General features: G+C 41.9%; 2 protein-coding genes across 4 annotated transcripts; both read right to left on the reverse strand.

Moving 5' to 3' along the window:
* Window positions 1-3,638: 3,638 nt before the first annotated feature.
* Window positions 3,639-14,600, reverse strand: LOC139393274 (chloride anion exchanger-like). The gene is made up of 21 exons (XM_071141792.1): window positions 14,552-14,600; window positions 13,907-14,075; window positions 12,942-13,081; window positions 12,361-12,471; window positions 12,017-12,177; window positions 11,697-11,861; window positions 11,176-11,328; window positions 10,100-10,182; window positions 9,857-10,004; window positions 9,567-9,680; window positions 9,080-9,157; window positions 7,096-7,191; window positions 6,839-6,945; window positions 5,968-6,037; window positions 5,757-5,849; window positions 5,195-5,290; window positions 4,559-4,786; window positions 4,397-4,451; window positions 4,115-4,260; window positions 3,889-3,966; window positions 3,639-3,665 (listed from the first exon to the last, which is right to left on the reverse strand). The coding sequence occupies exons 2-21, from the start codon at window positions 14,020-14,022 to the stop codon at window positions 3,639-3,641; spliced, it is 2,265 nt and encodes a 754-aa protein (XP_070997893.1). The 5' UTR covers window positions 14,023-14,075; window positions 14,552-14,600.
* A 5,832-nt stretch (window positions 14,601-20,432) lies between these two features.
* LOC139393273 (solute carrier family 26 member 4) lies at window positions 20,433-40,439 on the reverse strand. 3 transcript variants are annotated; one of them, XM_071141791.1, is made up of 23 exons: window positions 40,082-40,439; window positions 39,753-39,906; window positions 38,772-38,814; window positions 36,954-37,106; window positions 36,666-36,805; window positions 36,245-36,355; window positions 35,845-36,041; window positions 35,476-35,640; window positions 35,039-35,191; window positions 34,592-34,674; window positions 34,071-34,218; window positions 33,436-33,549; window positions 33,267-33,344; window positions 30,676-30,771; window positions 30,307-30,413; window positions 29,681-29,750; window positions 29,498-29,590; window positions 29,289-29,384; window positions 27,184-27,435; window positions 22,941-22,995; window positions 22,236-22,381; window positions 22,046-22,129; window positions 21,437-21,936 (listed from the first exon to the last, which is right to left on the reverse strand). In XM_071141791.1, the coding sequence occupies exons 4-23, from the start codon at window positions 37,091-37,093 to the stop codon at window positions 21,913-21,915; spliced, it is 2,352 nt and encodes a 783-aa protein (XP_070997892.1). In that variant the 5' UTR covers window positions 37,094-37,106; window positions 38,772-38,814; window positions 39,753-39,906; window positions 40,082-40,439; the 3' UTR covers window positions 21,437-21,912. The 3 variants fall into 3 exon arrangements, with proteins under 3 accessions (XP_070997890.1, XP_070997891.1, XP_070997892.1); XM_071141789.1 differs by lacking the exon at window positions 38,772-38,814 and having other exon boundaries at window positions 20,433-21,936; window positions 40,082-40,433; XM_071141790.1 differs by lacking the exons at window positions 38,772-38,814; window positions 40,082-40,439 and having other exon boundaries at window positions 20,433-21,936; window positions 39,753-39,968.
* Between the last annotated feature and the right edge of the window lie 31,650 nt (window positions 40,440-72,089).

The following is a 72,089-nucleotide window of genomic DNA, read 5'->3' on the forward strand; positions in this document are numbered from 1 at the left end:
ACAGATGCACAATCGACAGCATCCTGTCAGGCTGTGTCACAGCCTGGTACGGCAACTGCACCGCCCTCAACCGCGATGGTCTCCAGAGGGTGGTGCAGTCTGCACAACGTGTCACCGGGGGCAAACTACCTGCCCTCCATGACACCTACAGCACCCGATGTCACAGGAAGGCCAAAAAGATCATCAAGGTCATCAACCACCCAGCCACTGCCTGTTCACACCGCTACCATCCAGAAGGTGAGGTCAGTACAGGTGCATCAAAGCTGGGACTGAGAGATTGAAAAACAGCTTCTATCTCAAGGCCATCAGACTGCTAAACAGCAATCAATAACTCAGAGAAGCTGCTGCCTACATTGAGACCCAATCACTGGCCACTTGAATAAATGGCTCACTAGTCACTTTATAAAATGCATTCTAAATAATGCCACTATAATAATGTTTACATATCTTACATTACTCATATCACATGTATATACTGTATTTTATACCATCTATTGCACCTTGCCTATGCCGCTCGGCCATCGCTCATCCATATACTTACATGTACATATTCTCATTCACCCCTTTAGATTTGTGTGTATTCGGCAGTTGTTGGGGAATTTTTCGATTTCTTGTTAGACATTACTGCACTGTCGCATTTCGCTACACTCGCATTAACATCTGCTAACCATGTGTATGTGTCAAATAACATTTGATTTGACTTGATTTAACAGAGATTAGGATGATGATTCCTTCATGGTCTGTGCCATGTTTACGCTGTACCTCTTTAGTTCTTCTTCTTGCTAACAATGGCTTCTACGCCACAAGACACACAATGGGAACGTTGAATTCATTGATTCATTTCTTTAGCAAAAGAATGAGGCATCATCTCACAATGTGAAATGTTAAACCCCATGTGACCTACTTGTTGCGTGTATGTACTGTACTGACATGTATGTACTGACATGCACATACACATGTTTTTAAATTGTAGTTGTCCTGTACCTTTATGACGTACAGTGCCTTGCGAAATTATTCGGCCCCCTTGAACTTTGCGACCTTTTCCCACATTTCAGGCTTCAAACATAAAGATATAAAACTGTATTTTTTTGTGAAGAATCAACAACAAGTGGGACACAATCATGAAGTGGAACGACATTTATTGGATATATCAAACTTTTTTAACAAATCAAAAACTGAAAAATTGGGCATGCAAAATTATTCAGCCCCTTTACTTTCAGTGCAGCAAACTCTCTCCAGAAGTTCAGTGAGGATCTCTGAATGATCCAATGTTGACCTAAATGACTAATGATGATAAATACAATCCACCTGTGTGTAATCAAGTCTCCGTATAAATGCACCTGCACTGTGATAGTCTCAGAGGTCCGTTAAAAGCGCAGAGAGCATCATGAAGAACAAGGAACACACCAGGCAGGTCCGAGATACTGTTGTGAAGAAGTTTAAAGCCGGATTTGGATACAAAAAGATTTCCCAAGCTTTAAACATCCCAAGGAGAACTGTGCAAGAGCTAATATTGAAATGGAAGGAGTATCAGACCACTGCAAATCTACCAAGACCTGGCCGTCCCTCTAAACTTTCAGCTCATACAAGGAGAAGACTGATCATAGATGCAGCCAAGAGGCCCATGATCACTCTGGATGAACTGCAGAGATCTACAGCTGAGGTGGGTGACTCTGTCCATAGGACAACAATCAGTCGTATATTGCACAAATCTGGCCTTTATGGAAGAGTGGCAAGAAGAAAGCCATTTCTTAAAGATATCCATAAAAAGTGTTGTTTAAAGTTTGCCACAAGCCACCCGGGAGACACACCAAACATGTGGAAGAAGGTGCTCTGGTCAGATGAAACCAAAATTGAACTTTTTGGCAACAATGCAAAACGTTATGTTTGGCGTAAAAGCAACACAGCTCATCACCCTGAACACACCATCCCCACTGTCAAACATGGTGGTGGCAGCATCATGGTTTGGGCCTGCTTTTCTTCAGCAGGGACAGGGAAGATGGTTAAAATTGATGGGAAGATGGATGGAGACAAATACAGGACCATTCTGGAAGAAAACCTGATGGAGTCTGAAAAAGACCTGAGACTGGGACGGAGATTTGTCTTCCAACAAGACAATGATCCAAAACATAAAGCAAAATCTACAATGGAATGGTTCAAAAATAAACATATCCAGGTGTTAGAATGGCCAAGTCAAAGTCCAGACCTGAATCCAATCGAGAATCTGTGGAAAGAACTGAAAACTGCTGTTCACAAATGCTCTCCATCCAACCTCACTGAGCTCGAGCTGTTTTGAAAGGAGGAATGGGAAAAAATGTCAGTCTCTCGATGTTCAAAACTGATAGAAACATACCCCAAGCGACTTACAGCTGTAATCGCAGCAAAAGGTGGCGCTACAAAGTATTAACTTAAGGGGGCTGAATAATTTTGCACGCCCAATTTTTCTGTTTTTGATTTGTTAAAAAAGTTTGAAATATCCAATAAATGTCGTTCCACTTCATGATTGTGTCCCACTTGGTGTTGATTCTTCACAAAAAAATACAGTTTTATATCTTTATGTTTGAAGCCTGAAATGTGCCAAAAGGTCGCAAAGTTCAAGGGGGCCAAATACTTTCGCAAGGCACTGTATATACCTACTGTGTAGGATTCACAATGGCATTTCTAGAGCAATATGTGTGATCCAAACCAGGCAAATGGATCAGTGGCTTTACGTTATGTAAACGTTGAGACACTCATCAATCCTCAACTCTAATCACTATTATAAAACACAATAAAAGTGCACTTTTTGATCAATTGAGGTGTTGCCACACATGGGTATACTGGAAATACCCCATACTAACCTCCACCAACTTTATCAATCATGGTTACTGTTGTATCACCCAGAGCAGTTTGTCAAAGATCTCTACTTAATCATTCATCTCTTATCAGGGCTTCATCTGTGACCAATATATCAAAACCACGTTAGTCATCCTATAATTCTTATCAATATCTCAGCTACAGGACGTTCAGATTTCAAAATACTGTACTGCTCATATTGCTTCATTTCTTGCTGGCAGAAATACTTTGTGCTAAGAAGTACATTTATTTTACATATAAAATACAACAAAGTAAACATTCCTATAAAATCCCTATGTACACATATAAAACGCAACACTATCAAGCTATTAAAAAAAAACAATAATACTTCTGATTCAATTTTAGAAAATAAATACATGATATGAATGACATTTTCTGATATTTCTTTCAAAATCTTCAAAATTGCCATTGAGTATCTGTTTAACAGTACAAAATAAATCAAATATATTTTATGTACAAGTATTAGCTCAATAAGTGGTATCCTGTATACATATGGTTACTGTATGGTGTCCGTTTTAGGTCAGTATCATGGGTCCTTACGTCTATTATCACCAGAAAGCACAGTGATCACAGGAAATGCATGCCATCCCAGGAAATGAAAGTACCGTACACACCACCACACTCTTAGAAAAATGGTTCCAAAAGGGTTCTTCAGCTGTCCCAATAGGATAACTCTTTTTGGTTCCAAATATAACCCTTTTTGGTTCCATGTAGAACCATCTGAGGAAAGGGACAGTCGAAGAACCCTTAAAATACTGACATCTAAGAGTGTAGTTCTGGAACTAGAACTTGGTTTCTGGCTCTGGGACCTGGGGAGAGCAAAGAGATACTACTTTTAGTTTAGATTTTATTTTGTCAGCTCATCTTACTGTACTTTGTACCTAGAGTTTTATGAATGATCTGTACCTCCACATGAGTTGCAACATTACAATAGTTATTTTTTATTCATTATCATTTTGATTGCTGATGCCTATTCATTACAAATGTAGAAAAGACAATGACAAATAGATTTTATGGGTCTCAGTTACTTACATGCACAAATTTGTCCCTGCTACGCAAACTTGACACACCATTGCATTGGTTGCCATGGATAGTGGCTGTTGTTATAACCTGTAAGAAAACATGATACCCAAGAATGAGACAAGTTCCTGTGAATGAAGCGATGTGGGCCAAGATAAGGTTTGGCACCTCTTATTTAGTCTGTAAGGGTGGAAACATCAATAGATACATAGTATTTTTCTATAGGTAAATGTTATACCTTTTCGCAGACTTTTGTGTTTTCAGAGTTTACTGGATGTTTCTCCAGGATATGCAGCATGGCATCGTGGAGGGTCAGGAAAAACATGGACGACTTCACCTCGTCATCAAAGAACTTACAGCTGTGCAGTTTCTCCAGGATGTACTCTTTGGACACAAGGGACAGATATTGTTAGATCAATCATCTTACCTTTATTTGTTTCAGAGTGATTGAATTCAGTGTTAAAGAGAAAACGGGAGAAGGAATGGATGGGACAGATGGCTCGTCTTAAACCAGGCTTACCGTCACATGCCACAATGTAGACCTCAACTTCAACCCGAATGAGCTCTTTGAGTGCCTATAGAACACAACAAAATATCAGTACCCAGCGAGTAGAAATACTCTGGTAAAATATACAATCATCCCCACATTCCCCAGGGTTGTAACGGAAGAGTTTTGTTTCACCGCTTTGAGTCCCTTGAGGGCAGAGATGTCGAGGAAGGAGACGGCTGAGAAGTCCAGGATCAGGCTGTGGACGTCTACTCTGGGGACATGGATGTTGGCAGGAAGCTCAGAGTTCCAGTTCACCTGGACAGGAAGGTCCTTGAAGTCAGTGGGCTGGTCCAGATCCTCCATGTTGCTCTCATCCTCAGACTCCTCAATGGGACCAGAGCTGGTGAGCAGTAGGCCTTTCTGCACCGGGAGAACCACAACATTACCACAACCTCTTATTGTGAAAACCTGACTACATGTAGAAGGTGATCTTTGGAGGTCCACCCACCATTATGGGATGATGATTCATTTGTTTTTCATATACATGCAACCACAAGACCATTCTGATAAGGCATGTATGGGGACGACTGCCTATAGGTCCTGCAGCATGTGCTTGATGTCTGTTGATTTTGGATTGCTAAAAGTATGTTGTTGCCAGGTGTGAAACTAAAGTTTTAGGCTAGACGGATTTATGACATGCTTATGGCCATTTAAATGAAACTGTATGACACAGGAGGCTCTTGTAAAGTGTTAACGGGGTAACTTTGTGAGTGGAAGTTATCTTTTTATGTGTTTATGTGGGCAACAGGTAAGTGCACCACTACTCACAGATGTCATCTGCAGCTCTCCTTTCTTTAGAAGTTTCCTGATCGTCCTCAGGGCTTTGTTTCTCTTCCTCAACACCCTCAAAGGGTTAAAGCCCACCTGAAAACACATCAAAGTCAAGTTGAACCCTAATTGGCAATTGCACACATGAAAGTAGGAGTAACTGTTACACATGGGCTTTATTGTGAATGGGGCATATTGTTTACCAGTGCCTTGGCCATCATACAGATCAAGGCTAAACTTTGTCTTATCTGCATGCGTTTAGTGTTTAGTAAGGTGCAAGTTAAACTGTAGTAACACCGATTTGTATGGGAACTATTGCTATACAACCTGGTATACTATATTACCTCATACACTGAGGTGGTATTGACCTTCATGAGTTTATTTGATCATTCTTTATGACCTTTTTCCATTGGAACAAATCCAATGAGAAAATAACATGTCTTAATAAGTACACCCATGAATAATTGTTGGCCCATGTCATGGAATTGTAAGGCCTACGTGTAAATGTGTTTGGTAGAATTCTTCATTTTACACGTCTAATTGTGTATAATTGCTTACTTACAGCTTCCACCAGCTTGCCTCGGAAAAAATCTATATTGGCAAAGAAGATGGGTGACGGTATCCTGAAGATCTTCACACCCTCTGGCTCATAGATCTGGAAAGAGATATATAAACAATAGAACAAGGACCATGTGTAGACACACTGTCTTCACAGTCTTGTAAGATAAAAAGATATTGGTGAGTGTCTTTAGTCCACATTACAGCTTACTCACACTCATGTAATCCTTGCGGTCTTTGTAGATATCTGTTCCTGTGATATTGGCCAGGACACTGCAACGTGGGCTGGGATAAAATGCAGGCAGAAATGTCACTATGACATTGTGTTCCAGGGTTGGGGTTAATTCTGAATTGAGTTGTGAATTGGTCTTTAATTCCAAATCAATTATTGAATTTGAACTGAATGTAAACTGGCTCCATCCCACAGGAAGCAGAATTAATAGAATTTGAATTAAAGGAAGTAGAATTGAATTCCTTACATCATTACGCACATGTTTATTTTGACATCATGCATGGTTACTATGTTTAACAATTTCTTGAAACCTTTTTAAAACACATCCTCCTAAAAAGAGTGTTAAATAATTAACAGTGGTCTGTAAATATTCTAAGATAATTTTGTAGGTTGTCTGTAATAATTCATAATTCACTTACATGTTATTAAATATTTGGAAAAATTCATTTCCCACAATGCATTAAATATGAATACTAACATCTGAGTTATAATCCCATTTTTATTGATGGTATCTGTATTCTTTAGTAAGAGGTGGCAGATGTTTTGGGCAAAACATTCATCAAAGGAATGAGACTCATCTGTTTCTTGTCTCAGTTGAATTTATTTTAATTGCTTTGAGTTCAATTATACTTCCTTTCATTACAATGAAATTCCAATTATGCTTCCTGTGGGGTGTGACCAATTTACATTTGAATCTCAATTCTTAGTTTGAATTGAATCAAATTCTGAAATGTCGAATTAACCCCAACCCTGGTGTGTCCACCTCCTAATAACATTGAAAACTGACAAAGAATAAACAAAGACACAAGTTCAACTTTTTTGTTAGGAATTTGGAGATTTGTGCCCATACTCACAACTGAGCCCTGAAGACAACGGTGAGCAGCTCGATCCCTAGACCTACAGCCAGCCCTAGATCCAGCCCCAACAGGATGGAAGCCAGGCAGGTCACCACCCACACCACCTGGATAAAGACATGGAGGGGAGGCAAGACAGGGGGATGCAGGATGGAAGGGATTGGAGGAAATATGAGTTCATTATCACAGTTGGTAAAGACATCATTGCTTGTTTCCATTTTAAGTGCAGTTCAGTGGGAGTGTCTCAGAAGACTCACACAGTCGGGCCGGTCTCTCCTCCACAGGTAAGGGACTTCTCTGATCTGCATCAACATCCCCTTCAGGTTGACTATGACCACCGCCCCCAGCACCGACTGTCAACACAGAGGGAAAAGGTCAGGCAATGACATCTTTGATGATCAGTCACAAGAGTTGCACAAGACTTCCATCTAAATTCCAGTGCTCTTATCAACTTCATACAGAGTGATTCATTCCGTAATGTCCTAATCTTAGATGTTAAGTCCCCTACAGTGCCTTGCGAAAGTATTCGGCCCCCTTGAACTTTGCGACCTTTTGCCACATTTCAGGCTTCAAACATAAAGATATAAAACTGTATTTTTTTGTGAAGAATCAACAACAAGTGGGACACAATCATGAAGTGGAACGACATTTATTGGATATTTCAAACTTTTTTAACAAATCAAAAACGGAAAAATTGGCCGTGCAAAATTATTCAGCCCCCTTAAGTTAATACTTTGTAGCGCCACCTTTTGCTGCGATTACAGCTGTAAGTCGCTTGGAGTATGTCTATCAGTTTTGCACATCGAGAGACTGAAATTTTTTCCCATTCCTCCTTGCAAAACAGCTCGAGCTCAGTGAGGTTGGATGGAGAGCATTTGTGAACAGCAGTTTTCAGTTCTTTCCACAGATTCTCGATTGGATTCAGGTCTGGACTTTGACTTGGCCATTCTAACACCTGGATATGTTTATTTTTGAACCATTCCATTGTAGATTTTGCTTTATGTTTTGGATCATTGTCTTGTTGGAAGACAAATCTTTGTCCCAGTCTCAGGTCTTTTGCAGACTCCATCAGGTTTTCTTCCAGAATGGTCCTGTATTTGGCTCCATCCATCTTCCCATCAATTTTAACCATCTTCCCTGTCCCTGCTGAAGAAAAGCAGGCCCAAACCATGATGCTGCCACCACCATGTTTGACAGTGGGGATGGTGTGTTGCTTTTACGCCAAACATAACGTTTTGCATTGTTGCCAAAAAGTTACATTTTGGTTTCATCTGACCAGAGCACCTTCTTCCACATGTTTGGTGTGTCTCCCGGGTGGCTTGTGGCAAACTTTAAACAACACTTTTTATGGATATCTTTAAGAAATGGCTTTCTTCTTGCCACTCTTCCATAAAGGCCAGATTTGTGCAATATACGACTGATTGTTGTCCTATGGACAGAGTCTCCCACCTCAGCTGTAGATCTCTGCAGTTCATCCAGAGTGATCATGGGCCTCTTGGCTGCATCTATGATCAGTCTTCTCCTTGTATGAGCTGAAAGTTTAGAGGGACGGCCAGGTCTTGGTAGATTTGCAGTGGTCTGATACTCCTTCCATTTCAATATTATCTCTTGCACAGTACTCCTTGGGATGTTTAAAGCTTGGGAAATCTTTTTGTATCCAAATCCGGCTTTAAACTTCTTCACAACAGTATCTCGGACCTGCCTGGTGTGTTCCTTGTTCTTCATGATGCTCTCTGCGCTTTTAACGGACCTCTGAGACTATCACAGTGCAGGTGCATTTATACGGAGACTTGATTACACACAGGTGGATTGTATTTATCATCATTAGTCATTTAGGTCAACATTGGATCATTCAGAGATCCTCACTGAACTTCTGGAGAGAGTTTGCTGCACTGAAAGTAAAGGGGCTGAATAATTTTGCACGGCCAATTTTTCAGTTTTTGATTTGTTAAAAAAGTTTGAAATATCCAATAAATGTCGTTCCACTTCATGATTGTGTCCCACTTGTTGTTGATTGTTCACAAAAAAATACAGTTTTATATATTTATGTTTGAAGCCTGAAATGTGGCAAAAGGTCGCAAAGTTCAAGGGGGCCGAATACTTTCGCAAGGCACTGTATATGGGGGACGTTGAGAGGTTCTGGACTGGTTCTTTGTATGTCTATTTAGGCGGAAATCAAAATGTTTCCCTATCACTCAACTCCTAAAGTCAATTATATTGCAAATACTGAGTGAGTTTTACCTTTGGGAGTGGCTCCAATAAGAACCCGATAGCCAAGGTGACGACCATCACGATGAGCGCTGACAGTAGCCCAGCAATCTGAAATGAAGTAACACTTTATTTTACTCACATTTAGCTATTCACAAAACAACCACAGATAAGCACTTTTTAAGCAGTGTTTCCCTTTGATATATTTCATAAATTACAATTATTTATTAACTTGGTACATTGTAACTCTGAGTCAATTCTTTCATTCCTCGCTATGTACTGTAGGTCACGAGTCACGACAAACTACATCACATTCTCTCCCCCATTTGTGCAATTCTATCTGGTTTGGACTATGATAAGTTATCAGTCATTATTACACCAAAGATAGAGAGACCCAAACAGGTCAATATTTCATAACGTTTACAGCTACATCTCTTGGATAAAGAACTTGTACAGGAAGGAACTCTAAGTATGGTTGTGTGTCTGTATTCTCAGATAGCCTCTTGGTTTAGTAGTTTACCTGGGTTTTACCACCTGTACTCTCCTGTACCGCACTCCTGGAGAGAGCTGTACTTGCTGCAAACGACTTAAAGGCTGCTCCAATGATGTTACTGGCCCCAAAAGCTATCAGCTCCTAGAGAGCAAAACAAGGACAAATACATGTTTTGGAACTGTTGATATTAGTTCAAGTCTTATGTTGATAGTTTGTATTAGGCTGACAACCCTCATTCACAAGCAACAATAAACACATTTTTCCGTACCACCTCGGCTTCCAACCCCTCCTCCTAATGTTCTGGTTTTGGGACCCACCTGATTTCCGTCTATGATGTAATCGTGTTTGACTGAGTAGACCTTGGCGACAGAGAAGGCTACAGCAAAGCCCACTATGGCCATAGGGAACGCCTCAACAGCAGTCTGCCCGAAGATCTGCATGTTCGGGGCCATAGGTGACTCATACCTAACATATTGAGAGGGAGAGATATTGTTAGATTCTTTTCCCATCTATTCTCAGCCATTTTAACATGCAGCAAACATATTTTTACATGTGCTTACCCCACTGGAATACGGCCGACAACATCAACTTTATAAATCACCTGGAAGTTGAATGCATAGGAAACGCCACAAGCGATGACAGTCTGCGAAAGTCATTACCAAAATCAATTTATCAGTTATTAGCAGGACAAATGCAATCTGGTGATAAAACAGTATATTTCAAGATAATCTGGTTACCTTGCCAACTTTTACACAAAGCTGTGACACACTGCAGGCTTTTAGTACATCAAAATAAGTTCATGTATTTTCCTACAATTCACCTGATTGTCCTCATCTGCCGTACTGTGAGTCAGTGTGAGAATAAAATATCAATACTGTACGCTTCACAAAAGCTGGCTCCTTGCTACTTTGGATCAATACACTAGAAAAAAGGATTCCAAAAGGGTTCTTTGGCTGTCCCCATAGGAGAACACTTTTTTGGTTCCGGGTAGAACTCTTTTTGGTTCCGGGTAGAACTCTTTTGGGTTCCAGGTAGAACTCTTTGGGGTTTCATGTAGAATCATCTATGTAAAAGGTTATACACGGAAACCTGTAACCAAAAAGGGTTCTTCAAAGGGTTATCCTATAGGGACAGCCGAAGGACCCTTTTAGGTTCTAGATAGCAAGTTGTTCTCCAAGAGTGTACCAAGATAGGAACAAGGGAGCGACTGTTCAGGATAAGAATAACAATGCTTTCCGATGCTTATCTGTGATAATATGATCTGTACTTTGTGCAAGTACATACTCATATTCAAATTTATATTAAATAGTGAGACACATCTACATAAACAGTGCCCTGTATGACGATGCCTTTTTCTTTTCTCTTAGAAGAAAAGGTGTTATCTAGAACCTAAAATGGTTCTTCGGCTGTCCCCGTAGGATAACCCTTTGTAGAACCCTTTTAGGTTCCAGGTAGAACCCTTTTCTTTTCAGATAAAACCCATTGGGTTCTTTTTTCTAAGAGTTTAAATTCAGTGGTGCCCCGTATGAGGCTGGTTCTCGCCACAATGTTTCCCAATTCTTATCTGTGTATTATCTGTGTACATATAGAGCTGAAGCCCAGGTTGTGATGACATAGTGCACACATTGCCACTCACCATGATAACCTCTATGGGGATGGGAACAGGCAGCTTGGCTTTGTATCTATCGTTGATCTCCTTCACTATGAACACCACCCCCATGATCAGTATGGATGTCACCAGGTCACACACGTTGGTCTTCTCGATCTGGACAAAGATCTTCTCCAGGGTCTGAGGAAGATGTCAGTTAATATTGATGACAGTAATGAAGAACCCAGTTACAGGGTGTGAGAGTTCAGTCAGAGGTCTCTACACCAAGCCATGACTCATGAATTATAGCTTTTTCTGAAATATTGGGGGCACTTGAGGAATACCTGTGCTTAACTGTATAAGATAAGATGAGACAATGAGACACTTGTTTATCTTATCAACACAGTGTTATTCCTCAGAGCTATAGGAACAGATCAGATATGAGGGATAAGATATGAGGGAGTTAATGTTGTAGCTAAGTCATTGCATATTTGGATATCAGTAGATAAAAATCATACTGTTGCATTGAAAGACATGTGACCTCATCCTGTCTCTCTTCCTGGACTCACATAAACGATGGACAGGGGTCCACTGAGTCCCGGCACCACCAGGCCCAACACGAACTTCAGCTGGGACACCAGGATGTGGACAGCAGCCGCGGTGGTGAACCCAGACACCAGCGTGTCTGACAGGTACATGACGATGAAGCCTACCTGCAGCAGACCCATGGCCAGCTGGGAGAGAAGCAGAGGACTCATGTTAGAATATGGGAGATCACGTCCATAGATAGAGAGAGGGAGTCATTGTTCATTCTAGATTCAGATTACAGAGAGATATGAGTAATGTACAGTACATGAGTGATAATGCTGCGGTAATGATGGTGTTTTACCTGCATTATCCCCATGAGGAAGGTGACAGAGGCGGCCACCATTACTCTCTGCTCGTCGCTGGTCAGCCCCTCAAACCCAGTGATGTTGACTGGGGGGCCTTCGTCAGGCACAAGCCTCGTCACCACTGCACCCACCATGAGGCTCAGAACAGGGAACGCCCCTGGAGTGAGTGGGGTAAGGAGAAAGAGAGAGGAAGTGAAGATGAGGAAGCAGTGGATGGAAAGTGGAGAGGTGGGCAGAGAGAGGGCGGTAAGTACAGTAAAAATGTGTGATAGCTTGTGATGGTCAGAGCAAAACACTGTACACGCACACACACACACACACACACATGCACAGTACTTACCTACTGAGATATGTCTGGAAGTGCCAAGGAAGAAGTAGATGATCACTGGGAAGAAGGCAGTGAAGAGTCCGTACCATGGAGGGAGTGAGGCCAGCAGGGAGTATGCTAGACCTGTCAATCAAACAAAAACAATGAACAACAGTTTACAGTGCATGTTAAATAACTCCACCATAAGTCACAGAAGACTATGACAGCATTCAAGAGTCATCGTGATTCAGGTGTTTTAAGTATCTATTGACTTTTCTGTGTGTCAATGCTAATACTGTGACAATAATGCCTGCTAATAAAGATATGTTACCATCTCTTCTTTCATTAAACAACTATTAATAGGTGTCTAGGACCAGATAATATATTTTAGGTGATACCACTATCGGACCTGATTTCCATTCCGTAAAACCATAGTTCATCAATATTGTTACTTTATTTTCTTTCAATGATCAATGTTGATGTTTTTGGGACGTTAATGAGGTCTACAGTTCTTTATCAAATGATTTCTCAAAAAGTGCTCTAGGAACTGCTTTGATAGATCTGAAGATGCACACTGGTTGATTGAGGTGGGTTAGAGTGGGTATTAGCTTCACCTTGTAGAACAGCTACCAGTCCAGTGCTGACCCCAGATACAATATCACTCAGCAACCATTCTTTCAGCTGGTAGATTCTCATCCAACCAATGAAAGGCAGCAGAGAGAGCGCTGCGTTCTTAGCGCGCTTGAGGTCACAACTACAGTTAACACACACACCATTTTTAGTTAGTCTCCACAGACATGATTTACTAATAGTTTATAACATCTAAGCGTCTTTATGCACAACGTTTAGACATACAGTATATAGGATGATAGGGCTGATCTTTAAACTAGATGTATGCTTTTGAAGGAAAAGTTACCATATCTTTAAGCAAACTAAAGACAATCAGGGCATCTCAGGTAAAATGTCATGTGGGCCCACTAGTCCACACCAAAGAAATACTAAACTACTAAAGTGAATTGAGTGGTAATAACTAGATGAAGGGCTAGATTCAATCCGTTCTGTCTTAACCGGAAATAACCTATGACTGCATAACAGTTTCATTGTTTTTATTTCAGCATGTCTGAGGTGTAACTGCATTAGAGCTGTCAAATCAGTTTACCCGTCGCAGACATTGCCATTGGATGTACTGAGTCGCATTAATTATAATCCCAAGCAGCCCTGTTACTGGAATGGGTGTAATCTACACCTCCAATAGGCTGATCTAAATCAGAAGGATTTCTTTGAATGATATTATTTATTTTAGCCTATACTTTACAGTTTCAAACTAAACGTGAGTGGGACGGGTGTGGCTTCGTGACAATAACCACAGGAGCAGCCCCTCACCTATTTGACAGCTCTTAATGCAGTTACACGTCCGACACCGCCAAAATACCAGCTATGCGGAGTGTCTGCTATTGCCACTTGATTGAATCTACACAGAAGTTTTGCGTCCACGCACTGCAGCCTATCATAAGGCTACCTTCAGTGTTACACAAAACAACACAAGCAAAACAACAGAAGAAACTTGATTGATTCTTACGTGAAGTACTGCTTGACGTGGTGCCGCAGGGTCTTATGGTGCCTGTGGATCTTCTCATGTTCGTCTGCGAAGGCGTCCTCTGAGTAGAGTGGCCTGGCGACCACATACTGCTTCATCTTTACCCTCTACTTCTCGTTGAGTGGTGCGGCACCTGTTCCTCACAGGGTCTCTGAGACCCATCAATCACATTTTAGTACAGGTTCCTGTCATATCTTTCCCTCCTGCCTTTGAAAGTACCTTGACACAGACAATTACTGTGGAGCTGCTGCACAACAAAGGTGCATCTACAGTCACACACTAACTAACTACATCAGCCTGTGTCATTAGTGTCACAGCTCTGTGATGTCCAGTGGACCAGCTGCGACTGGCATGGCTGGGCAGGGCCTGTGCTGCCTGTCAGCGTTGACCTGGTTAGAGTGGTCTGGGTTAAATAAGGGTTGTGATACCATTATAATACACGGGATAACTAGGAAAGGTTGTCCTATTTTACAAAGATTTTTAACTAAAGGTAATACGAACAAAAAAAATACTCTTAAGAAAGTGTTAGGTCACCAACTGCCACAGACGACTGCCACAATCGATCTATCTTTAATAGTAATAAATTATAAGCAAGGTACTAAAATAATGCATAACACTAACACTTACCTGACTAGTTTATCTGTGTACGCAGCTTCAGTGTATCCAAACTTTGCCTGTCTTTCTCTCTCTTTCTCTCCGCACAGAGGAACACCCCGAGATTATCTAGAACCCTTGGGAATGTTGCCATCCATAAATCCATCCATAAATACTCTCTCCCGGGTTGCTTATCGTTCTTAACTGTAATTATTAACAGCAATTATGATGCAGTCATCACACGCCAGCCCTGCCTTATCCTTGACCATTGTTCTTATTGATAAATGCCCTGGCACATTGCCTCAACTTTCAATGATGAATGAGTGTGTCTGAGAACCCCACTTATGGGCAGGGTGGGGAGGACTGGACAGTGGTCGTGGCTGTACACTGGAGATCAGTGGACGTTTCATGGTAGATGTTCAGGTTAGGGTTGAGGTTAAACATGGATGAGTATGAAGAGGGGTAACAGTACTACTATACAATAATATCCCGCTCTCAACTTTCAAGCTGGCTGTAACAAGCTGGCTGCCGTGGGTTGAAGAAGGTGAGGACCAAGGTGCAGCGTTGTGCGTGTTCATCTTTTATTATGAATTGAACACTGAATGGAAAAACAACAAAAGAGAATGAACAAAACCGAAACAGTTCTGTCTGGTACAGAATACAAAAACAGAAAACAACTACCCACAATCACAGGTGGGAACAGGCTACCTAAGTATGGTTGACAGCTGCCTCTGATACCAGGCCAAAACACATAGAAATACAACACACAGAACAAAACATAGAATGAAAAACATAGAATGCCCACCCCAACTCACGCCCTGACCAAACCAAAATAGAGACATAAAAAAGGAACTAAGGTCAGGACGTGACAGTACCCCACCCCCCCAAAGGTGCGGCCTCTGGCCGCAAAACCTGAACCTATAGGGGAGGGTCTTGGTGGGCATTTCACTGCGGTGGCGGCTCTGGTGCGGGACGTAGACCCACTCCACCTTAGTCTTGGCCCACTTTGGTGGCACCTCTGGAGTGGCGACCCTCGCTGCCGACCCCGAACTGGGGACCCTTACAACGGGCCCCGAATAGGCGGGAGACTCTGGCGGCGCCGGACAGGTGGGAGACTCTGACGGCGCCGGACAGGCGGGCGGCTCTGGCGGTACCGGACAGACGGGCGGCTCTGGCGGCTCTGGACAGACGGGCGGCTCTGGACAGACGGGCGGCTCTGGCGGCTACAGACAGACCGGCGGCTCTGGCAGCTCCGGACAGACGGGCGGCTCTGACGGCTCTGGACAGACGGGTGGCTCTGGCGGCTCCAGACAGACAGGTGGCTCTGGAGGCTCCGGACAGAAGGGGAGACATACAGGTGGCCTCCTCCTTGGCCTAGGCACCGGATGCATTGGGCCGTGGAGGCGCACTGGAGGTCTCGAGCAACGAGCCTGCACAACCTGTCCTGGCTGGATACCCCCTGTAGCCCAGCAAGTGCGGAGAGTTGGAACTGGCCGCACTGGGCTGTGCTGGCGAACCGGGGACACTGTGCGTAGTGCTGGTGCCGTATAACCCGGCCCGAGGTGACGCACTGGAGACCAGATGCGCTGAGCCGGCATCATCCCTCCTGGCTCGATGCCCACTCTAGCCCGGCCGATTCGAGGAGCTGCGATGTAGCGCACCGGGCTATGCGTGCGCACTGGGGACACCGTGCGCTTCACCGCATAACACAGTGCCTGCCCGTTCACTCTCTCGCCACGGTAAGCACGGGGAGTTGGCTCAGGTCTCCTACCTGACGCCGCCAATCTCCCCGTGTGCCTCCCCCCAAAAAAATTCTGGGGCTGCCTCTCGTGCACATTACCTTGAGCCAATTCCTCGTAGTGTCGCCACTCCGCTCTAGCTGCCTTCAGCTTCTCTTTCGGACGGCGATACTCTCCCTCTTTCATCATATCTACAGTACATGCTGACCACTTGTGTCAAACAAAGGCCTACAGCATACTAATTTACAGCCTATCTATATACACCATACATCAGGGGTCCTTAATTACATCAGACACAGGACAATTTATTCTTGAGTGAATGGTCGAGAGGCTGGAACATAGTCATAAATAATTTGTACACTGCAAATTTACCCAAAGAAGCCCAAACAGATTTAGTATTTGACAAAAACATAATAATTTCAAACCTTGATTACATTGGGATACGATCACATATGCCTCTCTAGTTATGCTTGGGAATACTTGGGAACAGATTTCCTAACCACAGGCGGCTCTATGAAAACATATTACATTGACCCAGATCTTGTTGTGTGACCAGTTGATAAGCTACAGGTATCTCTGCTTTATGTTATCATCACAGTTTTATCACAGTAAAATAGTACATGTTTTTGTTGGCTTTCAATGCTGCATTCCAGTCAAGTGAAAATAGCATGTCTGTGGGAATGACCACAGTGTGTGTGTGTGTGTGTGTGTGTGTGTGTGTGTGTGTGTGTGTGTGTGTGTGTGTGTGTGTGTGTGTGTGTGTGTGTGTGTGTGTGTGTGTGTGTGTGTGTGTGTGTGTGTGTGTGTGTGTGTGTGTACAATATGTGCACGTGTGTGTAGGGGAAGGTTACTTAATTCTCTGTTTTTACTGTATATTTATTACTTACAGTACCCAAAGAAACAAATTTGGGGTGTATGTTTCACAGGTTGATGTTTCTTGTCATGAATATTGCCCTGGAGGCAGAACTGAGAGATTTCCTCTAGATGGGCCAGCTGCAAAATTGTCTTTATTGTAAAAATCCATAAAAACAAAAATGATGGTTAGGATTCAAATCTGATTGTATGACTTTGTGACTGTGCCAGCTAGTGACCACTAGTGCCTCCAGAACAAAAAACGCGTCTGTTTTGTTTACATTTGTTTACATTTAATCAAGATAGAGTCTCCTAAATCAAAAGAAGCACATCCTCATATTAACATGATGTTCTTGCCTTGTCATGCTGTTTGTTATAGATCGGGCCTTTGTCCTTCAAGGCTTTGATGTGTGTTGTCAGATTTGTAATGGCTGATGAAGGCTGGATCGCTCCGTTAACGACTACAAGGACAAACAGTTTCCACTGACTCCCTATTACTGCCCTTTCCACTCATAAAGGCAGATTAAAGAAAAGAACGGTCTCTCACAGAGCAAGGTGAACTGAGTGACTTGGTTGTGACCCATTTTGACAGTGATGTGATTGAGGTATGTGAAGAATTACTAATATAACTGTTTAAAAAGTATTTGTGATTGTCTGTCTGCATTTTAGGTTTTTGTGTGTAGGGTTTTGCAAGTAAGTAATTGAAAAGTACAATTATTTTTGAGTCGTCATATGTGAATACAATTGGCTTGTACAATACTACAATAAAGTACATTAAATAAAGCACAATAAATAAACATGTCTCATATATGAATGAACATACTTTCCCATGTATCATTTAGTGAGTATTCAAGTAGTCCGTAAATCATTGAATCAATGAATCACTCCAGATAGGAGCTTGGCATGGCATACACAACATAATAATAACAATAGAACAACCAATAAACAGTGCGGTAGTATTCAGCAGAGAAAACTGAGAACCTTTTACATTGTGATGATAAACAACAAAGAAACAATGTATGTCAGGTTGTCCCCAGGAACAGGTTCCATATGGGAGAATCCTAGCAACTGTAACAATTCACAGCCACTGGTGGAGATCAGAACACAATAAACCCACTCTTCAAAGACACAATTATGTAACAATCTCACACCCAAGACATGGTTTATAAAGTTAACAGTTTAAAAATGAAAGCAGATCAGGTGATGGATGCTCTAAGCCCCATTGATACCTGGTGCTGACATGAGTCCTTTGTTCTGATCTTGTCTACATTCTGATTGTGCCCATGTTTCCAGAAATGTGTCGACACATGGCATTAAAATATGTCTGTTACCTGTCCCCTGTGTCTGCATTGTGACCAAATGTTCTGGTCCCTTCCTTTATGTAAATGATCTCACAACTATTTTTGCAAAATGCTATTCATTTATTTATTGTTGGACACATATTGATGTAATCAGTCAACGGTGCCACCTGTCAATGATTTTATAGGGTGGGAAAAATGATGATTTAAATGGTTTCTGTCCAGATCTTTCTACACTTGTAAGATATCCAGACACAATGTGTGTCTGACTACCAGAGGTGGACAGGATGATATGATCACAATCAGATCCCAATGTGTGTCTGACTACCAGAGGTGGACAGGATGATATGATCACAATGTGTGTCTGACTACCAGAGGTGGACAGGATGATATGATCACAATGTGTGTCTGACTACCAGAGGTGGACAGGATGATATGATCACAATGTGTGTCTGACTACCAGAGGTGGACAGGATGACATGATCACAATGTGTGTCTGACTACCAGAGGTGGACAGGATGATATGATCACAATGTGTCTCTGACTACCAGAGGTGGACAGGATGATATGATCACAATGTGTGTCTGACTACCAGAGGTGGACAGGATGATATGATCACAATCAGATCACAATGTGTGTCTGACTACCAGAGGTGGACAGGATGATATGATCACAATCAGATCACAATGTGTGTCTGACTACCAGAGGTGGACAGGATGATATGATCACAATGTGTGTCTGACTACCAGAGGTGGACAGGATGATATGATCACAATGTGTGTCTGACTACCAGAGGTGGACAGGATGACATGATCACAATGTGTGTCTGACTACCAGAGGTGGACAGGATGATATGATCACAATGTGTGTCTGACTATCAGAGGTGGACAGGATGACATGATCACAATGTGTGTCTGACTACCAGAGGTGGACAGGATGATATGATCACAATGTGTGTCTGACTACCAGAGGTGGACAGGATGATATGATCACAATGTGTGTCTGACTACCAGAGGTGGACAGGATGATATGATCACACTGTGTGTCTGACTACCAGAGGTGGACAGGATGATATGATCACAATGTGTGTCTGACTACCAGAGGTGGACAGGATGATATGATCACAATGTGTCTTTTGATTTTCTACCCCTGTCTAAAAAATGTGGGAACAAACAGAACGTGGACAAGATCAGGACAAAGCTAGAACCAGGTATAAATGCAGCTATCGTTTCACAATCATTAAGAATGGAGCAACCTGTACATACTGAAACAGTAACCTGCTTATAGAAAGAACACCTTGATCTGAATAGATGCAGCAGTCAAATAGTGAGGTAGTTGCTCACTGAAATAGGCTGAATCTGATAAAAAGGTGTGTGTGAGTCTTACAGTAGTGACTATGTTAGAGACTGAACGGAAAGCAATACGTATTTTTAAAGATGGCTTTACACTATTCAACCCACTGTACAAGTTCTTGCCTTTCCCATCTAGTAAGACTGTACTCCCTCAAGTGATAAAATGAAACATAACTCTTAAAAACAAGTGTTGAATATACCTTATTTGAGAACCATGTTCAGACTCACTCAGCCACTGTAGTCCAATGTGGTGAAGAATGAATGCCGTTTGTGTGTGTGTGTGTGTGTGTGTGTGTGTGTGTGTGTGTGTGTGTGTGTGTGTGTGAAGAGGATGTGTACCTACGGTGATAAATGCCTTTACACAGTGCTCCAGTAGGCGCCAGATTTGAAAACAAAGTAAACATCATCCCACAATTAGTAACACAGCCCTATCAAGCTTACTTCACAGTAACCCACACAGGAACATCAGGGGAACGCTAGGGCCGTAATCTGCACAAACAACTCATACCTCGCACATGGCCAGAGGCAGATAAGGATATTATGATTGACTGGGAAAGGAAATATGACATTAAATGTAATATTCCACAAAGCTTTAAATGCTTGCAGTCCATATTTAGACATGATTAAAAGAAAAACAGCTTTACAGTTCTGCTCTTGGTATTGCTAGTACACATTTTTTACAACAGTCTAATCTGCCTTTTATTGTGATGAGTTGATGGCTGAGAACGCAACGTTGCATCATTCATCTCTTAATGGCCTTAATAAAAAACAAGCAACCAAACCCTTTAATCCAAAGAGGAAGAAGCGAAGCAAAAGGTTTTACTCCGCCAAAAATATGTCCCCGAAAATAAACCAAAGAAGTGAGGAATTTTTGTATCGAATTTTGGTCAACAAAAAATAGAATTGATCATTTACTACGTGACGCTTATTTGATTGGATAGAAGTTTCATAATGGTTAGAATGCAAGCTACGCAAAAACAACTTTATATCGGAGTTGTGCCTGTTGTCAGAGATACACTCATCATGGATATTAGTATGGACATTGCCATTGAGGGCTTTCACCATTTTACAGTAATCAACTGGGTGGGGATTCCTATGAGTTGGGTGGCCTCAAACTCCTTGCTCCAGCTGAACGCTTACTCCACGCCCACGGATGTTATTTTCTTCTCTAAAAAAAATTGACTACTTTAAAATGTAGATTGCTTCAATGGCGCTGCCCATGCTGGTACAGACGCTATGATTGCACAAATACAAAGATGACTCTTCTATCTAGCTCTATGACCTGTTGTTCACACACTTATCTACTCTCTCATTGGCTAGAATGGTCTCACCTGATCTCGCCGCCTTCTGCCTGCCTTCCATCTTTGAGGACATGTATTTCCATTGTTAGAGCAGTCACTTGAATATCTTGTTAATATAATAGACAATCTTTGTTTAAACACACTTCAACTTTTCCTGTATGTCATCACTTCCTGTGCAGGGAATGGGTCGAGGAGAAGAAGTCTGTGAAGGGATCTGAGATGTAGTACCACTCTTGTTTCTGGACTCCATTTAACTAAGTAGGTCACAAATAAAACAGAAGTGTCTCTTCTTCCCTCTTCCGGGTTCACGGGAGTGCCCATCTCAGGAGGGAGGAAACTGAGTGCTTATAACACAGATCAACTGCGACTGCACGGATGAGCAGGACTTCTGTATTTATGCATTTGTTCTTCTGAAAGCCCTCGACACAAACACAAACAATGGTCCTGTTGTTGAAATGCGTACAAGGAAAAGGACATGCATAACTCCTATTGTAGTTTTTCCCTATTTATATGATTACACTTGTAAAGGAGAAGGGCCTTGACATAGCAGAGAGGTTACAATAATATAAATCAGTTTATTATTCATTGATCTAATTAAGACACTTTACTGTTGTTAAAGAGAGATATCAATGATCGGCTGCCTCAAATCACCCTCTTAGTCCACTCCAAAGTCCAAAGTTATACTCAGTTGGAGAAGAGCAGCTTCCCCTCAGTTTGAGCTGTAGTCTGGGGAAAATCCATCGTCAGTGTCACCTGATTTGACCGTGGTCCCTTATGGAAAATAACTTATACTGGTTGATCCTCCATTCACAGAGAACACAGATACAGGGTCAGCTCTTCTGCGTTTCTGTGTTAGTTGGAGAGTCCATGGATTGCCTATGGATGAGCAGAGAGTCTCGGATGAATAACGGACAACATAATGGCTGTCAAACATTCTGATGCGATTGACAATAAAAGAGAACGGAGTGATGAAAATAGTTCTCACTCTATGCTGGTTGTCATAGGTCTCAATCAGGTCCTCTTCCTCAGTGAAAGGCGGTGGCTCCTTGCAATCCTGCAGTAGAGAAAGCTGGGCACAGACAGAGACAAGATGGCAAGGTTAATACAGTCTTTAGTCAGTTGTTTGAGCATCAATTCAAATCAGAGAATAAACCACTGATTTCCAGGTCCCTCACCCCCTCAACCATGGCATCCTGCATGCTCCCATTGGCTGTCTCCAGTTTGATGAAGAGGATGGCGTCGTGGACAGAGAGAAAGAGGAGATCTCGTGTCACCTCCTCATCGAAGAAAGACAAGGCTTCCATTTTCCGTACAATTTCATCTGGAGTGTTAGATGCCAGTTAGAGAGACCAATAACAACAGCAAAGAACCCAATGCAGAAGGCAGAGCTGTCCAGTGCTGAAACAGACTGGCACAGACACCACCAGTTATCAGAATGTGAACCTCCAAGCAGGCCAACAAAACACAACCATTATTATGGTTGTTATTATTATAATTTTGGGGCAGCAGGTAGCCTAGTGGTTAGCGCATTGGGCCAGTAACCAAAAGGTTGCTGGATCGAAACCCCGAGCTGACAAGGTAAAAATCTGTCATTCTTCCCCTGAACAAGGCAGTTAACCCACTGTTCCCCAGTAGGCCGTCATTGTAAATAAGAATTTGTTCCTAACTGACTTGCCTAGATAAATAAAAAAATATGACGTGGACATTTTGATAGCACAATCTGCTTTTAGTTTATTCTAATCCACTTGGCAGCATTGAACAAACATTACACAGCATAATTATTTGTAAGAAAGTGATAGCACTGTCCCGATAACACTGCTTACTATGCTCAATACTTTAAATAGTGACATATACTGTATTTTTTTTATCCCAAACCGTACCGTCACAGCCTGCAATGTAGACATTGACTCCGATGCGTAGGAACTCTTTAATGACCTGTAGACGACAGAGGGGGATAGATTAGTGTGACACCAAGCCATTTATCTCACAGGGTTAAGCTTTGTAATCACTAAACACACAAACCCTCTGATGAAACGCATTCCTGCACCCTAAGATTGCTACAGTAAACAGAGCAGACACAGGGAAATATTTAAAGTAGTATTCTGACATTGTTGAACCGGGGAGGACCACCCTCCTCAGTGAATTTCATAAAAATAAAAATTGTGAAACATGAAAAAAAGTTATCCTTTTTACATAAAACTATACTAAATACATTCACGTCACCAAATAATTGATTAATACACACTGTTTTGCAATGAAGGTCTACAGTCGTGGCCAAACGTTTTGAGAATGACACAAATATAAATTTTCACAAAGTCTGCTGCTTCAGTGTCTTTAGATATTTTTGTCAGATGTTACTACGGAACACTGAAGTATAATTACAAGCATTTCATAAGTGTCAAAGGCTTTTATTGACATTTACATGAAGTTGATGCAGAGTCAATACTTGCAGTGTTGATCCTTCTTTTTCAAGACCTCTGCAATCTGCCCTGGCATGCCGTCAATTAACTTCTGGGCCACATCCTGACTGATGGCAGCCCATTCTTGCATAATCAATGCTTAGAGTTTGTCAGAATTTGTAGGTTTTTGTTTGCCTCTTGAGGATTGACTAGAAGTTCTCAAGGGATTAAGGTCTGGGGAGTTTCCTGGCCATGGACCCAAAATATTGATGTTTTTATTCCCCTAGCCACTTAGTTATCCCTTTTGACTTATGGCAAGGTGCTCCAACATGCTGGAAAAGGCATTGTTCGTCACCAAACTGTTCCTGGATGGTTGGGAGAAGTTGCTCTCGGAGGATGTGTTGGTACCATTCTTTATTCATGGCTGTGTTCTTAGGCAAAATTGTGAGTGAGCCCACTCCCTTGGCTGAGAAGCAACCCCACACATGAATGGTCTCAGGATGCTTTACTGTTGGCATTACACAGGACTGATGGTAGCACTCACCTTGTCTTCTTCGGACAAGCTTTTTTCCGGATGCCCCAAACAATCGGAAAGGGGATTCATCAGAGAAAATTACTTTACCCCAGTCCTCAGCAGTCCAATCCGTGTACCTTTTTCAGAATATCAGTCTGTCCCTGATGTTTTTCCTGGAGAGAAGTGGCTTCTTTGCTGCCCTTTTTGACACCAGGCCATCCTCCAAAAGTCTTTGGCTCACTGTGCGTGCAGATGCACTCACACCTACCTGCTGCCATTCCTGAGCAAGCTCTGTACTGGTGGTGCCCCGGTACCGCAGCTGAATCAACTTTAGGAGACAGTCCTGGCGCTTGCTGGACTTTCTTGGGTGCCCTGAAGCCTTCGGTTACTAGTCCAACACTCTAACCACTGGGGTGGCTACCTGCCGCCCCAGAAAGATGACTCACTATAACACTGTAGTAAGGGATATTTTGTCTTTGAATGAACTTTGGCCTGTAAAATCTATTCTGTAGAACAGGGGTGTCAAAGTCAAATGGACGGAGGGCCAAATAAAAAAATCAGCTACAAGACGAGGGCCGGACTGTTCGAATGTTCATTGAACATTTTTTAAATGACGCATATAGTCTAGTGAACCTAATTGAACCTACTGAAAACCTAACAAATATATTACAATATGATCAGATAAATAAAGCAATATTTTCTTATGGCTCTGTCAGTAATCTTTAATTTTCAACAGACACAAAAGACAAATTTCCTTTATATAAATATCCCCATAACATGAACATTAAATGAAAGAAACCGGTATTCAAGGCACCATCAGTAGACTATATTTTCTATTTTAGCAAAAGTGGGCTAAATTTACTTAAAAGAAAAAACAATAATAGCAATTTTCTATCATCCACTCAACTGAAATATTTTTAAAATATAATTGGATTGAAATACAAAAAAATAAAGTGCAAAAATCTATTAATCAAAAACAACACTTTGTTTAAGGAGAAGTAACATGCAGTGAAAACAAATATTAAATTTTAACTTTTAAACTTGAACTGAGTAAAAACTCTAAATATGTGATTGCACAGTAATGTTCACTTGTTTGAGGTTGAGGGTGATACTTGGTGGTGTCCCATCTTTTCCACAAGTTCATCAATGTTCGGGGTAAAGCTCTGAGCTGAAGAAATCCTCAGAATTGAGTGGAGGTGTTCAGCAGTAAGTCGACTTCTGTGTGATGTTTTGTTCAGGTTCATCAAAGAAAACAGTTGTTCACACAGGTATGTGCTGCCAAACATAGACAACGTTTGAGCAGCCTGGATGCGCAGCTGGGGCATTGTGCCGGGGAGGAAACGGGCGAACTCCGCAGCACCCACTGCCGCATATTTTGCCCTCAGTGCATCATTGCATTGGAGGTCAATCAACTCCATTTGGAGGTTTGGTGGTGAGCTTTCCACGTCAACAGCAAATGGGTTACCGAGCAGTTCCAACCTGCTTTTTTGTGCTTCAAAGTCAGCAAATCGGCGTCGAAAGTCAGCGGCAAGCATACCTATTTTATCAGCCAACTGTGTGCTCGGGAACGCACTGGTAGAGAGCTTCTCTTTCATGGTCTGGCAGCTGGGAAAGTGGCTCAAATTTTCTTTCCGCATCTGCGTCTCCCACAGAGTCAGTTTGGTTTTAAATGCCTTCACTGTACTGTACATATCAGAGATGACACGATCCCGACCCTGCAGCTGCAAGTTTATTGCATTCAGATGACTCGTAATGTCACACAGAAAAGCCATTTCACACAGAAACATTTCGTCTCGGAGTTGTGTTGTGTCTTTCCCTTTGCTGTCCAAGAACAGACAAATCTCCTCACGAAGCTCGAAACATCTTTGAAGCACCTTTCCCTGGCTTAGCCATCGCACCTCTGTGTGATAAGGCAAATCACCATGCTCCGTTTCTAACTCCGTCAGAAATGCCTTGAACTGGCGGTGATTCAAACCTTTGGCTCTGATAAAGTTAACTGTGCGCGTGATGATGCTCATTACATGCTCCATTTTCAAGGCTTTACCGCACAACGCTTCCTGGTGTATGATACAATGATAAGCTGTCAGCTCACCTGTCGCGTTTTCCTCTTGCATCTTTTCCCGTATCTTCGCCACCAGTCCGCTCCTGTGTCCACACATCGCAGGTGCTCCGTCGGTTGTCAAACCCACGAGTTTTTCCCAAGGCAGCTCCATCTCATTTACACATCTTGACACCTCTTCATACAAATCATGCCCCGTAGTTGTGCCATGCATAGGACGTAAAGCCAAAAACTCCTCTGTCACGCTTAGGTTGGAGTCCACTCCGCGGATGAAAATTGACAACTGGGCAATGTCAGAAATGTCGGTGCTCTCATCCACAGCCAAGGAATATGCAATAAAATCTTTTCCCTTTTTCACAAGCTGCTCTTTTAGATTGATGGACAACTGGTCTACTCTCTCGGCAATGGTGTTTCTGCTCAGACTCACATTTAAAAAGAGTTGCCTTTTTTCTGGGCAAACTTCGTCACAAACTTTAATCATGCAGTTTTTGATGAAATCCCCCTCCGTAAATGGCCGGGCTGATTTAGCGATCTCTTCTGCCAAAATAAAACTGGCCTTGACAGCAGCCTGGCCTTGTGATTTGGCTTTTTTGAACAGAGCCTGTCGAGATTTGAGGCCTCGTTTTAATTCCTCTGCCTTTTGTAGCCTTTGTTCCATGTCCATATTCTTGTTTTTGTCCGCGTGTTTCGTTTCATAATGTCGTCTCAGATTATACTCTTTCAGTACCGCCACACTTTCTCCACACAGAAGACACACAGGTTTTCCAGCTACCTTCGTGAACATATACTCCGACTCCCACCTTGTTTGAAACCCCCGGTTCTCAGTATCCACCTTCCGTTTTGCCATTTTTGATGGGTATCTGAAAGTTAATTTTACTGTGATGCTGACGACTGCTGTGCCAATAAATATTGAAATGAAGCAGCCTACTGCTCGGTGCGTCACCTTTGCATTGTGGGAAATGTAGTATTGGTGCGTGTAAAAGATCTGCGGGCTGCCGGCTTGCTGCGGGCCGGTTCTAATAATAAATCAAGATCATCCCAGGGGCCGTAAAAAACCTTCTTGCGGGCCGGATGTGGCCCGCGGGCCTTGACTCTGACATATGTGCTGTAGAATATCATATGGCTGGTACCAGTAGTAGAGTCCGACCTACCAGTCTGAGGGACTTGACGGCCACCACGTCTAGGAAGGACACGGCTGAGAAGTCCAGTACCAGGCTGTGGATCTGGACCTTAGGTACCGACACCCTGACTGGTAGCTCCAAGGCCCAATCCACACGGACCTCCACCTCTGGCACAGGCCAATCCCCGTCCTCCACCTGTCCGGACTCCCGCCCACTGTCCTGCTCGCTCTCGAAGCCCTTGTTGTCGACACCCAGGGAGACCTCGGATACCACCTCCCCCGTCTGGGTGAACAGAGGTTCAACCAATCAATCAATCAATAAGTCAAATGTACAGTGCCTTGCGAAAGTATTCGGCCCCCTTGAACTATGCAACCTTTTGCCACATTTCAGGTTTCAAACATAAAGATATAAAACTGTATTTTTTTGTGAAGAATCAACAACAAGTGGGACACAATCATGAAGTGGAACGACATTTATTGGATATTTCAAACTTTTTTAACAAATCAAAAACTGAAAAATTGGGCGTGCAAAATTATTCATCCCCCTTAAGTTAATACTTTGTAGCGCCACCTTTTGCTGCGATTACAGCTGTAAGTCGCTTGGGGTATGTCTCTATCAGTTTTGCACATCGAGAGACTGAAATTTTTTCCCATTCCTCCTTGCAAAACAGCTCGAGCTCAGTGAGGTTGGATGGAGAGCATTTGTGAACAGCAGTTTTCAGTTCTTTCCACAGATTCTCGATTGGATTCAGGTCTGGACTTTGACTTGGCCATTCTAACACCTGGATGTGTTTATTTTTGAACCATTCCATTGTAGATTTTGCTTTATGTTTTGGATCATTGTCTTGTTGGAAGACAAATCTCCGTCCCAGTCTCAGGTCTTTTGCAGACTCCATCAGGTTTTCTTCCAGAATGGTCCTGTATTTGGCTCCATCCATCTTCCCATCAATTTTAACCATCTTCCCTGTCCCTGCTGAAGAAAAGCAGGCCCAAACCATGATGCTGCCACCACCATGTTTGACAGTGGGGATGGTGTGTTCAGGGTGATGAGCTGTGTTGCTTTTACGCCAAACATAACGTTTTGCATTGTTGCCAAAAAGTTCCATTTTGGTTTCATCTGACCAGAGCACCTTCTTCCACATGTTTGGTGTGTCTCCCAGGTGGCTTGTGGCAAACTTTAAACAACACTTTTTATGGATATCTTTAAGAAATGGCTTTCTTCTTGCCACTCTTCCATAAAGGCCAGATTTGTGCAATATACGACTGATTGTTGTCCTATGGACAGAGTCTCCCACCTCAGCTGTAGATCTCTGCAGTTCATCCAGAGTGATCATGGGCCTCTTGGCTGCATCTCTGATCAGTCTTCTCCTTGTATGAGCTGAAAGTTTAGAGGGACGGCCAGGTCTTGGTAGATTTGCAGTGGTCTGATACTCCTTCCATTTCAATATTATCGCTTGCACAGTGCTCCTTGGGATGTTTAAAGCTTGGGAAATATTTTTGTATCCAAATCCGGCTTTAAACTTCTTCACAACAGTATCTCGGACCTGCCTGGTGTGTTCCTTGTTCTTGATGATGCTCTCTGCGCTTTTAACGGACCTCTGAGACTATCACAGTGCAGGTGCATTTATACGGAGACTTGATTACACACAGGAGGATTGTATTTATCATCATTAGTCATTTAGGTCAACATTGGATCATTCAGAGATCCTCACTGAACTTCTGGAGAGAGTTTGCTGCACTGAAAGTAAAGGGGCTGAATAATTTTGCACGCCCAATTTTTCAGTTTTTGATTTGTTAAAAATGTTTGAAATATCCAATAAATGTCGTTCCACTTCATGATTGTGTCCCACTTGTTGTTGATTCTTCACAAAAAATACATTTTTATATCTTTATGTTTGAAGCCTGAAATGTGGCAAAAGGTCGCAAAGTTCAAGGGGGCCAAATACTTTTGCAAGGCACTGTATTTCCTCAACCTATCTTAAAATCCTAACTGGTTACCAGGGACTGTGCTCACTTTACAGAGCAAAACTAAATGAGTGCAAAGGGTTGAAAAGAGACTGAAAGATGGAATTTCCCTGTTTCAAAAGATTCTGAGCTGAACAGACGAATGTTATCAATAATCAGATTGTATCGTACCTCTGTCGCCCTCAGTTTCCCTTTCTTTATGAGCTTGTGAATCTTCTTGAGGGCCTTATTCCTCTTCTTGAACACTCTGACAGAGTCAAACCCCACCTGCATGTCAAAGGTCAAAGGCACAACCAACTTTCATCTTGCCTGCTTGTAGAATGATAAGGCCTATCCACAATCTATACAATGTCAAGGGGAAGTATAATGAGCTCACTCACCGTGACTCTCAATCGCTCTTTGAAGTAGTCAATGTTGGCAAAGTAGATGGGAGCATTGCACTTAAAAATCTTAATTCCGGGAACTTCTGCAATCTGACAGAGGAAGTCCTAATTATTGCATTTATTTCTGGCATCCATTTCTGGTATATATTAATTAGAGTTCAAACATTCCAGATGTCTTACATTCTTGTAGTCTTTCATGTTCCTGTATATGTTTGTGCCGGGTATGTTTCCAAGTGTAGAGCATGCAGGACTATGGATGAGGAGGAAAATATATATTTTTATAAATTTATAAATTAAATATATTTGTCTTAGTGCCATCCTAATCATTTCTATTTTGTAGACAGAAAATATAAATAATGACACTTTAAACTAGGACACATCAAGCATATGAATCCTAGAATCTCTTAGCAGTTATTTTTTTAATGCTTATTTGTTTTATATTATACAGCAGTGGGTTTGGGAAGGTTGATATTTCTAATGACACGAGCTGAAGACTTCAAAGCCATCCTAATAGCCTTTGATTACAGAAGAGGCCTGCTCAGTGTTACCCATAGTTTCGCTGACTGACGTCTGTAGACTCTTATCTACACAGCGGTGAAGAGCACGTGGTCAAACACGCGAGCCAGGGAAATCTTTTGATCTTCTGATTTAGGGTTTATAATACAGAGTAAATACTGTAGTGTACACAACAATATCAACATCAAAATATGACATCTAATCTAGGCCTTCACAGAATGCATCTAGTAATGTATGTGATTGGTTCCATTGCATTGTGTTACGTGCTGTAGGTGTTATGTGTCACTCACAACTGTGTCCGGACCACGACAGTTCCCATCTCAAACACCAGGCCAGCCAGAAGTCCCACGTCTAGTCCCAACACCACAGAAGCCAGGCAGGTCGCCAGCCAGATGAACTTGGAAAATAACAAGTTTCAGTTTTAACTTATGATGAGATCCAGCAGAGAAAGTCCTAGTACAATTGTTACATTGAAGTGAAATACAGTGGATTGGGTGACATCAACACACTACAGTATCTTTACTGCCAGTGATTACATGTATAGTTATTCCATGAATCCATGCATGTATTCCAAGTTGATCATGCTTTCATGTCCTCTACTTCAGGTGATTGAAAGTGGATGGTGCTCTACACTGTTGCTGAGTGTCAGTGTTACTCACACAGTCTGCTCTGTTCTGTCTCCACAGTGTGGGCACCTCTGTCACCTGCATGAACATTCCCTTCAGGTTGGCGATGACGATGGCTGCCAGCACTGACTGTGGGACCAATACAGAGCTGGATTAGTGTGTTAGTCTACAGTAGGTATTCCCAAACTGGTATGCGCAATGCCGTCGGGTACGTCAAATAACCATTTTCAAACAGTACATTTATATTTTCCAACAGGGCTATACATTTGGGTAAGTTTTTTTTCTCGTCTGAGTAGCCTCATTTCACTGACAAAAATAAAATTAAACCATTTAGTGTTCAGCGAAATAACAACACAACGTCAAATACAGGTAGCCTAGTCAAATAATTAACATCCAATCACATTAACCGAAAGATTGCTAGATCGAATCCCCGAGCAGACAAGGTAAAAAATCTGTTGTTCGGCCCCTGAACAAGGCAGTTAACCCACTGTTCCTAGGCCGTCAAGTGTAAATAAGATTTTGTTCTTAACTAATTTGCCTAGTTAAATAAAGGTTAAAAATAATAATAATTATAATAATAATAAACCGTTACTCTGTCGCAGGAAACCTTCACTGTTGTGACATTTAGAAACGAAACAGGACAATTTGAAAAATAAGCCACAGAAGTTTTTTGAGCGAGAATAAAGACTACTTTCAAGTATTAAGACATGTATAAAAGGTACCATTCATAAGAAGGGGCTAGAAGCGTCTTATATGGTGAGCTACTGAGTGGCTAGAAAAGGCAAGCCCCATACTATTGTGGAGGACTTAATTCTTCCTGCTGCCGTGGACATGGCTGGGACACTGCTGGGGGAAAAGGCAAATAAATCTATACAGACAATGCCTTCATCAAACACTGTTTCACGACACATGAGTGACATGGTAGGAGATGTTTTGAAACAATTACTGCTTTGCATACACGCCAGTGAATTATATGCGTTACACCTGGATGAGTCAACAGACATGTCGGGCCTGGTACCCTGGTATATGTCCGTTATATTTATGGGGGGTCAATTAAGGAAGACATCCTCTTCTGCAAACCACTGGAAACCATGACATGAGAAGTACTGGACAGCTTTGTGACATCAAACGGACTTCAAGCTGTGTTGGTATCTGTACTGATGGCGCAAAAGTCATGACAGGGAGACATAGTGGAGTGGCAACGCGCGTGCCATCAGTTGTTCCTGATGCCACTTGGGTACACTGCAGCATCCACCGTTAGGCTCTTGCTGCCAAGGGAATGCCTGACAGCTTGAAAGACGTTTTGGACACTACAGTGAAAATGGTTAACTTTGTTAAAGCAAGGCCCCTGAACTCTTGTGTATTTTCTGCATTACGCAATGACATGGGCAGCGACCATTGTAACACTTTTACAACATACAGAAGTGCGCTGGTTATCAAGGGGCAAAGTATTGACACGTTTTTTTGAATTGAGACACAAGCTTAAAGTTGTCTTTTCTGACCCTAATTTTCACTTGTCTGACAGCTTGCATGATGACGAGTTTCTCACACGACTGTCCTATTTGGGTGATGTTTTTTTCTCGCCTGAATGATCTGAATCTAGGATTACAAGGACTCTCCGCAACTATGTTCAATGTGTCCGGAACAAAATTGAGGCTATGATTAAGAAGTTGTCGTTCTTTTCTGTCTGCATTAACAAGGACAACACACAGATCTTTCCATAATTAGTTTTTTGTGTGCAAATGAACTCAAGCTTACGGACAATGTCAAATGTGATATAGCGAAGCACCTGAGTGAGCTGGTTCTGCAATTACGCAGGTACTTTCCCGAAACGGACGACACAAACAACTGGATTCGTTATCCCCTTTCATGCCCTGCCTCCAGTCCACTTACCGAAATCTGAACAAGAGTACCTTATCAAAAATGCAACAAGCAGTTCTGTGAAAAATGAATTTAATCAGAAGCCACTGCCAGATTTCTGGAGTTCAGAGTTTCTTGCCTTGGCAAATCGCGCTGTTAAGACACTGATGCCCCTTGCAACCATGTACCTATGTGAGAGTGGATTCTCGGCCCTCACTAGCATGAAAACTAAATATAGGCACAGACTGTGTGTGGAAAATGATTTAAGACTGAGACTTTCTAATACAACCCAACATTGCAGAGTTATGTGCATCCTTTCAAGCACACCCTTCTCATGAACTTGTGGTGAGTTATTCACAATTTTTTGATTAATTAATAAGGTTTTATATGTAAGATGGTTAAATAAAGAGCAAAAGTATTGATTATTATTATATTATTATTTGTGCCCTGGTCCTATAAGAGCTCTTTGTCACTTCCCACGAGCCGGGTTGTGACAAAAACTCACACTCATTCTCATGTTTAATAAATGTATCGTATATAGTGTGTGTGTGGCAGGCTTCCAATGATGGCAAAAAAACATTTGAGAGTGCGCTGACCCTGGTGCTCGAGGGGGTACGCAGCTGGAGGTTGAATGTTTGAAGGGGTACGGGACTTTAAAAAAGTTTGAGAACCACTGTTTTACAGCAATCCCATTTCACACTCTGCATTATCATTGGATGTGGTTGATGAGTTGACCCATTATACAGCTTGGATCTCTTCCTCACCTTCTGCAGGGGTTCCAAGAGGTTCCCGAGAGCCAGGATCACAATCATTACCATCACAGCTGAGATGATACCAGCCACCTGTAAGAATAGTACACACGTTTGTAACGGCACCCTGTTAATGTGTGTGTGTGTGTGTGTGTTTCTTGCCTATAAGTACTGTATAGTGTACCTGACTCTTGCCACCGGTGCTCTCCTGTACAGCGGTGCGGGACAGTGCAGTGCTTGCCACAAAGCCGGAGAAGCAGCCACAGAACACATTACTGAACCCGAACGCTATCAGCTCCTAGGACACACAGGGAGAGAGCCTGGTCAATCTACTGCAAATGATACATGGAGCATCGCACACGTTACAGCTGAGAAGCCAGTGTCAATCTGCAAATGTTGTTCTTCAACATACTGTACCGGTGCTCTGCTGTGATGTCATAGAGACTAGGGCCTTGATTTAGAAAACATTTGCATTGGTGCTAATTTGCAATATACAAATCCTGTTTTGGTAGGGAGTGTTGAGTTACTGTAAACCCATTGAACAAAGCATTTAAGTGATACTTACTATAAAAACCAACACAGTGTTTTAGTGGTGTTCTGACTATGTGTGTGTTTGTGTGGAGTGACTCCAAAAAATAGATATTGGCAACAATGCTCACATTGCTTCAGAGAGACATTAGGAAGGTCATATTAAACTCTTGGCTATAGACACTCTCACATCACAGGTCGACTCCCGCAGTGTGAGAGAAATTCTGCTTGGGGAAAGAACTTGATTGGCAGGAAGTTTGGAACGTACCACACACACACAAGCATACACACCTGATTGCCATTGATGGTGTAGTCGTGTTTTGCAGCGTAGACCTTGGCCACAGAGACAGCTACTGCATAGCCCACTACCGCTGTAGAGAAACTGGAGCCCAGAATGTTCCACAGCAGCTCTGTGTTGGGAGGCTGAGCTGGAGCAAACCTGTGGGACAAACACCTCACAAGTTACATTGGAAAACATCATATATTTTACAGTTTTGATATTGTGTTTGATTTAGGAAGTGTACAGTAGCCAATTTAACTGAATTGAACTCATATTGTTGTTTAAATAGTCTTTCAGTTATGTTTGGTATTGTTAGGAATGCTTCTCCATGCCATTTGTTGATATTATTGTTGGAACCATTTGTTAATACTCTGATGGTAACACTACAAGCCAAGTTGGTCTGGTTAGGATAGCGCCTGCTGAATGACTTAATGAGGATGACCATAAGATTCTAAGTCTGTCAATAAAAAACTCCAAAACATCCTCTGCTTTGGGGACAGGAAACAGGAAGTGCCACAGGAAGGGCTCTCACCCCCTGGGGATGCTGTGCACAATGCTGGCACCGTAGCGCGACTCCAGCTCGGTGGCGTAGGAGATCCCAGCAGCAACCACGGTCTGGGAGAGAGGGGGGTGGATTGTGGTGGAGATAGAGACAGTTGGACACAGGAGAGGCGAGACATGATGGTTTACTGTACACTTAAACATGTATCACGCATGTAACACACACATATGGGACACAGGAGATACGCACATATACAGTCATTTCATCTTTAGGTTATAGTTATTTTATCACTTAGGATGATGCAACTTGGTGGAGAAGTTCTAAAAACACCCCATTAATAGTAGCCCATAATATCCTTAGAATTCTCCGTAGACCCTATTACATGTTTGGATATTCTGCATTTTATAGAATCTCAAACACGGATCGCTATCATTTCACAACAGTAAAATATTGACTGTGAGCCATTCAACTTCCTACCACAATCACTTCGATGGGGATGGGGACAGGAATCTTGTGCCGGAATTTGGAGTTGACCTCTTTTACAGCCATGACGATGACAATGGTGAGAAGCCCGGCCGCCAGGTCAGCTCTGTTGGTCTGTCTGATGTTGGTAAACACGTCGATCAGCGTCTAAACAGAGGAATTGGTCATATGTGGTGATCTTTATGTCTGACTCTATCCCTGAGATGTGCATTTTGTTCAATGCAAAGTAGGCCTTCGAATGAACCTAGTTGGATAGAATGACCGCTACATAGAAAGCTCTTTCGTTGTTATTTTGTCAATAACCATGTGTTATTTGATGGATAGAAAACTCTGTTTTTTTTTCTGAATGAATTCTCTGACACTAACAGCCAATCAAAAGGAATCTAGACAGATGTTCTTCTACAGTGTGTATTAGAATATTGGACCCTCACGTAGAGGATGGAGAAGCAGCCGCTGTGGTTGTTAGTGGGGACGGAGAGGACTATCTTCAGCTGGGAGATGAGGACATGGAAGGCAGCGGCCGTGGTGAAGCCGCCCACCAGGGGGTCTGACAGGTAACGGACCAGGAAGCCCACCTGGAGCAGCCCCATTACCACCTGTATGGGGAGGAACACCTGGTCACCATGGAGATACAGTAGACCATATGACTTGACCAGCAAAAACTCTTGATCCAAGTTAAAGGCTATCAGGGCTCAGAGTTGTTTGTCAAGACCTTATATTAATATGAACAAGATGGTGTCAGATCATTGTGGGATATCAATGTCTTCCTCTTTGCACTGAATCTTTAACTCAATAATTACCTGGAACAGCCCGACCAGCACAGTCATGGAGGACGCCACCATGATCCTCTGGGCCTCCATGGCCTCCACGTCCACCACAATCCCATCAGCCTCTGTTCCATTCACACCGGTGACATTCCCAGGAAGCAGGAAGTGGTCATCGGGGGCGAGGGTCAACACGACGGAGCCCACCATGAGACAGGTGACGGGGAACGGACCTGAGGGGTGGAGAACAGGCAAGGGAGACACCTGATAAGTGCACGCGCAATTTATGCCACCTTTGTAAATGCATTGTTACATATTTGACTTGATACGTCTCTGCCTCATTCATTAAACGTCCAATCACAGGAGATGGATGAGTTCATTAGTCATTGGTCAATGGTCAGTCCAGGTGTCAGTCAGGTGGAGGGGTGGGCCCTACCTACAGAGATGTGTCTGGAAGTGCCCAGCAGGAAGTAGGTGAGGATGGGGAAGAAGGCAGAGTAGAGTCCATAGACTGGAGCCACGGACACAAGCAGGGCATAGGCCAGGCCTGAGACACAAGGAAATAAACCACAGAAAATGAGCAGTGTTTGTCTTCTCACATGCGGACTGACGAGGGGCAACTGCAGTCTGACATGTTTACTCTGTCAAGATGGATGACTTTCAGTTTCAACAACCTGTTATTTCAAAGAGCACTAAACAAAACTGTCTAAGCATGAAATGGTTCAAAGCAGCTTGCCATGGGTGATTACAACAGTGAGGAAAGAACGCCATTTGGTCACACTGGATAATCAAAAAGTTGCTATTTGTGGAATCTACACATCGACTACAGTTGGTTTAGAGAAAACTGGGAAGCACACCTTGTAAGCTGCACACCAGACCAGTGCTAACACCAGAGATTACATCGCTGGGAAGCCACTCTCTTATTGGGTATCTGGAGAGCCAGTCAATGACAGGAAAGACTCCTTTCACAACCTTCAGGGCCTGCCTACCTGAGCAGCTGCATTGGAAAAAACAGACATTTCATGGCAAACATTATTACAGTCAGCATAGATACAGACAGACAGATTCACTTCTCACAGACCAAACATACAAAATGTTGCCTGTTTTCCTTTCAGTAAGACTATTAAAACCTTGTCCAAACTGACCCACAGGTGCGGCTGAGTCTCTCCCTCAGGGTCCTCTCCTCCCGGGCCTGCCTCTCGTTGTCCTCCTCAAACGTGGGGTTGGAGTAGATGGGTCTGGACACGGTGTATGGGTACAGGTTCTCTGGAGGGTGGGCATCCATACCGCTCCACCTGCTGAGGAGACAGACATGATGGCGATGTTTACATGGAACACCACCAGTGAGCACCAGTGCCTTCCCTTATGAAGTGTAAACATCTTGAGTTAGAAAGAGTTTCTGAAGATTTGCTTGACAGAGAGATATACAAATGGGATAGAGCTGGTCTTTTAATTTTTTTTTACAATCTTTATTAAGAGCTGTCATTTTATTGTGAGGAACTGCAGTTTTATCCGATTTTTGTCCTCTGTTATGTGAGTGATCTTACAGACCTATTCAATCAAACCTGGCACTTCCAAGGTAGTGAGAAAGCCTGTTTGAATGTATATATACTCTTCTCGCTTTTATTTCTCTCTGCTTGTCACCATATATTTTGGGGAATGGCACACATAGCCAGCCAGTGAAACCTTTGCTTTATCTTATCAAGTGTGAATTATAATGACACAATGATTTTGTGACAATAAAAAAAATTAGGGACCTGATATAGTGACTGCAGAAAAAACAGGTGTCAGATTTAACTGGGGAGCTTCCTCCATGTTTTTTATCTAAGAGGCAATTTGATTTGTATCTTTCCAAAACAGTCAATAAAATATAATTCATTACATGATGTCTGAGTTTATCACCAAGATTACTCTAAGGTCAAAAGGTCAAAAACACAAAACAGGACAGTACTATAATTTAGGCACAGTCATGTTAGGCTACAGTATCCATGATTTCTATAGTAGATTCGTCTAATAATTTTTTTCTTCACACCTTGTGATGTTTTTCAGGTTCTGTTAGAGCAAAACCCCCTCATATATGGTGTCATTGATTGCTCCAGAGTGTTACAATGGGACAGTTAGACAAAGTTTTGGTCATAAGATCTCCCTCTCTGTTTTTGACCCAGTAGTACTGCTTGTTGGGTTTCAGCATCGCACCATAGCCAAGAGCATCCTTAGCTTGATCTCACCCCAAAGCTGTCACTAAGGAACAGGGTTACCAACGACATAGCGGTGCCAGGCTAAGAATACATCCAAAACACAGCATAGCCTAGCCTAGCCTAGCCTAACTAGGGTAAAATCTGGGGAAAGCTAACCACAGTTAGGAAATTTAATTTTTAATGCACATGTTAGTCTGCGAGTGAATAAGACACACTTTTATGGCATAGGAAAACACTGGATGGCCGGATAGGGGTGGGTCTGATATTCTACACCTAATATGACACCAGAGGCTTGAGGGAAAGATAGAGTTTGTGTTCAACACAGAACAAACTCTCTCTTTCATTAACTGTATATTCACGAGTCAGTGGATCAGAGCCAGAGTTGGGGGCTTGTCCCCCAATCAAAACCATTGTAAGTCGCTTTGAATAAAAGCATCAGCTAAATGGCATATATTATTGTAATTGTTATATAAAGGCCACCACCACAGGGCTTTCAAAAGGTGCACTACAGACCAACGTAGATATCCTTCTTTGATAACCTCTAATCATTTTAATTCAGTGTTCTATTTTGGGATATTACTTTAATTATTTTCTGATTATGTCTGAAGAATTGTGTTCACAATTTGACCATGATGTTTGTCCATTTTGTTTGGCTGTTGGATGACCACACAGTTGCATAAATATTTACAAATCCATGAGTCACAAATTAAAACATTCAAAAAAAGAATTCTACTTCTACAAAAGTATTGTGTCATAATCACTTACCTGATCTACTTGGGTTGTTGTTCTATATTCCAGAATGTTGCTCCTTTTCAGAAGTGAATAACAAAAGTACATCCCACGAATTTACCACAAACATTACACATCCTCTTACAAACAGTCTAGGACTAATTCTTCAATGTCATACTCTCCTTCTCACTCTCTCTCTCTTTGTTTCTTAGAGCCCCATCCCTGTGTGTGTTTGTGTTTAAGGCTTATATGAGGGTGGGGGCCGGGGGGAGTTGGGGAGCAGAGGGGTAAGGGGTATGTGTGTCTGAGTGTTGCCGGTGGAGGAAGCACAAGGGAGCTATAGAATCTACAGAGCCCAACAGAAAATTCTGCCAAGGGTGGCTGTGTGTGTGTGTGTGTGTGTGTGTGTGTGTGTGTGTGTGTGTGTGTGTGTGTGTGTGTGTGTGTGTGTGTGTGCGTGTGTGTGTGTGTGTGTGTGTGTGGGCATCTATAGTTCATGTTGACCTGTGGAGGTGTAACTGATTACTGAAAGTGGGACTGAATGCACTGAACGTTATTTGGCCCTGTCCTTAGCACAGAATGTTCAGTAAGGTCCCTCACCGCTACAATACTAGAGCATGAAACAGTGAGTAGACTATTTTACACATATTGATACAAGTATCATCACAGTGAACTTGATGCTCTTGTCTTGATTGTTTTCATGATAAGCCTTGAGCCAGTAAAGAAACACTGTTCAGTCTGTCATAGAAGTTACTTGCCAAACGCTATGTTTTGATAAGATCAAATGGGTTTGTTTTGTGCCAAGCCCTGCTGTGTGTGTGTAAGTGTGTGTGTGCTATTTTCTGATTATGTCTGAAGAACTGTGTGCACAATTTGACCATAATGTTGTTCCATTTTGTTTTGTTGTTGGATGACCACACAGTTGCACATTTTTTTTTAACAAATCCACATATCACAAATAAAAACATTAAAAAAATCATTCTACTTCTACAAAAGTATTGTGTCATAATCACTTACCTGATCTACTTGGGTTGTTGTTCTATATTCCAGAATGTTGCTCCTTTTCAGAAGTGAATAGGTTTGACCACAAACACTGAAAATGAAATATCCTCTCTCTCTCTCTCTCTCTCTCTCTCTCTCTCTCTCTCTCTCTCGCTCTCTCTCTCTCTCTCTCTCTCTCTCTCTCTCTCACTTTGTCTCTCTCTCTTTGTCTCTCTCTCTTTGTCTCTCTCTCTTTGTCTCTCTCTCTCTCTCTCTCTCTCTCACTTTGTCTCTCTCTCTCTCTCTCTCTCTCTCTCTCTTTGTCTCTCTCTCTCTCTCTCTCTCTCTCTCTCTCTCTCTCTCACTTTCTCTCTCTCTCTCTCTCTCTCTCTCTCTCTCTCTCTCTCTCTCTCTCTCTCTCTCTCTCTCTCTCTCTCTCGGCACATTTCCACTGAGGATTTGCCCCAGTGTTTTACCCAAATGGCTCAGACCTTTCTGTTTCCCTCTATGCGGGCTGGCACCCATGTCTCACTGGGCCATGGCTCCGGTGGACCTGCTCTGACTTGGAGCCGAAGCAATGCCCTGGGTATCTTTGAGCTGGCATTTACATAACAATGGCTAACTGAACCTTAACACCTTCTCACAAAGCAAAAGTCTTGAATGATACGTGTGTTGTTGATTCTGCTCGCCACAAGTCTCTAGTGTCAAACTCCTGATGGAAACACTGGTGGTACCCTGCTGTGGGGGTAAGTCTAGATGGAAAAACCACCATGAGAGCCTCATCCCTGTGTGTGTGTGTGTGTGTGTGTGTGTGTGTGTGTGTGTGTGTGCGTGTGTGTGTGTGTGTGTGTGTCTATAATTCCTGTTGACCAGTGGAGGTGTGACTGATTACTGAAAGTGGGACTGAAAGTGTTAAAGTGTTACTTGACCCTGTCCTTGGACAGACTGAACAGTGCTTCTTTACTGGCTCAAGGCCTATCATGAAAACAATGTCATTCCTTTTCCAGTATTGCAGTTGTGACGGACCGTGCTGGACATTCTGTGCTATGCCAAACACTATGATTTGATAAGATCAAATGGTTTGTTTTGTGCCAAGCCCTGCCATGTTACTACAGTCAGCTAGCTATACATCTGAGACCTGACAATGTGTGTGTGTGTGTGTGTGTGTGTGTGAGTGAGTATGTGTGTGTGTGTGCGCGTACTTGTGTGTCCGTGTGCCTGTGTGTTACAAATGTGTGTGTAGAGGGGAGGTTTAAAGATGAATTTGATTATATTTGGCTGGTTGGGTTTACCAGGCAGGTTAAGAGGATTCAATATTGAACATCATAACGTTATGACAGAGGTGTAGCAGTCAGGAAAGCCCAGGTCTTTTTCATTAACAGCAGCTTATCACTCTTCATTCTCCACAAGGAAGTTGTTGTGTGAGAGACTCGCTAAATCATTCCCAACCCACCAAGCATTTAGGTCTCTGATCTGGGTATAACTCCTCCTTGCAGACCCCCAAGCACTGGAAGGTCTATGACACTCATATTCAAACAGCATGTTTCTAGCCAAATGGCATAATTATACTGCAGTATGCCATGCAGTATGCTCTTTTGTAGCATGTACAGATACTACTGCTGTCAAATTTGTCAGTCTTGATCAACTGACCTCTGATCTTGAACTCCCTCTAGTGGATACTCAAAATACTGGTAAAAAATGTTCAGACCTAAAATAACCACACTGATTTCATAAAAAAAAAAAAAAACTTTATTGAACTAGGCAAGTCAGTGAAGAACAATTTCTTATTCACAATGATAGCCTAGGAACAGTGGGTTAAAACTTCTTATGGCTGAGGATGGCTAAGATCCCGTTAACGGGATTGATTTGACAACAGCCAGTGAAAGTGCAGGGCGCCAAATTCAAACAACAGAAATCTCACAATTAAAATTCCCCAAACATACAAATATTTCACACCATTTTAAAGATAAACTTGTTGTTAATCCCACCACAGTGTCCGATTTCAAAAAGGCTTTACGACGAAAGCACACCAAACAATTATGTTAGGTCTGCACCTAGTCACAGAAAAACACAGCCATTTTTCCAGCCAAAGAGAGGAGTCACAAAAAGCAGAAATAGAGATAAAATTAATCACTAACCTTTGATGATCTTCATCAGATGACACTCATAGGACTTCATGTTACACAATACATGTATGTTTTGATCAATAAAGTTCATATCCAAAAATCTCAGTTTACATTGGCGTGTTACGTTCAGTAGTTCCAAAACATCCGGTGATTTTGCAGAGAGCCACATCAATTTACAGAAATACTCATAATAAACTTTGATAAAAGATGCAACTGTTATGCATGGAATTTTAGATCTCCTTCTCCTTAATGCAACCGCTGTGTCAGATTTCAAAAAAACTTTATGGAAAAAGAACACCATGCAATAATCTGAGTACAGCGCTCAGACAACAAACCAAGCCATACAGATATCCGCCATGTTGTGGAGTCAACAAAGTCAGAAATAGCATTATAAATATTAACTTACCTTTGATGATCTTCATCAGAATGCACTCCCAGGAATCCCAGTTCCACAATAAATGTTTGATTTGTTCGATAAAGTCAATAATTTATGTCCAAATACCTCCTTTTTGTTTGCGCGTTTATTACACAATCCAAACTCACGACGCGCGGGCAAGTCCAGGCGAAAGTTCAGATGAAAAGTTATATTACAGTTCGTAGAAAAATGTCAAACGAAGTATAGAATCAATCTTTGGGATGTTTTTATCATAAATCTTCAATAATGTTTCAACCGGAGAATTCCTTTGTCTGTAGAAATGCAATGGAACAGAGCTAACTCTCACGTGAACGCGCGTGATCATCTCATGCCACTCTGGCAGACCTCAGACTCATTCAGCTCTCATTCCCCCCTCCTTCACAGTAGAAGCATCAAACAAGGTTCTAAAGACTGTTGACATTTAGTGGAAGCCTTAGGAAATGCGATATGGCCCAATAGACACTGTATATTGGATAGGCATACCTACAAACTTCAGATTTCCCACTTCCTAGTTGGATTTATTTCTCAGGTTTTTGCCTGCCATATGAGTTCTGTTATACTCACAGACATCATTCAAACAGTTTTAGAAACTTCAGAGTGTTTTCTATCCAAATATACTAACAATATGCATATATTGCCTGAGTAGCAGGCAGTTTACTCTGGGCACCTTATTCATCCAAACTATTCAATACTGCTCCAAGCCATAAGAAGTTAACTGCCTTGTTCATTGGCAGAACAACAGATTTTTACCTTGTCAGCTCGGGGATTCAATCCACCAACCTTTCGGTTACTGGTCCAACGCTCTAACCACTAGGCTACCTGCAGCCCAGGATTAGTCTGGCTGGGGCCGCCATGCTTCACCTCACCTGGATGCTCTGAACACATGAATCATATCACGTGAGTTATGATTGTAATGTAATATGTGGTTATCATATTGTTCAATATGTGCGTCCATGGCCTTAGGAGGCAAATGAGAATGGTTATGCATGCTTGCTAAGTTATTCAACAGTCACCAAAGGAAACAGAGCCAAGAGGGCCCATAAATAGTAGACCTTTCCCAGAAAGACAGATTTAGGGTTAAGTATGCTTTGTATACTTTTTAGCCAGTAGTTCTGAAAGCAGTGCTCATGAGCCTAAAGTGGTCCCCGAAAATTGCGTACTGTCAAATATATGCATGTACAGTGCCTTCGGAAAGTATTCAAACTACTTGACATTTTCCACATTTTGTTAGGTTACAGCCTTATTCTAAAATGTATTAAATCAATCTACACACAACACCCAATAATGACAAAGCAAAAACTGTTTTTTTAGACATTTTTGCTAATTAATAAAAAATAAAAACAGAAATATCACATTTACATTAGTATTCAGACCCTGTACTCAGTACTTTGTTGATGCACTTTTGGTAGCGATTACAGCCTCGAGTTTCTCCCATTCTTCTCTGCAGATCCTCTCAAGCTCTGTCGGGTTGGATGGGGAGTGTTGCTGCACAGCTATTTTCAGGACTCTTCAGTGATGTTCGATCGGGTTCAAGTCAGGGCTCTGGCTGGGCCACTCAAGGACATTCAGAGACTTATCCCGAAGCCACTGCTGTGTTGTCTTGGCTGTGTGCTTAGGGTCATTGTCCTGTTGGAAGGTGAACCTTCACCCCAGTCTGAGGTCCTGGGCGCTCTGGAGCAGGTTTTCATCAAGGATCTCTCTGTACTTTGCTCCGTTCATCTTTTCCTCGATCCTGACTAGTCTCCCTGCCACTGAAAAACATCCCCACAGCATGATGCTGCCACTACCATGCTTCACCGTAGGGATGGTGCCAGGTTTATTCCAGATGTGATGCTTGGCATTTGGGCCAAAGAGTTCAATCTTAGTTTCATCAGACCAGAGAATCTTTTTTTCTCATGGTCTGAGAGTCTTTAGGTGCCTTTTGGCAAACTCCAAGCAGGCTCTCATGTGCCTTTTACTGAGGAGTGACTTCCGTCTGAATACTCTGCCATGAAGGCCTAATTGGTGGAAGGCTGCGGATGGTTGTCCTGGACGGTTCCATTTGCACAGAGGTACTCTAGAACTCTGTCAGAGTGACATCAGGTTCTTTTTTATTTTATTTTTATTTGTTTATTTATTTACCTTTTTAGGGGGTGGATCAGCTTTAATATTGCGGATAGATTGTTTCCTCCATCAATGTAATTTTCTGCCTAATTTCCAATCCCCCATGTATTTTCTGGGGTAAATATATATATAATACATGCACATACCCATATACATACATACATACATATATACATACATACATTTTAGAATATGCCTTTATTATTCCCAGCAAACACTACCACCGATCCCCCAATTGGAGTAAACTAATAAACAATAACACTTAGGCTTCAACCTTCAGTTTATACATATTAAACACACTTTACAGACACAATCTATTTTACAATAGTTATATTTTGTTTGTTTTTAGTCCTTCCTTTTAGACCATCAGGTTCTTGATCAATGGAAACAGGATGCACCGGAGCTCCATGTTGAGTATCATAGCAAAGGGTCTCAATATTTATGTAAATAAGTTCTGTATTTTGGTTTTAATAAATGTGCTAAAATGTCTAAAAAACTGTTTTCCCTTTGTCATTATGGGGTATTGTGTGTAGATTGCTGAGGATAATTTATTTATTTTTAAATTCGGGAAAAAGTCAAGGTGTCTGAATGTGCGTTATTGCTCACTCTACTGTATGTACATCTTGCTAGCTGTCGCTCAAAAAAGCTCATAGGCTGGAACTCAAATTGCTAGGGGCTGACCCCGCGTGGGGGTAATGTAGGGGAAGTTGCTCTGCACAGCTTCCAGCAAAAAGTAAATTTCAAGCTAGGAATTTTGTGGACAATTGAGTTAAGACAGTAGTTCTGCTCGTAGAACTACACATTGACACATCCAGCTCAAAGCGAGAGGTTTATAACATACTTACTAGTTGGCAAAGTTCCGGAGAGTGTCAACTGAGATTTACCCATCATTTCCCTGAGCGCAAAGCCTTTATTTACCAATCAAATGAGGACTAGCACATATCCGGTTGTGTTACTCAACATGGTGATATTGACTCTTGTCTTGGTCATATGCCAAATGAAGAATATTAACTTGTAATTTGATGATGCCAACCAGAAGTTAAATTGTACTTTTACTAATGGGATACCACAAGCACTTTCTTACTGTATAACAAATGGTGTACTTCATGACCAATATGTTGGTGTCAAAAAGCATTCATTTAAATAAATGTACATAGTACATTTCTAATCATGTCACCTTTATGAGTTACAGTATTCTTTGACAACCTTTTAGGAACATTTATTTAACATCAATGTCTGTCTTTCAGGACAATTTCAGGACATTTTGTATTTTCTGTCCTTAAACACACAATCAAACTATTTTTTTAAAACTATTACGCCAAAGTAATGTAAAAACTTTACTAGAAGGGGGTTATTCATTCTTAACACCTTGGTACAGTACACAGTACATTTCAGATCATGTCACCTTTCTGAGTTACAGTATCCTTTGACAACTGTCTATGTACATTATATGACATCAATGTCCATGTCTTTCAGGACATTTTTAGGACAATTGTGTCTTTTTTGTCCTTAGGCACACCCTCAAACATTTCCTCAGAGCTTAAATATTACATGGGTCAAGGTTCATTGACGTGAGAGGGGGCACAGACGGCTTGCCGAGCCAATGGAGATGACTTAGCAAGCATCCTCACCCAAGAGGATTACACAGCATTCCAAAGCATAATAGAAACACAGCAGTTTGATATGTGGATTGGACTCTACTGGAAGACTTCTACCAGAATGTGGCAGTGGTCCAATGGGGACCCCTTCCCATACTGTGTGTCTGAGCCTCAACTGGGTGCTAGTAACTGCTGCTCCCTGACCCGTCAGGGCCATGGACAGACTGAACACGCCTCCCTGGACAAGATAGACTGCTTTCTGAAGAGTTTCTTTCCACTGGAAGTAAGACTGACATCTTTTATTGAACAGACAGAGAGAGGAAAAGATAGGCAGAGGTTGCATCAGAGGGCACTAGGCTGGATTCAAACCTTTTCTGACATTATAAACATCTGTTCCAGAGGCTGTGGCTAGACCAGCCGGGCAACAAGACTACCATCTTATTGGGGTTGTTGGGGGATATAATACAGGGACAGGGACAGCATTTTAGCCCCAACAGGGTCCCACTACAGCAAACACTGTCACATGTCAGACACAGAGATGCTCCATGTAGCCCACTCCAGCCACCTCTCTCTCCCCACTCTCACTAGGAACAAATGCAAATGTGTGTTCATTTTACATCTGCCCCTGCAATGCCCTCTACTTCTCATCCTGTGTGTCCCTAACCTGCCGCAACTCCTCCAGTGCCCTTTCCCTCTCTCTCTCTCTCCGTGTGGGTGTATCTGATTGTGTGAGTGGAGTTCCATAATCAAGACCTCTACAAATACTCAGCCCTGCAACTTCCACGCTGCCAGATCGTAGCCTCTGCTCATTCCCTCCGCTCTAACTCTGGTCCCTGTCACCAGTCCCTCGTCTCACCAGTCCTGCTTCCCTGCCCTGGACCCCGCCCTACTGCTTCCTCTGATCCGCTCCGGATCTGCTTCACCTGCCCTTACTACCCTTGCCCCAGCCGCAGTTCCTGGTCCCTGCTACCCGCCCGAGCTCCCCCTGGCCTGCACCCCCCATCCCCTCCCGGCTTTTCAATAAATACCTTGGTTACCTTATCCCTGTCTCCCTGTCTGAGCCTGCACTTGGGTTCAGCTGCTCCACCCCGCGTAACCGTTCATGTGGTTTCTATTATGAGATAATCATTCCATACTTGTAGACATAGAATACAGAGGCTTGAACTACACAGTTAAAGAAATGTACAGTCTTTAAAAGGACAGTGGAAGAAAAGCTACCTATTTATGGTAAATAAGCTGAATCCCATGAGTGTGTGTTACCATTCCTATGTGTAACGCCAGGAGTGGTGGGTACAGAGTCAAATGCAGAGAGCAGAAGATACTGGGGAAACAGACTTTATTAGGATTCCCAAAATGAACGCCCAAAACAACGGGCGAAAATCGACAGAAAATAGTCCAACCCTACACAGGGCACAAAACGAACAGGAACACAAACACGCACAACCTGACGAACAGAAAAACAATCCCGCACAAAAATAGGCGGGCCTAACAGGCTTAAATAGACATGAATCAAGAAACAAAAGAGACCGGTGCAACCAAGACCACCAAACAAACAGAAAAGGAGATCGGCGGTGGCTAGTAGACCGGCGACGTCGACCGCCGCCCGAACAGGCAGGGGAGCCACCTTCAGTGGGAGTTGTGACACTATGTCCCTCTAGAAAAGAGAATGAAGCAGACCATTGTAAGGATGTCTCTGAAATCTAACTCAGGAGCTGACCTCAATGACCCAGTGGTAAAGGAACAGATGTTGGAGCAGGTACAGTAGACCTACATCTCCCACATCAGAAATCAATGTCATCCTCACTCATTTCACTCTTCTCATGTAATATCAAGTTTATATTCCTATGAATCATATTATTAAACTCGGATGCTTGATTAAAATAGGAGGGCTGCTGGCTTTATCTGGTTTGATCACATCTCACTGATCAGAAAGGAGTTTCCTAATAACGTGAACTTCATTCTAGGCCTACACTAGAGAGAACTGCCAAATTAAGCCATTTATCTCAAGACAGTTGAACTTGGAAGCCCTGAAGAAGGTAAGCACTTTTGTGTCACAGTTTTGAAAATGTCCCTCCTTATGTTTAATCGGTTGTTCAGAGTCCCTTGTACAGTGTGTTGTTAGGTTTTGACAGTATGGAAATGAAGTAAGGTGTTCATGAACTAATTCCAGTGAGAGTCTTTGTACTGTTGTGTTTGTTTTCTTAGGTCAGTGTGGGTCTGGATGAAGAGGACCAGCCATGATGCTGTAGCAGGAAATGAATGGAAGGTCCAAGAAAACTAAAATAGTCAAGCTCTCTGTAAATAATCCTAGTACCTAATAATATATTACTGTATATAAATAACATTTTAGTTCATCAGACAATGCATTTTCTTTAACTATAGATAGCTTTTTGCTCATGAATGAAAAATATGAAGGACTGTAAATGTATATTAGGATAGATTTAGACTTTAATGTTGTACTGTTCTAACAAACTCTAATCCAAGATTTGTTGTTGTATGATTGTAAAATGTTTGTTGTACATACGGTCATTTTGATCAATGAAGAGAAGAGGAATAAAAAAGGACATTAGTGTTTTCTCAAGACTGTAGTTAAAACATGTACTGTATGGTGACAGTGACGGATTTTCAGAGTGTAAAATTCTTCATATTGATGTTACACACTCACTTATGGATGTAACTGTTGACATTCTTAAATAAAATGTTTGATTTGTGACAATAGTATTACCATTATTTTCACCCTCCAGCAACTATTAGTCAGAAACACAGTCTCATGGATAGCAGTGGAGAGGTGTGGGGTTCTTGCCCTTATTCATGTAGTTGGTTATTAATGGCTGTTAAAACCTCTCTGGGATATGTGGGACGCTAGCGTCACACCTGGCCAAAAGCCAGTGAAAATGCAGAGCGCCAAATTCAAATAAATTACTATAAAAAAATATAACTTTCATGAAATGTAAGATACCAAATTAAAGCTACACTTGTTATGAATCCAGCCAACATGTCAGATTTCAAAAAGGCTTTTCGGCGAAGGCAAACGATGCTATTATCTGAGGGTAGCACCTCCGTAAACAAAGAGAGAAAGCATATTTCAACCCTGCAGGCGCGACACAAAACGCATAAATAAAAATATAAATCATGCATTACCTTTGACGAGCTTCTTTTGTTGGCACTCCAATATGTCCCATAAACATCACAAATGGTCCTTTTGTTCGATTAATTCCGTCGATATATATATATATCTAAAATGTCAATTTATTTAGAGCGTTCGATCCAGAAAAACCCTGGTTCCAACTTGCGCAACGTGACTACAAAATATCTCAAAAGTTACCTGTAAACTTTGCCAAAACATTTCAAACTACTTTTGTAATACAACTTTAGGTATTTTTTAATGTAAATAATCAATAAAATTGAAGACGGGATGATCTGTGTTCAATACAGGAGGAAAACGAACTGTAGCTAGCTTTCTGGTCATGCGCCTCTATCTAACAGTACACTTGAAGTGACCCTCATTCTGAACAGGGCTACTTCATTACACAAAGGAAAAACCTCAACCAATTTCTAAAGACTGTTGACATCCAGTGGAAGCGGTAGGAACTGCAAGAAGGTCCCTTAGAAATCTAGATTCCCAATGAAAAGAGTGAGCTAAAATTTTTTTTTTTTAAATCTGAATGTTTGTCCTCGGGGTTTCACCTGCTAAATAAGTTCTGTTATACACAGACATGATTCAAACAGTTTTAGAAACTTCAGAGTGTTTTCTATCCAAATACTAATAAGATGCATATCTCATCTTCTGGGGATGAGTAGCAGGCAGTTGAATTTGGGCATGCATTTCATCCAGACGTGAAAATACTGCCCCGTGAAAACCAAGAAGTTTTAATGAATCACCTTGATAAGCCAAACACCATGAATCATTTAGTGAAGGTTCAAAAGATTTGAAAACCTACATTTCATTTATCATATTGGTACTTAGCATTTATCTAAATTGACATAGACAGGTAAGTTCAACTACATCTTAACTACTTGTGAAACTAAGTTCCAACTAAATAAGTCAAACAGGACCTATGGGCTTTTGAACATCCAGAATTACGTTGCAATTTGTTAACACAATTGGGGATTAGGCTGCCATAGCTCTGCAGGTACCACATTAAAAAAAATATATATATATTTTAAGTCCTGTTTTCTAACAATCGCTGGAAGCTCTATGATACTCATAATCAAACAGCAGGTTTCTAGCCAAAAGGCATAGACAGGGGTAGTTGTAATTATAATGCTGCATGCTATGCAGTATGCTCTTATTGTATGATGCACAGTACAGGATACTGCTGTCTATCTTGAACTGGTCAATATTTTTCAGACTGAAAATAACTGCTCTAATTGATTGGTCTGGCTGGGGGCCCCATGCTTCACCTCACCTGGTTGCTCTGAACACTGAGGTGAGAGTTATGATTGTAATGAAATATGTGGTTATCATGTTGTTCAATAGGTTTGTCCATGGCCTTAAAAGGCAAATGACAATGGCAATGCATGCTTGATAAGTTATTCAGCAGTCACCAAAGGAAACCTAGCCAAGAGGGCCCACAAATAGTACCTCTCCCAGAAAGACATATTTCAAATAAAAATCAAATACAATTTGATTTGTTACATACACATGGTTAGCAGATGTTAATGCGAGTGTAGCGAAATGCTTGTGCTTCTAGTTCTGACAATGCAGTTATAACCAACGAGTAATCTAACCTAACAATTCCACAACAACTACCTTATACACACACACACACACACACACACGTGTAAAGGGATGAAGAATATGTACATAAAAATATATGAATGAGTGATGGTACAGAACGGCACAGGCAAGATGCAGTAGATGGTATAGAGTACAGTATATACATATGAGATGAGTAATGTAAACATAAAAGTGGCATTGTTTAAAGTGGCTAGTGATACATGTATTACATAAAGATGGCAAGATGCAGAGGATGGTATAGGTTACAGCATATACATATAAGATGAGTAATGTAGGGTATGTAAACATTATATTAAGTGGCATTGTTTAAAGTGGCTAGTGATACTTTTTTACATACATTTTTCCATTATTAAAGTGGCTGGAGTTGAGGCAGTATGTTGGCAGCAGCCACTCAATGTTAGTGGTGGCTGTTTAACAGTCTGATGGCCTTGAGATATAAGCTGTTTTTCAGTCTCTCTGTCCCTGCTTTGATGCACCTGTACTGACCTCGCCTTCTGGATGATAGCGGGGTGAACAGGCAGTGGCTCGGGTGGTTGCTGTCCTTGATCTTTATGGCCTTCCTGTGACATCGGGTGGTGTAGGTGTCCTGGAGGGCAGGTAGTTTGTCCCCGGTGATGCGTTGTGCAGACCTCACTACAGTTGCCGTACCAGGCGGTGATACAGCCTGACAGGATGCTCTCGATTGTGCATCTGTAAAAGTTTGTGAGTACTTTTGGTGACAAGCCAAATTTCTTCAGCCTCCTGAGGTTGAAGAGGAGCTGCTGCGCCTTCTTCAGCACTCTGTCTGTGTGGGTGGACCAATTCAGTTTGTCCGTGATGTGTACGCAGAGGAACTTAAAACTTACTGCCCTCTCCACTACTGTCCCGTCGATGTGGATAGGGGGGTGCCCTCTCTGCTGTTTCCTGAAGTCCACGATCATCTCCTTTGTTTTGTTGACGTTGAGTGTGAGGTTATTTTCCTGTCACCACACTCCGAGGGCCCTCACCTCCTCCCTGTAGGCCGTCTCGTCGTTGTTGGTAATCAAGCCTACCACTGTAGTGTCGTCTGCAAACTTGATGATTGAGTTGGAGGTGTGCATGGCCACGCAGTCGTGGGTGAACAGGGAGTACAGGAGAGGGCTCAGAACGCACCCTTGTGGGGGCCCGTGTTGAGAATCAGCAGGGTGGAGATGTTACCTACCCTCACCACCTGGGGGTGGCCCGTCAGGAAGTCCAGTACCCAGTTACACAGGGCGGGGTCGAGACCCAGGGTCTCGAGCTTGATGATGAGTTTGGAGGGTACTATGGTGTTAAATGCTGAGCTGTAGTTGATGAACAGCATTCTCACATAGGTATTTTGTCCAGATGGGTTAGGGCAGTGTGCAGTGTGGTTGCAATTGCGTCGTTTGTGGACCTATTGGGGCGGTAAGCACATTGGAGTGGGTCTAGGGTGTCAGGTAGGGTGGAGGTGATATGGTCCTTGACTAGACTCTCAAAGCACTTCATGATGACGGAAGTGAGTGCTACGGGGCGATAGTTGTTTAGCTCAGTTACCTTAGCTTTCTAGCGAACAGGAACAATGGTGGCCTTCTTGAAGCATGTGGGAACAGCAGACTGGGATAAGGATTGATTGAATACGTCTGTAAACACACCAGCCAGCTGGTCTTCGCCTGCTCTGCGGACGTGGCTGGGGATGCCATCTGGGCCTGCAGCCTTGCGAGGGTTAACAAGTTTAAATGTTTTACTCACGTCGGCTGCAGTGAAGGAGAGTCCACAGGTTTTGTTAGCGGGCTGTGTCAGTGGCACTGTATTGTCCTCAAAGCGAGCAAAGAAGTTGTTTAGTCTGTCTGGGAGCAAGACATCCTGGTGTCACGTTCGTCATAACGATGAGACCAAGGCGCAGCGTGAGATGAATACATTCTTCTTTATTAAAACAAAGAACACTAAACCAACTAACAAAATGACCATGCCGCTAATTACAACAAGTGCTGACATACAACTACACATAGACAATAACCCACAAAACCAAAATGGAAAATGGCAACCCAAATAGGATCCCCAATCAGAGACAACGATAAACAGCTGCCTCTGATTGGGAACCAATTCAGGCCACCATAGACCTACATTTACCTAGACAAACCAAAACCCCATAGATATACAAAAAACCCTAGACAAGATAAAAACACACATACCACCTTCGTCCCACCCTGACCTAACCAGAATAATAAAGAACACAAAGATAACTAAGGTCAGGGCATGACACCTGGTCCGTGATGGGACTGTTTTCTTTTTGTAATCCGTGATTGACTGTAGACCCTGCCACATACCTCTTGTGTCTGAGCCGTTGAATTGCGACTCTACTTTGTCTCTGTACTAACTCTTAGCTTGTTTGATTGCCTTGCGGAGGAATTAGCTACACTTTGTATTTGGTCATGTTTCCGGTCACCCTGCCCTGGTTAAAAGCCGTGGTTCGTGCTTTCAGTTTCACACGAATGCTGCCATCAGCAGCATTCGTGTTTTAATAGTTGCTGTGGGTACGACATCGCTGATGCACTTGCTAATAAACTCGCTCACCGAATCAGCGTATTCGTCAATGTTGTTATCCCAATGAACATATCCCAATCCACGTGATCGAAGCAATCTTGAAGCGTGTAATCAGATTGGTCGGACCAGCGTTGAACAGACCTGAGCGCGGGAGCTTCCTGTTTTAGTCTCTGTCTATAGGCTGGGAGCAACAAAATGGAGTCGTGGTCAGCTTTTCCAAAAGGAGGGCGGGGGAGGGCCTTATATGTGTCGCGGAAGTTAGAATAACAATGATCCAGGGTTTTACCAGCCCTGGTAGCACAATCAATATGCTGATAGAATTTAGGGAGTCTTGTTTTCAGATTAGCTTTGTTAAAATCCCCAGCTACAATGAATGCAGCATCAGGATATGTGGTTTCCAGTTTACATAGAGTCTTTTTTTTCAGGGCCGTCGATGTGTCTGCTTGGGGGGGAATATATGCGGCTGTGATTATAATCGAAGAGAATCCTCTTGGTAGATAATGCAGTCGACATTTGATTGTGAGGAATTCTAAGTCAGGTGAACAGAAGGACTTGAGTTCCTGTATGTTGTTATGATTACACCACGTCTCGTTAATCATAAGGCATACTCCCCCACCCCTTTTCTTACCAGAAAGATGCTTTTTCTGTCGGCGCGATGCGTGAAGAAACCAGCTGGTTGTACCGACGCCGACAGCGTGTCTCGAGTGAGCCATGTTTCCGTGAAGCAAAGAACGTTACAGTCTCTTATGTCTCTCTGGACTGCTACCCTTGTTCGAATTTCATCAACCTTGTTGTCAAGAGACTGGACATTTGCGAGTAGAATGCACTGGAGCGGTGCGCGATGTGCCCGTCTCCGGAGCCTGACCAGAAGACTGCTTCGTCTGCCCCTTTTACGGCGTCGTTGTTTTGGTTCGCCGGCTGGAATCCGATCCATTGTCCTGGGTGGTGGGCAAAACACAGGATCCGCTTCGGGAAAGTTGTATTCCTGGTCGTAATGATGGTGAGTTGACGTTGCTCTTATATCCAGTAGTTCCTCCAGACTGTATGTAATAAAACCTAAGAATACCTGGGGTACCAATGTAAGAAATAACACGTAAAAAAACGAAATACTGCATAGTTTCCTAGGAGCGCGAAGCGAGGCGGCCATCTCTGTCGGCGACGGAAGTTTAGGGTTAATACCACTACAGGGGGAAGACTGGCATGAAAATGATGAACTGAGATTTACTCATCATTTCCCTAAGCACAAAGCCTTCACTTACCAATCAAATGATGAGCAGGACTTGTCAGGTTGTCTAATATTCAGTTGCAGAACAGCCTCAATTCGTCGGGGCATGGAATCTACAAGGTGTCGAAAACAGGGGATGCTGGCCCATGTTGACTCCAATGCTTCCCACAGTTGTGTCAATTTGGCTGGATGTCCTTTGGGTGTTTAAAGGCACTTACATGTTTTGCCTTGCCCATTCACCCTCTGAATGGCACACATACACCATCCATGTCTCAATTGTCTCAAGGCTTAAAAGTCCTTCTGTAACATGTGTTCTCTCCATCTATACAGATTGAAGTGGATTTGATAAATGAGATCAATAAGGAATTATAACTTTCATCTGGATTCAGCTCGTCAGTCTATGTCATAGAAAGAGCAGGTGTTCCTAATGTTTTGTACACTCAGTGTATAACTTCACGGTGATTTGAACTCTCGTCTTGGTCATATATGCAAACCAAATAATAGTAAGTTGTAATTTGATGATGCCAACCATACATTGTAGTGTTTATGTAAAGTATTTAGTAAATGTTGATCTTAGGTCATGTTGATCCTACATAATCTTAACAATTATTTTATACAATGGGCCTCAGGATCTTGTCATGGTATCTCTGTGCATTGAAATTGCCATTGATAAATGCAATTGTGTTTGGTGTCCGTAGCTTATTCCTGTCCATACCATAACCCCACCGCCACCATGGGGCACTCTGCTCACAACATTGACATCAGCAAACCACTCGCTCACACAACGCCATACACGCTGTCTGCCATCTTCCCGGAACAGTTGAAGCCGAGATTAATCCGTGAAGAGCACACTTGTCCAGTGTGCCAGTGGCCATCGAAGGTGAGCATTTGCCAACTGAGGTCGGTTATGACACCGAACTGCAGTCAGGTCAAGATCCTGGTAATGGATGACGAGCACGCAGATGAGCTTCCCTGAGACGGTTTCTGACAGTTTGTGCAGAAATTCTTCGGTTGTGCAAACTCACAGTTTCATAAACTGTCCGGATGGCTGGTCTCAGATGATCCCGCAGGTAAAGAAGCCGGATGTGGTCTGATTACATGTGGTCTGTGAGGCCGGATTGCGTTGGAGGCAGCTTATGGTAGAGAAATGAACATTCAATTATCTGGCAACAGCTCTGGTGGATATTCCTGCAGTCAGTATGCCAACTGCACGATCCCTCAAAACTTTAGGGGTCTGTGGTATTGTGTTGTCTGACAAAACTGCACATTTTAGAGTGGCCGTTTATTGTCCCCAGCACAAGGTGCACCTGAGTAATGATCGTGCTGTTTAATCAGCTTCTTGATATGCCACACCTGTCAAGTGGATGGATTATTTTGGCAAAGGAGAAATACTCTTTAACAAGGATGTAAACAAATGTGTGCACAAAATTTGAAATAAATAAGATTTTTGTGCTTATGGAGCATTTCTAGGATCTTTATTTCAGCTCAAAATACATGGGACCAACACTTTCCATGTTGCGTTTATGTTTTTGTTCAGTATAATATGACCCCACTGTAGAAAGGGGATACTTTCATGGACACGGTGGTGTTATCTGTTTTGCTATATGACCCTCACATTTGTCTAAATGATCCATGGTATGACCTTCTTAAAATAATTCCATATATCAGTTTAAAACCCCCCTTCCCCAACAGGTTAGACATTTAAGAATTTTAAATGATACTAACAATATATCAAATTATTATGACATATTATGCTACAACATATTTATTACAGATAATTTACTCAATGCACATAAGTGGACTCTCCCTTTCAGGTTGTTTGATTTACCATAAAGGGACATAAACACAGTCTTGGTGGGTCCATGTCAATTAAAGCAGCCCCCCACACCATTCTGATTCAGAGGGGTTGGGATAAATGTGGAAGACAGATTTCAGTTGAAGGCATTCAGTTGTACAACTGACTAGGTATCCCCCTTGCCCTTTCCATTTCACTCTTTCTAGAAGGTTCTTTCAGCAAGACAACAGGGAGGAGGCTTGATGATGTTGACTGACACAAAGGAGGAGGAGAGCAGGTCCTCTTTATAAACACTCCAGCTACAGTACTTCTCCACCTGTCTGCTCATCAAAACCAAACAAGCCTTGGAGAGAGAGAGAGAAGGAGCCAAAAAGGTACGCTTCATTTTACTTTTACTAATGGGATATTACAAGCACTTCATCACTGTATAACATCTTATATCATGACTGACATGTTGGTGTCAAAAAGCATTATTTTAAAGTTAGTTCATCTGGATTCACCTCGGCAGTCTATGTCATGGAAAGAGCGGGTGTTCCTAATGTTTTGTACAGTGTACATTTCCATGGTGATTTGAACTCTCGTCTTGGTCATATGCAAACCAAAGAATAGTAAGTTGTAATTTGATGATTGTAGTGTTACATTGTAGTGTTTATGTAAAGTATTTAGTAAACGTTGATCTTAGGTCATGTTGATCCTACATGATCTTAACAATTATTTTATAAGATATTACACCCCTATTGTCTATTGATGCACCAGTGATTCGATTCAGGCAACATAATCAAAAAATCCCCATCAAAATCTGTCAGTTTAAGCTAGAGATATCTGTTTATTTGCATGGCCTGCGTCTCAATCCTCCTTCTCCGCCTATGTCACACTTCCGCATCTGGGGTGGAAAGTGGCAGAGCTACACCCCTGTTTGTCAGTCCAGGAGACATCCTGAAAATCTGTCTTCTCATGAAAAATGTCTGTAGCATCCGAATGGTTTGGCCTACAACCAATTGGACCACTCTATAGAAAGGGGAGACTCTCATGAACACAATGTTATTTTGCTCTATGACCCCCATATTGATTGTGGCTTGTAGAATGTCGTCCCCACTCCTCTTCAATGGCTGTGCGTAGTTGCTGGATATTGTCGGGAACTGGAACACGCTGTCGTACACATCAATCCAGAGCATCCCAAACATCTCAATGGGTGACATGTCCGGTGAGTATGCAGGCGATGGAAGAACTGGGATATTTTCAGCTTCCAGGAATTGTGTACAGATGGTGGCTGATGCGACATGGAGCCGTGCATAAGGTGATGGAACATAAGGTGGCGGCAGATGAATGGCACGACAATGGGCCTCAGGATCTCGTCAAATTGCCATATATAAAAAGCATTATTTTAAAGTTATGTAGTAAATATGTTTAGTTTGGATCACAGTGGCTCTCATAATGGGATATTTATCAAGCACAAAATAAGTCAGAAAATGTGTTGTGTTGCTGCATATGTAAACTGAAACAGCCAACTAGCAATAATTTGATCAAATCACTAATCACTTGATCAATGACATAGAGAACTGTTAGTTTCTATTCTATACGGGTCAAGTAAAAAAAAAAGGAAATCTGCAAAATGTATTGTTTTACTTAAATATTCAACGGAGCATTCATTTCTGAACCTGAGCCAGATTGGGTGGAGTTGATCTCAGGGATCAGGGATCAGTCCTTAGTCCGAAATAACTTTTGGTTCACACGGTCTGCAGCTAACCCCACTACAATGACACACAAGATGATGTATCACTGACATTAATATCTTTATGCGTTTGAGTTTGAGTTTAAGTTTATTTGATTTTTTACAGGGACAGGGCACATTAATCAACGTTTCAGTAAAAGTGCCGGTTTTAGCCAGTCGGCTAATTTTCAACCGCAGTCTCTGGGCAGGTTATTAAAAACAATTACAATAATAGACAATAGCAACATAGGACAAGCAATACATAGCATACAGAAATAGCAACATCGAACAAAAAGCAGCAAGACAAAATTAATAAAAGCAACAAAGTGTTTCCACACCTCACAAGCTACAGACAACATGGAAAGCGGCAACACACAGCTAGGGACCATGTTCACAAATCTGATTGAAAGTGTGATATGTGGTGCAGTTGTGTGTCTGATGGCAGTGTATTCCAGACATGGGAAGCTCTCTGTAACGGTTTTCTTGATGAGAAGGAGAGTCGGACCAAAATGCGGCGTGTAGATTACGATCCATGTTTATTGTGACTATAGCAACACGAATCTAAATACAAACAGTGCAAAAATAATAAACGTAATGAAAACCGAAACAGCCTAAACTGGTGCAAACTAACACTAAGGACAGGAACAATCACCCACAAACACACAGTGAAACCCAGGCTACCTAAATATGGTTCCCAATCAGAGACAATGACGAACACCTGCCTCTGACTGAGAACCATATCAGGCTGAACATAGAAATAGACAAACAAGACATGAAACATAGAATACCCACTCAGATCACACCCTGACCAATCAAAACATAGAAAATACAAAGTAAACTATGGTCAGGGCGTGACACTCTCACAGAGAAAGCGGATTTACTAAAGGTGCTTTTCCTTAAGGGAACTATACAGCCACCTCTCATGGCAGACCTTGTGGATCTGCTGCCATATGTTTGGGTTTTCTGTTTAGCAAAAATACTGAGTGGAGGGGGAGCCAGGCCATTTAGGATATTGAATACAAGACAATCGTCGCTGTATTGCACAAGATTTTCCCAACTCAGGAGCTCATGCTTTCTGAGGATGTAACAGTGATGATGGCTATTGGGCTTCCTATCAAGCACTTTGAGAGCCTGTTTGTAGACAGATTGAATAGGTCTTAATGTTGTACAGCAAGCTTGGGCCCAACTAGTCAAGCAGTATGTTAAGTGGGGGAGTATCATAGATTTGAAATACAGTTTTGCTACCTCTGTAGTCAAACAATTTTGTATAAATCTGAAATTAGCTAGGTTGAATTTGGTTATTTGAATTACCTTTTTCACATGCTTTTTAAAAGAGACATTGGAATCAAGTATGATGCCAAGGTACTTAAAATCGGATACCACCTGGAGCTTCTCCCCTGACACATAGACATCTGGCTCAGTAGCATCTGTTGCCCTCTTTGTGAAGAACATGCAAACAGTTTTTTTCACATTGAGATGCAAACACGAGTCACTGAGCCACTTTGTAACCTGGACCATTACAGTAGTGAGTTCTTGTGCAGCTTGTTGTTTGCTCTTTGCATGCACATATATCACTGTATCATCTGCATACATTTGAACTTCAGACCCAGTACAGACAGAAGGCAGATCATTAATGTACAGGCTGAACAGGAGGGGCCCCAGTATTGACCCTAGCTAAGAGTGGGCGACAGCTCATTGCTCACTCTGACACACTGAGTTATGCCTTCAAGGTATGATTTCATCCATCTCAAGGCGTCAGGGGAAAAGTTGAACTTGGACAATTTTGTGATGAGAATCTCATGGTTAACAGTATCAAAAGCCTCCCTTACGTCCAGAAACACAGCCCCAACGCCCCCTTTGTCCATCTTGGACTTCACATTTTCCAGAAGAAAGCAGTTGGCCGTTTCTGTGGAGTGTTTCGCTCTGAAGCCAAACTGCATGGAGTGTAATGTGAAGGGGCTGTTGTTGAGGTGGGCAATCAGTTGTTCTACTACACACTTTTCAACAACCTTTGACACCACAGGTAGTATACGAATCGGCCTGTAGTCACTCACGTCAGCAGAGTCGCCTGATTTAAAGATGTCCGTTATTATGGCCGACATCCATACCCTTGGAAACACCCCGAGACCAATAGATGTGTTGGTGACCTTAGTAATGGGGCCAATGAGTGACTCTTTGTAGTTTTTAAGAAAGGTAGAGTCCAGCCCAAACACATCTTTGGCTTTAGAGTTATTTAGTGAGCTAATCACCTTGTTCACTTTTGACTCAGAAACTCCCTTATGATGAAGACAGGTTGAGCATCATTTACTAGCACTGAGCCCAAGAAACCAGAGGAGGGGTTCTGTGTCAGTACCCTGACAGAGACAATAAAGTAGGAATTGAAGGTTATTGCTATTTCGACTGCATCCTGTGTTAGATTGTTATTCACCATGATTTCTAGTCTTTTTGCAGTGTTACTATGGTCTTTCCATATTAACTTTTTTAGATTCTCCCAGATCAGTTTAGAATTTCCCTTTGCTTTACCAATTATGTTAATAAAAACATTTGCCTTGGCCTGTCTGATTTCTTTCATCACCTTATTTCTCAACATGGTAAACTTACGTCTGTCATGCTCTAATTTGGATCTTAAGGCTATTTTTAGAGCATAATCTCGTTCTTTCATCAATTTCCAGATTTCTCCATTTGGCCAGGTTTGGATTAGATTTTCTTTAGGAAACCATTTATTGTAGTCTGGATTGTGGATAGAAAAACCTGACTATCAGCTTCCACGTCTGTATAGGACAAGAGATCATTCCAGTTAATTCCCTTAATTACGTTTTCAAAATTCACTCTTAGGTATTCTTAGTTCATCCGGCTTTCTAACAGTAGAGAGGTTAAACCTGCTCTTATAGACAGCTTTCTGGCTATAAGTGTCAGATTATGATCAGATAGCCCAGTAACCATACTGAATGATTTAGTCACTCTCTCTGGTTTATTACTGAACACCAACTCAATCTGTGTTTTAGAGCAACAAGTCACCCTGGTTGGCCCTTCAACTAGCTGTGTAAGGTCAAAGGTATTAGTGTCCGTTTGAGGGTTTTCCTACAAAACTTGTCTTCATAATTAATGGTAAAATCTCCTCTTTCCCAAAGTCACATTCCCCTAAGCATGTTACTAAACTGATCAAAAAACACACTTTTGGTGGAAGGTGGCCTATACATTCCAATAAGGGTAAAAGACATTTGGGGAGACAGTGTAACGTTCAGGCCAATACATTCTAGTTCATTATCACATGACCAATCAATTTGTTTACATCGGATATGATCTTTAATGTAAATCATCACACCTCCTCCTCTTCCTTCAATCCTGTCTCTCCTGAAAACATTGTAGCCAGGCACAATTACAGCAGCACATGGAGAGGTTTTATGGAGCCATGTCTCTGAGAGGCAGAGGAAGTCAAGGTTGGAGTCTGTGAGTAGATGTTGAATTTGATCACTTTTTGAAATGACACTACGAATGTTCAAGTGCCCCCCTAGTAGTCCCTTGGGCTTAGCTCATGGGTCCCAGATGACTCGAGAGTGATTGACACATTTAATTTTCTGTGTTTTCTGACTGCTGGGTTTAGGCCGTTTTGTTTTGTTTTGATTAGGGGCAGTTTCTGTAGCGCAATTAACAATCCCTCCCGCCTGCACTGGATGCGGGGAACTAATTAAAGCAGCTTGCGTACCAGAAGCAGAGTCAGGGATCGCATATAACGACTTGGGTATGTTTGAAGAGTCAAAATCTATCCTGGAGCTGGGTGAGTCGAGAGAAACCATGGGACCATGGCACTCACCCACCTCCACAGCGGCGACAATCAGTGGAAGAGGCCATCCACCGCTTTCCACTCCGGTGCGTATCGATGGCTCGGGGATGTTGGGCCCAGGATTGAGTTGCACATCCCCGAAGAGCAGGAGGGTAGTGAACAGGTAGTTTAACAGTTTCCAATAAATGTTGGACTTGTGTTTGTTACGCCTAAGCGGTTCAGTGGAATAGGGAGCGAGATAGACTTGGCCATTATTCAGAACATTATGGTATGCTGTGTACTGTCCGCTCCCGTGGAACGGTGAACCAATGTGTTTGGTGTTGATATTCTCCAGCAGTAGATTTGTGTCATGCCAACAAGGATTATCAGTAGAGCAGCTACATAACTGACAATCATGGCAGAGTACTGGAGATAAAACACATAATTGCGCTTTAACTCTTTGCATGAGTTACTTAGCTGGGGTCGGCGTACACCTGATGGTTTAGATAAAATTACAGCATTCGAATGAGAAGTGGCACCTGCCGCACCACCCTGTCTTCCGTCCGCCATCTTTAATGATGCCTCATTAGAAATATTTGTTCCAGAGGATGCAGAGGAAGAATTTGAGCAAAAAAGTTTTCCTGTTAAAGGTGACAGGCACTTGTCCAGTTAGTGCTGAAATCACTAAAAGCATTCAAAACAACATATGAATATTTAAAAGCATTACAACACAACAAATTGTTAAAAGAAATTTGGAGGACAAAAGGGGGAGGAGAAAGGTTGAATCAAGTCACTTCAGTCACTCGTTCATTGTCAAATGAGCCAGAGTATCATACTCTATTTGCCTAGTTAAATCCACTGGCTATATCCATGGCACCCAGAACCAAATCAGCTACTCAATGTTAAGGCTGTCACGAGATAATATTTTCCCTGGGATTTCCAATTGGTAGATATAGTCTTGTCTCATCGCTGCAACTCCCGTACAGACTCAGGAGAGATCCGAAACACGACCCCGCCAAGCCACGCTGCTTCTTGACACACTGCTCGCTTAACCTGGAAGCCAGCTGCACCAATGTGTCATAGAAAACCCCGTTCACCTGGCGACCGTGTCAGCGTGCATGCGCCTGGCCCACCATAGGAGTCGCTAGAGCGTGATGGGACAAGGATGTCCCGTCCGGTGTGGTGGTTAATTTCTGTGTTACCAAATGAGGAGAGAGACAAACTTCACACACCAGTCAGAGTTATACTTAAACGACATCTTTAATAATAAGTGCTTTGCAATAGCAATGACTTTCAATGATGCACCATCTCTAATGAACCACTGAAAGTGACAACACAAAAGTACAAAGATCTTTAATAGCCAAGATACACCCCTCTCAACCTACATGACGAACAACAGATACATAGAATGGTCACAAGGTTAAGATTTGTATGAAAGGTATCTATAACACATAGCAGACAGCAACTGCTATGTCAACTGCTATGTCAACAGTTTTCATTGTATAGACCAGTGTCTGATCCTCCTACTCCAAACTGGAACCGTCTCAACCTGGTACGGTATAGCACAAAAACATTACCTCATGTTATCTGGAATGCTCTTTAGGTTTTATCACCCAAAGACATCGTAAATCTCCTCTGTCAGTGTTATCTCATAGAGGCCCTCCTCAGTAAAACACACACACAATAGTTAACAGAATACTCTATTCTGTCGAGTAAAACAACCATTATAATACAATACAAGTATTATAACATAATCTTGCAATTTCCACGACACCGGACAAACCCTCCCCTAACCCAAACGCGCATGGGCCGCCTCATGTGTCTCCCGGTCACGGCTGGCTGGGATCGAACCAGGATCTGTAATGACACAGCTAGTGCCACTCGGGTGGCCCTAGACTTCTTTTCCATTACAGTTTGCATTCAAGATCTCTTTTCTCAATCATAAAATCCTAATATCATCTTGTTTCTTTTACATATTTATAAAATATTTTCTAAAACAGACAAACACCTTGAGGACCCTTCTGCATCTTTTCAGTGGCTATGTGGCTCCCAACAGTGTTGGCAGTGTTTCTGGGTAAGAATTGTATTCCCTTTTCCCCAAACATCTTTAAACTAAAAACAGCCCATCAATAGTTACCTTTTTTGCTCTACTGTGACACATGTTCATGTTTTTCGATCTCACTATCTATGTACAAGTTATACATGTGTAACAGACACAACATACACATTATGTTTTGTGATCATTCTTTTTACAGGATGAGAATGTTTAGACTGTGTTCTTTGCCCAGGTGCAGCCCCTGACCTCTTCTTCAGTCAGCAGTCCTTGGATGAGTCCTTCAGTGACACAAGAGCATTTGAAATATGTGAGTGTACATGCTTATATGCTATATAACACTTATCCTTCATGGTTAAGTGTAAATCAATCTAAAATTGTAATATTTAGCATGGACAAGAACATTTCTGTCACTTTTGTGGTAGTTTATCTTTTTAATAATTGACTTGTAATCTAATTGAAAACCACATTTGCCCCTATCCAACAGCTTACTGCTCACAGGGAATCAAGGCTGACAAAGACTTTAGTGGGAAAGACCTTCTGATGGTGTATGAACGGGATTGCCATTATTGCCAGCTTGCCTGCACTCAGAACCCTCAGTGTTCCTGCTTCAGCTACGTGGTTAAAGAGTATAATCTATTTGAGTATTTGGGTTGCCTGTTTGGGTGGTGGTCACCACTTGTTTTGGTCAATAGTTGAAGGATGGGGCTAGAGAAATATCACTGCTCTCAAATGCAGAGCTATGGATTCAAGGACTGACAATGAATGAGATCAAAATTATGACCAGTATTTGTTTACAATGACATTGATTACATTTTTTTTAATGTTAAACAGAAATGACATAGGAAGTACATCCGTATTGTCTTTTACTTTCAAAACAGATTCTACTGCTTTCAAAAGTATTCCTTTGGTCAACCAACTATGACAATCTCTCCAGGAGTCACATCTGGTTACACTAGGAAGGACTGCAGTGAAGGTATGGAACAATATAACAAACTGTACACATATTACTTTACACATATCTCTAAATTGAGATGGAGTGATCTAGCTCAACAACATTAGTATGAAATTAGGTTTATTGAGCTTCAAATAACTTCAGTTCCCTTATAAATCCAAAGTAGTTTTATATTAACCATTGATCTTAGGTCGTGGGTGGATCCACCCAAAACGAAAGCCTTTTTACATAACAAAAAATAAAATAAAATCATCCATAGAGGGGTCCTTTGGAGGAAGGATTGTTGAAATAAACAGTATTTGACATTTGTACCTTAAAGCATAATTGAGAAATATCTTACTGTAGTTTGAACATTTATGACATTTTGGCCTTACACTGACTTCCTTTAAGACTCCAAGTGGAATTATGTTCATCGACATTTTTTCAAATTAATATAAAATGAAAAGCTGTAATCTCTTGAGTCAATAAGTATTCAAACACTTTGTTATGGCAAGCCTAAATAAATTCAGGAGCAAAATGTCCTTAACAAGTCACATAATAAGTTACATGGACTCACTCTTTGTGGAATAATAGTGTTTAACATGATTTTTGAATCCCATAACGCTAAAAGTAGCAGAGATCCCAGTCTGGAACTTTGATATGGACGTAGAGTATATTATGAGTTGCACCCCATTTTGCCCTCAGAACAGCCTCAATTCGTCCGTACAATTCGTTGGGGAATCTACAAGGTGTCGAAAGCGTTCCACAGGGATGCTGGCCCATGTTAACTCCAATGCTTCCCACAGTTGTGTCAGGTTGGCTGGATGTCCTTTGGGTGATAAACATAGTTGATACACATAGAAACTGCTGAGCTTGAAAAACCCAGCAACTTTGCTGTTCTTGACATACTCAAACAGGTGTGCCTGGCAACTACAACCATACCCTGTTCAAAGGCACTTCAATATTTTGTTTTGCCCATTCACCCTCTAAATGGCACACATAAACAATCCATGTTGCAATTGTCTCAAGGCTTTAACATCCTTCTTTAACTTGTCTCCTCTCCTTCATCTACACTGATTGAAGGGGATTATAGCTTTCACCTGAATTCACCTGGTCCTTCTATGTCATGGAAAGAGCATTTTTTGTACATTAAGATTATGCTCCCGAGTGGTGCAGCGGTCTAAGGTACTGCATCACAGTGCTAGAGGTGTCACTACAGACACCCTGGTTTGAATCTAGGCTGTATCAAGTGATTGGGAGTCCCATAGCGCGGCGCACAATTGAACCAGCGTCGTCTGGCTTTGGCCGGTGTAGGCAGTCATTGTAAATAAAAATTTGTCCTGATTTGCCTAGTTAAATGAATAAAAAATAAATGGCAACAAATCCTTCCTCTAAAGGACCATTCTATGGATTATATTTAGTGATAATCCCCAAAAGTTCTAAACTTTTTTGGTTCAAGTTTGATTAGGAATCACTCCTGTGCTTTGTCTGTCCACACAGGCCCAGCAGTAGAGATACCAGTGTTTACTCTGGTTAGTGAGGGGAGGAGCATGGCCGAAGCCCAGCAGTTCTGCAGGAATTACTACGAGGAACTGGCCACCATCTTCAATGCTGAGGACCAGGTAGCAGCTCTGACAGCAGTGTCGTCAGCACAGAGTCTCACTGACGCTGTCTGGGTCCACTCCCAATACCATGCCTTTTGGCCCAAACTGAACTATTTGAATACACCAAATGCAAAGTGTGTTATTCATGGACAAAGTGCAAAAGTATGGGTTTTGAGAGATTGCACAAGTTCATGGCACTTTGTGTGCCAGAAAAGTAAGTTGATTTTGCATCCATTCTCTCCCTTGTTTGATATTTGTAAACTACTACTCCAAAGTAATGTAAACACTTTACTTGAACAGGGTTATTCATTCTTAACACCTTGGTACAGTACAAAGTACATTTCAAATAATGTCACCTTTATGAGTTACAGTATCCTTTGACAACTGTCTATGTACATTTATTTAACATCAATGTCCATGTCTTTCAGGACATTTTTAGGACAATTGTGTATTTTCTGTCCTTAGGCACACCATCAAACATTTCCTCAGAGCTTAAATATTACATGGGTCAAGGTTCATTGACTTGGGAGGGGGCACAGACGGCTTGCCGAGACAATGGAGATGACTTAGCGAGCATCCTCACCCAAGAGGATTACACAGCATTCCAAAGCATAACAGAAACACAGCAGGTTGATATGTGGATCGGACTCTACTGGAAGACTTCTACCAGAATGTGGCAGTGGTCCAATGGGGACCTCTTCCCATACTGTGTGTCTGAGCCTCAACTGGGTGCTAGTAACTGCTGCTCCCTGACCCATCAGGGCCATGGACAGACTGAACACGCCTCCCTGGACAAGATAGACTGCTCTCTGAAGAGACCGTTCCTTTGCACTGGAAGTAAGACTGACATCTTTTATTGAACAGATAGAGAGAGGAAAATACAGGCAGAGGTTGAGTCAAAGGGCACTAGACTGGATTCAAACCTATTCTGACACCATAAACATGTGTTCCAGAGGCTGTGGCATTACCTATAGACCAGACAAGCCACAAGACTGCTATCTTATTGGGGTTATTGGGGGATGTAATACAGGGACAGGGATGGCATTTTACCCCCAACAGGGTCCCACTACAGCAAACACTGTCACATGTCGGACACAGAGAGGCTACATGTAGCCTACTCCGACCACATTTCTCTCCCCATCTTTCAGATATATATGTGGTCATGTGGTTTCTATTTTGAGATAATAGTTCCATTCTGGTAAATATATAACACCGAGGCTTGATAATAAACAGTTCCAAAGAAATGTAGAACCTTTAAAACTTCTTAGGGCTAGGGTCTTGTTTCCTGAATTTCCGTCTGACTGACGTGCCCAAAGTAAACTGCCTGTTACTGTCATGCCCTGACCTTAGTATTCTTTGTTGTCTTTATTATTTTGGTTATGTCAGGATGTGACATGGGTGATATGTGTGTTTTTGTCTTATTCTAGGGTGTTTGTACTGTCTAGGGGTTTTTGTAGATTTATGGGGTTGTTTTCATCTAGGTGTTTATGTTTGTCTATAGTTGCCTAGATTGGTTCTCAATTAGAGGCAGGTGTTTATCGTTGTCTCTGATTGGGAACCATATTTAGGCAGCCATCTTCTTTGGGTATTTGGTGGGTTATTGTCTATGTTATACGTTAGCACATTGTTTATATAGCGGTCACGGTCGTCTTATTCGTTTTGTTGTTTTTGTTTAAGGGTTCTTCGTGTTCTTCATTAAATAAAGAAGAATGTATTCTAACCACGCATTCTACGTATTCTAACCACGAATGTATTCTAACCTTTGGTCTACTCCATACGACGATCGTGACAGTTACTCAGGCCCAGAAGCCAGGATATGCATATAATTGGTAGCATTGGATAGAAAACTGTTAAAGTGTCTTAGACTATAACAGAAATGATATGTCAGGCGAAAATCCGAAGCAAATCCGACCAGAATATTATTTATTTTTTTAGCTCCCATGCTCTTGTTATGCAAACCTATTGTTTCTATGTAACTCTGTCACCCAGACTGCAATTCCTATGATTTCCACTAGACGTCAACAGTCTTTATTCAAGGTTTCAGGCTTCTTTTTTGAAAAACAAACAAGTATTTTGCGTTTTCGTTAGGGGATCACCTGAAGCAAATCAGTCTTTCGGCGTGCGAGGGAGAGGGTAGATTTTCCTTTCCTGCGGGAAGAAAAGTTATATTTATTGTAAATAAGCTGAATCTCATTTGAGTGGCTGTCTCATCTTATCATTCCTATGTCCTTCTAGAAAAGAGAATCAAGCAGACCATTGTAAGGATGTCTCTGAAATCTAACTCAGGAGCTGACCTCAATGACCCAGTGGTAAAGGAACAGATGTTGGAGCAGGTACAGTAGTCCTACATCTCCCACATCAGAAATCAATGTTATCCTCACTCATTTCACTCTTCTCATGACATCTCATAGTATTACATTTAGGATGCTCAAATGTTTCATCTAGTTTGATCATATCTCATAGATCAGAAAGGAGTTGGCTAAGAACGGGAACTTCATCCAAGGCTTAAGCTGGAGAGAACTGCCCAATGGGGATGTTTTTCGCAAAACAGTTGAACTTGGAAGCCCTGAAGAAGGTAAGCACTTATGTGTTACAATTATAAAAGTGCCTCCTTATGTTTAGTCAGTTCAGAGTTTCTTGTACAGTGTGTTAGGTTTTGCATCCGATTGACAATATCGAAGTAAGGTGTTCATGAACTAATTCCAGTGAGAGTCTTTGTACTGTTGTGTTTGTTTTCTTAGGTCAGTGTGGGTCTGGATGAAGAGAACCAACCATGATGATGCAACAGGAGAGGGATGGAAGGTCCAAGAAAACCACATGATGTATTATATACCTTAAAACACATAATACAATATTATTTTAGTTAATGTTATTCAAGTTCTGAAATATATGAAGTACATTTATATTAGGATAGATTTAGACTTTACAATGTTTTACTAATGTAACATCGAATTATAATCTAAGATTTTTGTTGGTGTATGAATGTATAATTCTTCATGAGGAAAATAATGTTACACACTCACTTATGGATGTAACTGTTGACATTCTTAAATAAAATATGTTTGATTAGTGACAACAGTATTACCATTATTTTCAGCATCCAGCAAGAATGGTGAGATGGGGGCAGTAATCACATCAATGTAGAATTGTGCCCACATGCAAGTGGCAACCTTTAGGGAACTGTAAATAGAGACAGACACACAGACACTCGAGGATGTGACAGTATGACAGTATCCATGTCATGAACCTAATCAAGTTTTGTATATCATTAGTTTCCCCTGGTGTCATGGTTTGTTGACTGTGTCAACTATTACGGTCATAAACACAGACTCATGGATAGCAGGGGAGAGGTGTGGGGTTCTTGCCCTTATTCGTGTAGTTGATGGCTGTTATGCATGAATCACCTTGATAAACCAAGTCAACATGTAGGCCTAGTTATTTAGCAAAGGGTTTTATCCAAATCGACATAGTGTCACGTTCGTTATATGGAGGAGACCAAGGCGCAGCGTGATGTGAATACATACTTATTTAATGAAGAAAACACTAAACAAACTTACAAAAACAACAAAATGACAGTGACGCTATAATATAATAGTACAGACACAGGCAACTAACCATAGACAATAACCCACAGAGAACCTAAGGAATATGGCTGCCTAAATATGGTTCCCAATCAGAGACAACGATAAACAGCTGCCTCTAATTGAGAACCAATCTAGGCAACCATAGACATACAGTACATAACACCTAGACTATGAAACACCCCCATAAACATACAAAACCCCTAGACAAGACAAAAACACATAAATCACCCATGTCACACCCTGACCTAACCAAAATAATAAAGAAAACAAAGAATACTAAGGTCAGGGCGTGACACATAGAGACCAGGAAGTAAAACCACATCCTAACGACACTAAACTCCAACCAAATAAGCTATCAGTATGGACTACAACATGTCCAATATCAGGAACTATGGGCTCTTGTACATCCAGAATTACATTGTACTTTGTTAACACCATTTGGGATTAGGCTGCCATAGCTCTGCAGGTACCACATATACTTTGTTTAATTTGTATTGGGCTGTAGGAAGGTGACCTGATTTGCCTGGCACTGGGAGAACTCACTGACACAGGTTACAATGATATATTTGGTGTTTTCTTTGTTTCTTTAACCACATATCTTCACGTCTCGTCAATCAGACGTCAGTGGATATATTACTGAACCAGCCTCTTTAGTGAAGCCCATGTCCAGTGGAAATAATAATGAATTGATTCCAATTTACCAAATGTACTGCAAATTATTGTCACAAATGTGAACTTGATACACTAACAGAAATGTACATGTGATCAAGTAACATAGATGTACTGTGTGTCTAACACTGTTTAAAGTTCAATGTAATAACAGAGAAAATACATTGGGTCTTTTGGTCAGTGTTGTTGATGTGGAGGGAGGGGTTGGAGCTGAAGTTTTAGCATCTCCTGGGTGTGTTCACCTGGTCAGCAGAGAGGGAGGAGAGAAACTCTAGAAACTCCTCTCTCTTTCCCCTGTCTCGGCATCTCACAACCAAACTATGGGGAGGGAAGAGGACAGCTAACTGGGTAGGTGTGCCATCATTTTAAGCTGCACTACAAAAAAAATCATTCTGATATATTGAAACAATTTGATTTTCTTTGAAGAAATGTTTAGCACCTTCTGTAAGTTTCTGTTTGAAATGATTTGAATGGTGCTATTTGCTTAGTACTCTGTGTATTTTCATGAAGTTGAGACGGACTACACTCTTAAAGTGGCGGACAAGCCATCTGGCCATCATTTGCCTGGAATGCTTTGGGCTGGTCCACTTTTAGCCAAGTAGGCCTGTCTAACTAGTTATTTTATTTGTGGAAAATGATCATTATCTGGCTAATAATGGGGGCCTCAAGGTAAAAAAAAATGTGCCAGTGTTTTAGAAATGCCCATGGACGAATACTGGTCCCAGTCCGCCCCTGCACTCTTAGAAAAAAAGGGTTCCAAAAGGGTTCTGCAGCTGTCCTCATAGGAGAACCTTTTGAATAACCGTTTTTGTTCATATAATAATATTTTCCTCTGTGAAATGGTTCCACATGGAACCCTAAAGGCTTATTCAAAGGGTTCTCCTATGGGAACAGCCAAAGAACCCTTTAAGGTTCTAGATAGCAACATTTTTCTAGGTGTAGAAGTAAAATCTAATGTCTGATAACAGTGTGAGTTAAAAAAATAGACAGTGAATGTCAGTAGATTTACTGATAGTAAATTTAGTACATTTGTGAAAATCCATAGATTTAGAGAGACTTGAGACATGCTTTTTACATCTCATCACATCTACCTCAAATTAGACTGTATATTTTTTACTTCTTTCAAAGTGCATGTTTGGTTAATGAAAGTTTATTCCGTGTAGTTTTTCCATAGAGTAACTGCAATGCTACTTTGGTAGTCAAATCAACTTATCATAACTTGGTCATTTTGTTTAACTGGAAAGGCACAGCATTTCCTGTTAATGATCAGAAAGAAATTGTGCAGATGAGTTCAGACTTCAAAACAAACTTAGACACAGACAATTCTTTCTTAGACATGTTATTCTACATGGAATCTTTAAAAAAGGTTTGAATTGATAAATGATTGTGTTTTAACTTTATTTCACAACAGCAATGCTTCTCTTGAGTTGCAATATAAGGGTTGGGAGCATAATCTCTTCACAGTGGCCACGATACAGCCAGTACTTCTACTCCTGCTACTGGGTAAGAGATCAGATGGGATGAATATT

This window comes from Oncorhynchus clarkii, chromosome 33 (genome assembly GCF_045791955.1).
Source record: "Oncorhynchus clarkii lewisi isolate Uvic-CL-2024 chromosome 33, UVic_Ocla_1.0, whole genome shotgun sequence".
In the NCBI taxonomy this organism is placed as follows: domain Eukaryota; kingdom Metazoa; phylum Chordata; class Actinopteri; order Salmoniformes; family Salmonidae; genus Oncorhynchus; species Oncorhynchus clarkii.

What these genes read in the sequence shown, in the direction of transcription:
- LOC139393274 (XM_071141792.1), bottom strand. Translation starts at nt 14,022, where the DNA reads ATGAAGCAGTATGTGGTCGCCAGGCCACTCTACTCAGAGGACGCCTTC. An exon ending in ACTGGTAGCTGTTCTACAAG is followed by an intron (nt 12,472 to 12,941) that starts GTGAAGCTAATA and finishes TTTGATTGACAG; the next exon opens with GTCTAGCATACTCCCTGCTG. An exon ending in ACACAAAAGTCTGCGAAAAG is followed by an intron (nt 3,967 to 4,114) that starts GTATAACATTTA and finishes GTTTTCTTACAG; the next exon opens with GTTATAACAACAGCCACTAT.
- LOC139393273 (XM_071141789.1), bottom strand. Translation starts at nt 37,093, where the DNA reads ATGGATGCCCACCCTCCAGAGAACCTGTACCCATACACCGTGTCCAGA. An exon ending in TTCCAGACACATCTCTGTAG is followed by an intron (nt 36,042 to 36,244) that starts GTAGGGCCCACC and finishes TCCACCCCTCAG; the next exon opens with GTCCGTTCCCCGTCACCTGT. An exon ending in CCTATGACAACCAGCATAGA is followed by an intron (nt 21,937 to 22,045) that starts GTGAGAACTATT and finishes GCTCATCCATAG; the next exon opens with GCAATCCATGGACTCTCCAA.